Consider the following 72,089-nt stretch of genomic DNA (forward strand, 5'->3'; position numbering starts at 1 on the left):
TATGCAGCTATTATATAATGCTTGTCGGTGTGTGAACGATCTTCGGATATTGCACGTATCGCCAAGGATAGTGATTATCAAGTGGTTATAAGTGTGTAAATGTTATGATGTAACTTGGTTATTATGTACATGATGTAATGATATGAAGTGTGGCAAGTAGAGGTAGAGTGTGTTAGAAGTGACAAGAGTCTAGTAAGAGTGTTAGTGGCATGACGATAGTACGTGGTAGAGTAAGCCTATACGTGACTTCGTTATTAAAGTTGCAAAGTGGCAAAGTGGCATAACGTTATACATTATTAAAGTGGCAAAGTGGCATAACGTCATTCGTTATTAAAGTGGCTAAGTGGTAGGGGTAAATAAGAGGTTAAGTGGTAAGGTGAGTAGGTCAGATAGTGGGCTACGTGTTTTCGGATACGTATATGATGCATGTAGTAGTTGTATGATAAGTTGCTTGATTAACTAGAACTCACTCAGCGTAGCTGACTTTTAGTATGCACGCAGGTGATTTGACCAAAGGGTTAGCATGAAGATGGCACGTGGCATGGATTGAACGGCTGGCATCTGAAGATGGGAGAAACGATGTTTTAAAAAAAATGATAAATTATGTTATGGTTTTAAAGAAAAGATTTAATGTTTTGAAATAAACGGTTAAAGTTTTATATTCCGCTAAAGTTTTAATTAACTCTGATTTGTAAGAACTGTGTTTATGAGTAAATCTGACGCCAAAGTATGGCTACCGAAAACAGGGCCTTACAAAAGATTCATGAGTATGGGTATTTATACCCATGCACATGGGCTTCCAAGCCCATATCCAACCCAAGTCCGTCTCTATATTTTTAATCCAAGTCCATGATTCATATTAAATAAGTAATACATAATCAATAATAATTATTTTATTATTAGAGTAAAAGGGATGCTACATAAACACTAGTAAATGTTGGAAACCAAACCAAGTAATGCTTACCTTTAATTAGCTTATAGACTTTTGTGAGAAATCAGAGTTAAAAACTATACATTAATGATTTTAATGACATATGGATATCAAACTAGTTCATGTAATAGAAATGTCGTGGGGGAAGTCATTGAAGAAACAACCCTTTAGGGTTTATAGAAATGACATACTAGAGAGTTGTTCGTTTTAAAAAAGAATTGTACCATTCAAGATAAACATCCAATTTGAGACCATAGGTTACAATATTAGAAATTGTCTAAACATCCAAGTTGAGCCCTAAGTCCCTAACTCACAATCACATTTTGTACATGGATTTGGTTGGTGCTTTGATGACACAATTCACTTCACATGCTCGCATTGCCGAGAGCCACCCTTGCACCTAGCGCAAGGCCGTCTTAATCATTTTGAGGGTCTAAAGCGCATAACAAAATCGGAGTCCATTTCATAAGAAAATTGTTTTCGATCATGTGTCTCTCCTAAAATTTATGTATATGCATGATTATAAACCACAAACTCTAACGTCAAAGTTTCTCAAAATCAAAATTACCGTACTTTTTAGAATTTAAAAACCTTAGGGAAGCGAAGATACAAAACCATTCTTTTATTTCACTTTCCTTTAACCCACATCTGCCTGGAGAGTGGAGACATATTTTAAAACAAAGGCTAATCAAAGTATTAGGAATATCATTAACAATTATTTTCATGATTAGCTGGTGGTTGGTTTGTGTAACGGTTAGTTATGGATAAGGCCACCAAAAGCATATATGTATGATTGGTAGTTAAAACCACCATAAAAGTAGAATAAGTATATTATTATTATTATTATTATTATTATTATTATTATTATTATTAAAAGATAATTATTATTTTCTCCAAGTCTTTGTGTTTCTGTTTCAAATAAGATAAAGATGTTCTTAAAACCGAATTGGACATGACCACCGGGTCAAGAACCGAATCTCTCGTCGTTTGGTTTGAATGGGTTGAATTGGACATATATTGAGTAAAAGCCTTTTCTTTTTTCTTTTTTTTTTCTCACGATTCTTTTTGACACAAAGGTCTACTGCCCATGTTTCACTAATAGCTGGGAATGAAAGTGATTAAATGTTTATTAGTTAAATAGTTAATATGAATTTTCTTTCTTATAGCTAATTTTGATTCTTCACCAACACCTTTACCATCACATCACAAAAGGTGGAGCATTGTCAATCTATATAACTTATTATATTACTAAATCAAAGAAAGGTGTATTAGAGCATTCTTAGCATCTCTACTAAAAATTGTGAGGGATACCTTTAATTTTTTTTAAAGGATTGTGAGTGATTTAAGAGTGAATGAGAATTTAAAAAAATGAATAAATTTGAAGGAACACTATTTATCCTCTATTTATTTTTTAATATACATGGAAGTGGTTGTGAGTGGAAAAAAGAGAAAATATAATGATAAAGATATAAAAAAATATTATTTAATTGTATATGAGAGAAATGTAGTGTTTTTAGTATAATTATAGATATAGATTTAGATATAGAGAGACTAAACATAAAATTATTAAAAAATTGTAAGAGAAAAGTATGTATAATCAATAAGAGAGTAATTAATAAGAGAAAGACAGGAAAAATGTTGAAGTTGCACCGGAAAGGGACACGTTATAAAAAAAAACTTTTTATTATATAAACAAGCTTAGATTCAGTGTATTATAGGTGGAAAATGTCAATACATAAGATTTTTAAATATTTATGTACATCTTATAGGTAGAAACATATATTTCATATTAAAGTTTTTAATAAAAATAAAAATTATATTAAATCTATAATTTATACTATATATAAACGAAAGCTTTAAAAGTTCTTTGGTTGCTCCTTACATTCTCTCAAGCCACCAGATTGCATTATTTGTAAATAGTGGCTTTCATGCATCTGACCCGAATTCACGGGTATGGGTCTCACCAAACCCAAATATTTCTTAAACGAGTTATAACATCTCATTAAATTAAAATTAATCTCACCAAATTTTTTATATGAAAATCCTATAAATTATGGATATAGTAAAAATTAATATCAGATTACTTTAAAAATTAAAGATATGTATTATTATAATAAAAACAATTTTATAGTAAAAAAATAAACGTATCATGGGTCTCATCAAACTCAAATAGTTTTTAAACCGGGTTATAAAATCTTATTTATTTGTGAAACCCTTTCATCATCAAATACTAATTATATTATCTTATGTACAATAAATAAAATTAAAATCCAAAAAATATATAAATATTATAAACGAATAATGTAAAACCCCCTATGTTACTGTATCAAATATCAGTATCTTAAATCTTATCTTAAATATATATAAACGAAAGTTCCAGAAGTTCTCTCAAGCCACCAGATTGTTTTATTCTTAAATGAAGGTTTCTCATGCATTTGACCCGAATTCATGTGTATGTGTCTCACCAAACCCAAATAGCCCTTAAATGGGTTATAACATCTCATTATATTAAAATTTAATATTATCAAATATTTGATATGAAAATCCTATAAAATAGGAATATACCAAAAATTAATATTTATTTTTTTAATATATATATTATTTATAATTAAGAACCAATTTTATAGTAAAAAAAAATATAAGCGGGTCATGGGTCTCACTAAACCCATATAGCTTTTAAACCGGTATAGTGTCTCATTTATTTATGAAACCTTTTTATCATTAAATCCTAACTATATTAGTAACTTCCTTACAATAAATAAAATTAAAATTTAATAAAAATATATAAATATTGTAAACGAATAATGTAAAACAACATACGAGAATGTAAATAAATTACAATACATGTTGAATGCAAAAAAAGGGGAAAAGAAAAGAAAAGCTATGAAAATAAGAATCTTAATATTAAATATATACACACACACACTAGACGGATGCCCGCGCGATGCAGCGAGAAATACAAACCTTGATAATCATGTAATAGATTTATGGGCGTTCATTGTTCTGTTTGAAACCGTGAAACCGTTTATTGGTATAGGTAGATTAATAATTTTTATTTTAAACTCAAGTTAGTATCGAAGTACAAACGAAACCGGAACCTAGCCATTGCTAATGTTTGGTTTTGTTGAGTTAAATTTTCAACGGTCCGGTTTTAATTTTCGGCGACAAACGCGTTACTAACAGCTTGGCTCACGGTTTAATTTAAAACCATCAAAACCGAACCACAAATACATATACGTCAAATGTTATTTTTAATTGGAAAAAAAATGACAATATCATACTCAAATTAAACAGAATTAAATGCTCATTTTTTATGATGCAATTTTTTAAAAAAATATTAACGTACGAAAAAAGTTATGATTGTTTAAAAATCGCGGGGGGAATTTGGGTTAAAGTGAAAATATAAAGAATGTATTCATAAAAGATGAAGGATCAAAGTTGTAACTATTTTTTAATTTTACAAAAGTTAATTAAAGTTAAGGGGCAAATGTTGTAAATATTTTGAAAAAATATCGAATGCACGTGAGTTTTTATGTTAGAAAGACTACTTTGTCCTTTAAACTTGTAACATATGCTTGAAAATTTGTAAAGCCCTTAAAATCACTGTCTTAATTTGCCTTCCACTCCTATATTATATATAGTATAAATAAACGAAACCTTTAAAAGACTTCTGGTTAAATCTTACATTTTTTCAAGCCACCAGATTGTTTTATTTGTAAATGAAGACTTCTCATGCATTTGACCCAAATTCACGGGTATAGGTCTCACAAAATCCAAATAAACTTAAACGGGTTATAACATCTCAGTATATTAAAAAATTAATCTCACCAGATATTTGATATGAAAATCCTATAAAATATGAATATAATAAAGATTAATATCCATTTTTTTTATATATAGAAACATTTTTTTAGTAAAAAAATAATAAGCGGGTCATGGGTCTCACCAAACCCATAGCTTTTAAACGGGTATATCTCATTTATTTGTAAAACCCTTTAATCATCAAACCCTAAGTAAATTATTAATTTTTTTTTACAATAAATAAAATTAAAATCCAAAAATATATAAAGATTAGACACGAAAAAGAAACACAATCCCCATTAATACGGGGGATAAAACCAAGTATATATATAAACGAAATCTCCATAAATTCTTTCAAGCATCATATTATTTTATTTGTAAATGGAAGCTTCTCATGCATTTGACCCGAATTCACGGGTATGGGTCTCACCAAATCCATATAGCCTTAAACGAGTTATAACATCTCATTAAATTAAAAATTAATTTCACCAAAATATTTGATATGAAAATTCCTATAAAATATGTGTAACATCCCGAAATTTCTAAATTAATATTAATTATACTATTTATTTTTGGTGAGAAAGTTTACTCGGGTTAGCGGAGAAATAATAAATAGAGTAGGAGTTAGCATGGGTCGGGCTAGTGTTGGGTAATGAATATGAGTTATGGACTTGGGTTAATAAGGAAGGTAGATAGACCATAGGCTCAAGCCCATGATCCATAATATTTAAGCTTTAAATCACCCTTTAATCCTTTCATTTCACATATTCCATACACCACACAAAACACACACTTAGCTCTCTCTCATCATACTTTCTCTCTAGCTGAAATAGAAGAAATCGGGTATAAACCGAACCTAAGATGAGCTTAGGGATCACCCTAGCTCAGATCTGGATCGAACGGGACGAAAAACGGTGAAAACGGTGACCAAACGAGTGAGATCTCGCTTTTCCGGCAACGGCGGCGCCGGAAAGGCGGCGCCAGAGGTTGTGTCACATCATATGTGACGTCTGACGTCTGAAAAAACCATAACCCTAATTCGTTACGGAATTCTAACGAATTAGCGGTGATTCGTTAACGGAATGGTAGCCAGTTCGTTATGGCAATTCGTTAAGGTGGGAGGACGAACTAGAAGCAGCTCGCTAAGTGATTCGTTAAGGAGAAATGACGAATGAGGATAACGAATCAGACCATGTTAGCTGATTCGTTACTCGTCCATTCGTCATGGCAAGATAACGAATTAGCTCACTAAGTTCGCTAAGTCAAGATAACGAACTAGGCGGTGTTTTGATAACGAATTAGACAGTGTTGTGATAATGAATTAGGCTTAATTCGTTATAGCAAACAAGTGGGAGAATTAAATAATAATTTAAAATCGTAGTGGAAAATGTGATAAGACAGTTAATAGAAATAAAATTTTTCCAAGCTAACTTGGCAGCTCGACCCCAGCCAGGGGCTCTGCCCCTTGGACCCTGTTAGGGGTTGCCGCCCCTAGACCCCGCTGCCAGGGGCGCTGCCCCCGGACCCCCGTTCATTGTGGGTTGTAGTTGAACTAGAAAATACGATATGGATAGAAATAGTTAATTGATATGTGTAATTGTTATACAGGTAGCCGTGCACAGCTCAAGAAGGGAATCACTATTAACAGTGAACGTAACCGAGTTCAGGTGAGTTTCTAGCCCCGTTTCCTTGTTATGTTTTCGGGGCTGTGTGCATACTCGATGTGAAGTGTGAATACACTTACCTTAAGTGGTAAGTGTATGCTATAGATTTTATACGAGGTAGCTATTATATAATGATTGTCGATGCGTGAATGATCTTCGGATATTGCACGTATCGCCAAGGATAGTGATTGCCAAGTGGTTGTTAGTGTGTACGAATGCTATGATGTGACTTGCTTATTATGTAATGATATGAAGTGTGTTGTAGACAAGTAGAGGTAGAGTGTGTTAGAAGTGGCAAGAGTCTAGTAAGAGTGTTAGTGGCATAACGATAGTACGTGGTAGGGTAAGCCTATACGTGACTTCGTTATCAAAGTGGCAAAGTGGCATAACGTTATACGTTATTAAAGTGGCATAACATCATTCATTATTAAGTGGCTAAGTGGTATGGGTAAATAAGAGGTTAAGTGGTAAGGTGAGCAGGTCAGATATTGGGCTACGTGTCTTCGGATACATATATGATATATGTAGTGGTTGTATGATAAGTTGCTTGATTAACTAGAACTCACTCAGCGTAGCTAGGGGTGCAAACGAGCCGAGCTTCTCGCGAGCTACTCGGGATCGGCTCGTTAAAAAGCTCGAACGAGCCGAGCTTAATCGAGCCCGAGCCCGAGCTCAAGCCTAAAAGTAAGCTCGTTTAATAAACGAGCCCAAGCCCGAGCTTCACCTATCGAGCTCGAGCCGGCTCGCGAGCCTAAACGAGCCTGCCATTTATATATTTTTTTAAATTATATATTTAATAATTATTAATTAATATATATATATATTGTTAATATATATTTTTATAAAAAATAAATAAAATAACTAAATAATATATATATATATATTATTTTATACAGAAAATTATAATAGATAATAATATATAAAAATAATTATATTATTTAAAAAATAACAAATAAATGGTAAACGAGCCGAGCCCGAGCCGAGCTCGAGCTTGAAAATCTACTCACGAGCCGAGCTCCAGCTTTGGAAATAGAGCTCGAAACGAGCCGAGCTCGAGCTCTGTGTAAGTTAAACGAGCCGAGCTCGAGCCTGGTCGAGCTCGGGTTCACCTAGTTTCAATCCGACGTTAGTGATGTTCTTGGCTGCCACCCAGTTTCAAGTCGTGTTGCCAGGATTGAGTGGCCACAGCCACTTGCAACCACCATCGTCAAAATTTACTCCAACATCCACCAAGCCTCTAATCTTTTAAGCACGGGCTATACACATGAAACTTTATTCCATTGATGTTTTTAGTTATGTTTGTCACAACGACTTATTGCGTGATGGTCTGCGGCTATTTCAGAGCTAGTGATGGTGGCTGTTTTTCATGTGACTTGACCAAATCCTCAACGTTTCTGGCGATGCTAATGGTTTTCAGAATTACGACGAAGATTGTGATCTACATCGTCTTCAATGTAAATTGCGATCGATGTTGATTTGTGTCCAACAGGTGTGTGTGTGTGAGAGAGAGAGAGAGAGAGAAAGAGAAAGAAGATCTAAAGATTGGAGGGTAGTAGTTGCCGATATTAGGTCATGGTGACAACGGTTTACCGAATTGAAATCACAGTTAGTAATTTTTTTACTTTGTTATTCATTCCATCCACCCTCATTGCTTTTTTTTTCATTTCATCCCTCTTTCACACCATATCACCTCCAACACCCTCCCACCACTACTACCTATTACCTTCACACCACCACCGCCCACCACTACCTGCCACCACCTTCGCCGTCGGCCACCACCACCGCTCGCCACCACCACCACCCGCCTCCGCCACCACCAACCATCGCTCCCAGCCATCACCGCTGCCCCGCCGCTTACTATTGCCACCACCACCCACTATCACCACCACCAATCGCTCACGCCCATCACCACCGCCGCCCACCACCCACCACCACCATTACTGCTCGTCGCCCACCGCCACTCACTCATTTTTTTTTATTACAACTTTTTTAGCTTACCAAAAAATAAAAAATTAATAATTCATGTCATTCCCACATGGTAACCAAACATGTCAATGGAATGATAATGATCAATTTCATTACCTCGTCCATTACATTCCATCGCCTATTCCATTACCCCATACCAAACAGACCCTTAGGGTTATGTAGTTGTGTAGTTACTTAATTTTAATACGGGGTGACTCGTTGCTTGTATATGTTAGACCCAATACATACTCAAATATTAATTAGTTCTCATGAACCCGAAAATTAGGCCATGGTGATGGTGGAAGAAATTACGCTAGTGAGTTCTTCTAGCCAAGTTACAATCCTAGCGCCGTGACTTGAAAATAGGGCACCAACGGGTTTTTAAAAAAATATCTATGCAACCTAACTACGTGTAGGGCCATGGAGCTTTCTTGTTGACATATTGGAGCAAGACTGATTTTAATGAACATATCGGTGTCAATGACTAGTTAAATAGACGGTTTAATTAGATTTTATGAAAAAGAAAACAAAAGATAAAAATAGATATACAGGCGACACGTGGTGTAAGAGTGTTTTTTTTTAATTTATTCTAGCTATAGAGTATGCCGATAGATTATATAGATATAGATATATTAAACATTTTACAATTTAACAAAGAGAAAAATCTTTCAGGCCTAGATATATGCTGGTGTTGTTTGGATTCAAGTGAATCTATGGATCGTGTTTCTACTCTTGTCATGTCGCTTCAACGGTTTAACAAAACGTTAGATTTAGATTGGAATAAATAGAAAAGATTAGCCGTATATTATTGTAGCTTCTGTTTAATTGCCCGCCTGAAGAGGTAGGTCCCAGTAGAGCCCATTTGGTCCCGCAAGACTCACCTTAAACAGGGACGTCTGCGCAAAAACCAACTGGATCCGCAGGACCAACCATGCTCAGAGACGTGACGTCCTTACGCGCAGTACGCAAGCTGTTCCCGCAGGAAATGCCTCCCATGGTGAAGGACTCCGCCTGTTCCCGCAGCCTCGGATACAAGCCATGAGGGAAGGCCACCCGCGCAGCATGGCTACACGCACAAGGCACTTAGCTCTCGATCATTCAGTGTCACCTGAAGGAATGAGCCAAGCCAGGAGCAATCCCGCACAGAGGCGGGAGGGGGAATACTCCCGCCCAAATAAGCCAGTCCGTATACTGAAGGATCTTTTACTGTACCTGACGAGGTATGGGCGAAAGATCTGATCAGAGATACGACAGCTCACTGATACAGTATGGCGAGCAGCATGCTCCTGTACTGTATCACTATTAGCCGCTGCCTACTCACCAACTACTGCCATACCACGTGCGTAGCCGTCAGTTGGTGGAACAGGAATAGTATACAGCAGGCCTGGTCACTATCAGCCGCTACCTACCCACCAACTACCAGCAGGGCACGTGCGTAGGCTACTGTTGGTGGAACAGGAACACTGTTGCAGCCGGCCATACCTCTTTGGAAACCTACCTTCGGCTATAAATACCCCAAATGGTATGATCATCGACACATTACATTATCATATTATCATCATAATATACCTGATATCTGCTCTAGCAATCTCTTAATATACTTTTATATTTAAAGAGCAATCTAGTCTGATTCTCACGCCGGAGGGTGGTCACAAGGAGGAACCCCCCCCCCTTCTCAGTGACGAGCTCACGGTGTCTGTTTTGCAGGTTATCAGAAGAACCATCTTCCAAGGGTCTAACCCCTCGTGGGAAACAGCTATCTAACCCCCAGGTTACTAGTAATCTGCCCGGGGTACTGTTAGTGTTTCTTCATTGGCGCCATCCGTGCATAAAGCTAGAACTTTATTTTTCTCCAGTTTTTTCAAACTTCTACAAAGATGGTTAGAGAAATTCCGGTAACCACAACCCCAGCTACTGGGATGAACACCGGCAACACAGTTTTTACGAACACTACCCCGGCTACCGAAGCCGGGGCAAGTGAAGTAAATTTTACGAACACTACCCCACTTACCAAAGCTGGGGCAAGTGCAGTAAATGACCGCCTACTGGGATCCACCGATACCCAGTTTGAGAAACGAAGACTCCCCCGCCAGACTCTCGATGAAGTTAAGGCATGGGCGGAGGCACGACAAAAGGAATTCCAGGCTGAGTTGGACGAACGCTAGCGTTCCGTGCAACAGGCCGACGAATTCGAGTACTGGGAGGATGACTCGGAGGAATCCGACTCCGACGCGAACCCTCGCCATAGGGCAAAAGGGAAGCGTAAGGAAACGGAATCCCAACCGAAAAGGCATTTTGGACAAGCCTTCAAACCAAAAAGCACAGGTGGAAGTCCACGAGACTTCTCTAAAACGTTCAGACCAAACGTTGCAAATGCAGGAACGTCCAAATTTGCAAGGGACATTGCTGAAGCAATCGCCCCAAAGAGTGCCAAACAAATGCCCAACATAGGCACATATGACGGTATATCTGATCCAGACGATCATTTGAACAGGTTCATAGCGGGGGCAACCGTCAGCAATTGGACGGAACCCACGTGGTGCTACATGTTCCAAATGACGCTTGTTGGGGCTGCTAGAGCTTGGTTTGATCGTCTACCGGTCAACCACATCTACGACTGGGCAGACTTCCAACAGAAGTTTAGCCAACACTTCAGCCAGCAACGGAAGTATACCGAGGAGCAATGGACAATCCTCAAATGCATACGAGAGGAAGATGAATCTCTGCCAAACTTCATCACTCGCTTCAACTCAAAGAAGCTAAGTTTGGGCAATATCAGCGAAGATCTTGTTCGCGCTGCCTTCATCCAGGGCGCACATGACCCAGAGCTCATCCGCACCCTAACGGGTAAAGATGGCATGCCATCCACATGGGATGGCATCATGACAGCAGCAAAACGCTATGCGGAAACGGAGAAGCAACTGGGTAGAGATCTCCCACAGAGCACAAACCTCTACACTCAGAAGACGAGAGAGGACAACGTCCTCACCGCCAGACTAAATAAAAAGCGAAAGCTAGGCATTTGGCAGTCAAGGGTAAACTTTGACACCTCATCCGGCTTGCAACATCGAGTGGGCGGAAGGGATAATGTACAGCCGCACCGAAACTCCAGATGGACGCCACTCACCAAAAGCGTCACTGAGATATTCGCCACTGAAGAGCTCCCGTGGCCAAAACCTCCGATAATCCGACATCGTCACGATGCTGATCGGAGCAAATACTGTGACTTTCACAAGACAAAGGGCCACAACACTGAAGAATGCATAGATGTAAAAGACATGGTCGAAGCATTTGTCAGAGATGGGACGCTCGCGCACCTCGTGGCGCAATAAAGGCTGAGCAGGCGGATGCGTGTAGAACCCCAGCTGGGGAAAACGAATAAAAATTCCAGCTTCAACATTGAGACTACATGCTGCGTAAAGAACGAGATCCCGAACCAGGTGCGTATCGGCTCGATGGCGCTCCCATCCCAACATGGAAGGGAGCTCATTTACACAGTTTGCATGTAAATCAATTCCAATTTGTAAAGAAAAGGCCAAGAGCCACTTCTAATGGAAATGATTCTCTTTTAAGAACATCGAAGCTGATGATTTTACATTTAATACTTTTCTGAACACTAATATGCCGGTTTTCACCGCATAATTACGTGAAGTCATTGCATGGGAAGGCGGTCCTACCCGCACGAACCCAAAAAACGTGACAAACCTTCACGCAACCGCGCGTCGAACGGTTAAACTATGCAACACTGGTGACGGCATTCACATTACGTGAAGTCGTTACGTGGGAAGGCGGTCCTACCCGCACGAACCCAATAACGTGACAAACCTTCACGCAACCGCGCGTCGAACGGTTCAAAACAAAATTCTTAAAAAGGAAAACCTACACGCAGGTCAGATAAGGGTAAAGTTTTGCCATCCTACTAAGTGCAAGTGACGGTTCTACCCGCACAATCACGAAAGAGGAAGCAAGACTTCCTGTTATCAACCACGTTCAAAGGTTAACTTATCCTCAAAAGGTGAGAAACCCACACGCAGGTCAGATAAGGGTAAAGTTTTGCCATCCTACTAAGTGCAAGTGACGGTTCTACCCGCAAAATCACGAAAGAGGAAGCAAAACTTCACACCTATTATCAACCACGTTCAAAGGTTAACTTATCCTCAAAAGGAGAGAAAAACCTACACGCAGGTCAGATAAGGGTAAAGTTTTGCCATCCTACTAAGTGCAAGTGACGGTTCTACCCGCACAATCACGAAAGAGGAAGCAAAACTTCCTATTATCAACCACGTTCAAAGGTTAACTTATCTTAATGCCTTAGAAATTTCGAAAAGGAAAACCTACACGCAGGTCAGATAAAAGTTAAAGTTTAGCCATCCTACCAAGTGCAAGTGACGGTTCTACCCGCACAATCACGAAGGAGGAAGCGAAACTTTAACACATTATCAACCACGTTCAAAGGTTCTTATTCTAAACACTTGGAAAATTGCTAATTTAAACTAAGTATGCAAGTCATAAGTTTATAAAGCAAGGAACCCAAAGAAGGAAATAACAATCTTATACGCAAAAAGATTAATATTTCAAAAATATATTACAAGAATGGCCGGGTAACTACCCGCCTAAAAGAAAAAAAAAAAAAAGCTATACAAGTCTATCTTAGCAATGGGAAGGGATCTTCAGGATCAAGCTTCAGGGCCGCTTCCACTTGGACCCGCTCCGTCAGAAGAACGGGGTGGTTCGAGGAACGCTTTGAGGACAGCTAACCCATCATCAGCAGCAGCTACTTCGTCCACCTTCTCCACCACTGGATGCGGGAAGGCGGCGTATTGATTCAATGCTTGGTCATAAATGGCTTCGGTATCCACATTGAACAAAGGGAAGTTGGAAGGCGGGACGCCTTTCTCAACAAACCCTAGACCAAGCAGGAAGCCGGCCTTTTCCCCATCCTCATGAGAAGCGTTGAGGGCTGCGGTCATAGCATCATCGTAAGAGGTCTCTGAAAAGACCCGACGCACAACCTACAAAGAAAAAACACAAGTATTAGAACCTTTTCTTACAAAAGAAAAGCGTGAAGATAAAACTAAACATACCTGAGGCAACGCTTCTCGAAGAAGCCATTGGAGGGCAGCTTGAGCTTCTTTATGGGCGCGTTCGGCTTCACTCTTGTTAAGGTTGGCAAGTAAAACTTCCTTTGCGGCAGCCTCTTCGACGCCCTTAAGCCTCCGCTCGGTGTGGTCAAGCACCCCCCTCTGGTCCAGGATTTCCTGGAGTTTCTTGGCATCTTCCATTGCCAAGGCATCATGAGCGCGTTGGAGAGCCTCTAATTTGCCTTTCAGCTCCTCATTCTCCACACGCAAAGGCTCAGCAACGGCTTCAGCCTTGGCAGCCCTCTCGGTTGCGTTTCGCGCAGTCTCCCTGGCCAGCCGAAGCTGTTCATTCACAGCTTGGGAAGCCTTGGAGCGGGCCTCGAGTCGCGCCTGAACTTCAACCTCGAGGGCCTTGAAGGCCTTCTCCTTGTCGGCGGCAGCTGCCGCCAGCTGTTGGTTCTCCTCCCGAAGAGCACGCGCCTCAGATATGTCCTTGGCGCGAGCTGCTTTCAACTTGTCGTTTTCACGACAAAGCAGCTCGACGCGCGGCTGCATCCGGGCCTGGAGAACCCGAAGCTCATTAGTTAGCCTACCCTCCTGGTAGCTAACCATGGCTTCCCCCAACGCACCCGGAGGAGCAGCGTGGCGAGCCCAGTCCACGCACTCCACAGGTGTGCGAAGGGTTGTTCCTCGGCGTATGTTCCATCGAGGAACATACACTTCATTGGAATCCGACACTGCAAAAGAAACAAAAGCAGTAAGGAAAAGATGATAAAAAACATAAGGGAAAAAGAAAGGAACCCTACGCACCTGTAGGGTCAATGACAGGCCGATAGCCGCCAAACCCATCACCTGAACCTAAAGGAAATCCATCCAACAGGTCAGGCAGACGGGAAGGTGGCAAAAATCGACGGGAAGCCCTGCGCGTACCTGATGGTCCGGCCATCGGTGCCGATGGCGCGGGCATGGCGGCAGCCGCCGTGGTCGCCGTTGTGGTCGCCGCCTTGTAAGCAGCAGCAGTAACCGCCGGCTCTGTGAAGGATGCTGTAAAAATCGCACTCACAGCCGGCAGTGACGTCATCTCTGCCGGAACAGTTGGCTCAAAGGAATGAGCAACTGGACCAGCGGATGCAGGCGCAGGCGCCTGGGTCGACGCCTCAGGAAGGCTGACCGAGCCTACCGTCATTGGCGGGGGGATACTCCCCTGCGCTTCACCCCGGAATGCGTCAACACCCACGCCTGCACAAAGAAGAAAGTGTTAGATAAATTTATAGTGATAAATCTGCAGACATTATGATTGTACTTACGGGTTTTCTTGACCCTGAACGTACGGACGGGCGGGGAGGAACCCGATGGAGCCGGCCTCTTGGTACCGGTCACCGTCGTCTTCGTTGGTTCTCCGGAGGTAACGGTCGTAGCCTCCGGAGTAGTGGTCTCCTCACCACCGGGCTTCCCCGCCACCTCTTCACTATCTGACTCTGAGTCAGAGAGAACCACTGGATCAGCTGTGGAGGCCTTCTCCTTCCCCTTCACGCCGGCAGCAGCCTTCTTCTTCCGCACAAGGGGATGACCATCTGCGGATTCCTCAGAAGAAGACAGGATGTAAGGATTTCCAGCAACGGGTACAGCATTGAGGGGTTCAGGATAGAATATCTCCTTACCTGGCCGCCGGTGGCTCAGGATCTCTTGGCCCGGCGGACAGACCTCCACAAACCTATCCGCCGTTTGCTCCAGGATGGGCAACTCATTGTCGTCCAGAGCACGAGTGCCCACCCGCACGGGACTGTCAGCTTCCCGCGGGAACAGGAGCGACTCCAAATTATTCCCCTCTGAAAGAAAAAGAAACAGTTAGAAAATTAACTAATATCAGCAAGAAAGACAAGACATACCATAAGGAATAGAGTTCAAACCATATTCAAGAAGGATGGGAAACCGGGACGCATCCTTCCATACCCGGCTCATCCCCAGCAGCACCATCCCGGACTCCGCAAACCGGTAAACCGGAGATTGGACCCGGGATATCTTCGCGAACCATTCCGCCTCCTGGTAGCTGGAAGCGTGAAGGCTCGGAAGCGCTTGACCCTTCTTGAACTTCATAGCAATGGGGATGGCGCGGGCAGAGATGTAGAAGAACTCCCGCTTCCACGATCGGAGACTGCGCTCGGTCACGCAGATCTTCAAACCCTTAATACGGGTTGTCAGGGTGTACCACCCCTGGACGCACCTCCAAGTATAAAAGGTCATTAGGCGGTCCACGTAGGGCTCAATACCCAGAATCCGACACACCCACTCGAAGTGCCGGACCTTGGCAATCGCCATCGGATGCACCTCGGTCAGGTGCACCCCGTGCCTCTCCAGGACACGGTACACAAACTTTGTCAATGGGAACCTAAGGTTCCCATAAACAAAGAATGCAGCATATACCCCGATCTTGCCACTGGGGGCATCGTACACAGTCTGGTGGGATTCAGGAAACTCAGGCTCGAGAGACTCGAGCATGAACTTCCTGACGATGTACTGGTACTGATCGACAGGTAGAGCACACTGGCACTCGCCAGCAGTACTCCTATCGTCGGCTACAGCTTCAGCATCATGAGAAGACATTTTTGCAGAAAGAAGAGTGATTTCGGGAAAATGCTTGCCTGAAAAAGGGGAGTATTTGCCGGAAATCACTAAGAAGAAGAAGAAGAGAGGTGAAAGTGTGGATTACAAAGAGGCCTCTCCCCCTTTATATACTAATCGCAATTAATGCGGTGAATTTAATGCGGAGGAGAGAGAAATCGAAGGTGCAATGAAACTATGACACGTGGCAAAAAGCAGGCTGGCAACAGCTGTTGACAGGACGTGTGCCAGTAATTTCGCGGCCACGCGCCCGAAAAATCGTGCCCACGCGCCAGGAAAAGCGTCTGGAATGACCATGTTCTGTCACGTCACCATAACTTCCTGCACGTCCTGACACAGTCAGAAGAAACCGTCGCACGACGTTTCAGAGGTTTGGACTGTTCTTATCTTTTCACCAACTCTTCGAATTTCAAAATTCAAAAAATTTGAAAATATTAAAAGGTAAGCGGGAAAATACCCCTTACCCCTTGGCAAACAAGTAACCGTAAGACGGATGCGGGTACAGTGTAAAGGCAAAACCCTTCACATACCTAGCACCCGCAGGGAATTGAAGCCAAATAAACCTTGGCAAACAAGTAACCGTAAGACGGATGCGGGTACAGTGTAAAGGCAAAACCCTTCACATACCTAGCACCCGCAGGGAATTGAAGCCAAATAAACCTTGGCAAACAAGTAACCGTAAGACGGATGCGGGTACAGTGTAAAGGCAAAACAATTCACATACCTAGCACCCGCAGGGAATTAAAGCCAAATAAACCTTGGCAAACAAGTAACCGTAAGACGGCCGCGGGTACAGTGTTAAGGCAAAACCCTTCACATACCTAGCACCCGCAGGGAATTGAAGCCAAGTATTCCTCGGCAACCAAGTAACTACAAGACGAGTGCGGGTACAGTGTAAAGGCAAAACCCTCCACATACCTAGCACCCGCAGGGAATTGACGCCAGGAATACCTTGGAAGTAAAGTAACCGTAAGACGAGCGCAGGTACAGTGTCAAGGCAAAACCCTTCACATACCTAGCGCTCCGCTGGGAATTGAAACCAAGAAGGATCTTCTGGGCAATGCTAGCGGAAACGGAAATAACATCCCCGCATAGCGGGAACGTCGAGAACTACGTTGTTTGAAGCTCCAGGATGGAATTGGTGGTCTTAACATAATTGATCACTATGTTCAAAACTACCAAAACCTCATGGAAAATCCATACAACGGGGACTCAATGCTCCTGACTGGCGAGGAGGTTACAGACCTACCCGCATCATACCCAAAGACCAAGCAGGAAACTCGGGCATTTCTGCAAGTGACAAGGACTTCCGCGGAAAGAATCCCCATGGAAAACCTTACAAAACCCTTTTCAAAACCCTTTGCTCAAAGTCCAAAAGTTCACCTCACTTTATTAAACACGCGTGAGAAGAACATTGGACTGGGGGGACTTGAAGAGGTAGGTCCCAGTAGAGCCCATTTGGTCCCGCAAGACTCACCTTAAACAGGGACGTCTGCGCAAAAACCAACTGGATCCGCAGGACCAACCATGCTCAGAGACGTGACGTCCTTACGCGCAGTACGCAAGCTGTTCTCGCAGGAAATGCCTCCCATGGTGAAGGACTCCGCCTGTTCCCGCAGCCTCGGATACAAGCCATGAGGGAAGGCCACCCGCGCAGCATGGCTACACGCACAAGGCACTTAGCTCTCGATCATTCAGTGTCACCTGAAGGAATGAGCCAAGCCGGGAGCAATCCCGCACAGAGGCGGGAGGGGGAATACTCCCGCCCAAATAAGCCAGTCCGTATACTGAAGGATCTTTTACTGTACCTGACGAGGTATGGGCGAAAGATCTGATCAGAGATACGACAGCTCACTGATACAGTATGGCGAGCAGCATGCTCCTGTACTGTATCACTATTAGCCGCTGCCTACTCACCAACTACTGCCATACCACGTGCGTAGCCGTCAGTTGGTGGAACAGGAATAGTATACAGCAGGCCTGGTCACTATCAGCCGCTACCTACCCACCAACTACCAGCAGGGCACGTGCGTAGGCTACTGTTGGTGGAACAGGAACACTGTTACAGCCGGCCATACCTCTTTGGAAACCTACCTTCGGCTATAAATACCCCAAATGGTATGATCATCGACACATTACATTATCATATTATCATCATAATATACCTGATATCTGCTCTAGCAATCTCTTAATATACTTTTATATTTAAAGAGCAATCTAGTCTGATTCTCACGCCGGAGGGTGGTCACAAGGAGGAACCCCCCCCTTCTCAGTGACGAGCTCACGGTGTCTGTTTTGCAGGTTATCAGAAGAACCATCTTCCAAGGGTCTAACCCCTCGTGGGAAACAGCTATCTAACCCCCAGGTTACTAGTAATCTGCCCGGGGTTCTGTTAGTGTTTCTTCACCGCCCATGCTATTACTAACATGGTTAGTGGAGGTGTTTGGCTTGAGATTTAATGGGAATTTACTTTTAAATAAAAAATAAAAGAAAAAGAAAATTTCTTTTTTTGTGAGCGAGTGATGCAATGATAATGACGGTTAACAAACCCCCTTAAACTATTTAAATGTTCTATCCATAAACAAATCGAATTCAAAAACATTTTTTCTCTTACACAATTCAAAAACATTTGTTTCGAGACAGAATATTTATTTCAAAACAAACCTGTTTTGTCTTATAACGTTAATATTAATAATTACCTTCCTTGCCACCACTCTCCCTCTGCTTCTTCATCTTTTCAAATTCATCCCAACTTTCTCTCTCTACGGTCATATCTCCTCCATCTGGGTTATCCTCATCAAACGTATTTATTATTTATTCATTCACCTGTTCCATAAATGCACCCATAAAGTTCAAATCTTTTTCAAAAAAATTTGAAAAAACGGCCATTTTTCTTAGTTTATTGCTTTAGCACCATATCAGCTAAGTCTTCAGATCTGGAGCTGAATGTTTCATTTTTGTGAATACGAGATGTGTTTTAGGGTTTTTGATATGGCGATGAATCGGAGTTTTCGGGCGGCCGAAAAAGGAATGCCGGGGCAGGGTGTTGCGAAACAACGGCAGCCGCAAATGATGGGGAGTTTTAGGAAGCCTGTAATGAAAGAGAAAGAAGAGGAGCCAGGGTTGTTTTTGGAAATGAGGAAACGAGAAAAGGAGCGGGATCTTCTCCTTCAAAACGCTGAATTCGATTCGTCAATCGGTTATTTTCTAATTTGAAATGCTGCATTTACATTATGATATATGATTTTTATGACAGTTGGTATAGGAGATCAGTTGTAGTTAGTATATTGTTAGTATTGTATTCATGATATGTAAGTCCTTGTGTAATTTAGGGGCGTGCATTGGTCGGTTTTTGTGCTAAAACCTTTTGAATTTTTTTAAACCATTCGTTTTTTTCAGTTTTGCCATTTGAGCTTGAAAATTTTTGGGTGTATTTCTTTTCTTGCCCCAAAATAATGAATTTGGGACTAAATCATTTTGTTAATTAATTAAGTTAATAATAATACTTTAATAACAATTTGGATTTTTTTTACAATGAAGTGGCAGGTAAACGGGCAACAAGCGGCGCAACAACCCCCTTTTGGATAGAATAAAATATATGAGTTACATATTTATTAGTCTATTATAAATTACTTAAAATAAAAAAATGAAGTTTTATAAATTTGGTCCATGTTGGGGTTTCCGGTTTTTATTATATGCAAAATCAAAACCGAACCATAAGTTTGGTTGTTACATAAACATAAAACCAAATCATGGGTTTTTGTCGATTTGGTTTTATGTTTTGGTTTGGTTTGGTTTTTTCGGTTAGATACACATCCCTACTGTAATTTAGGAAGCTAAAAGTGGTCAATTCACTTGTTGGTGATTCTTTTGTGTTCTGTTTGTCTAAATTGTTATATTCAATTCTGCAGGATCGAATGCGATTGGTACACCTCCTAGAAAGACCAGCACTGATAGATTTCTCAACTCTGAAAATGATAAGAATGATTATGATTGGTACATTTTTTTTTATATTGTTACTGGTTATAATGTTCTTTTGGTTACTGTTTAGTGAATATTATTATGTTTCAGGCTTTTGACGCCGCCTGGTACGCCTCTTTTCCCTACACTGGAAACACATAAAACCGTTACAGCTCGAGGAGGAACACCTAAAGCCTGCCCTACTGCACTAAAATCTCGGGTAACAATTCTTTGTTTTCATATTTATACAGCAATATCATAAATTATTAAAATTGTGAAATAATAATATCATTTTCTTGCTTTGTTAATATGTTATAGTTATCAAATTCCCAAGTAGAGACCACTGGAAGGAATAATATGATTTCCAGACAACCATTAAATACTTCAACAACCGGAATCCGTAGGCCTTCCTCATCTGGAGGCCCAGCTTCAAGGCCCGCTACTCCAACCAGAAGGCCCTCTACCCCAACCGGAAGACCCACATTGAGCCAGCCGACCAGACCCATATCAACTTCAACCAAAACAGTTTCTAGTACAACATCTAGATCCACTTCAACGACAACATCTAGGCCTTCAAGATCCTCAACACCTACTTCCCGGCCCACTATGGGCCCAACCAAGCCCACACTACCCGCTAGATCTTCCACACCGACACCACGGTCCGCTCCAAGATCTTCAACTCCCACAAGCCGACCTTCTTTACCCGTAACAAAACCCGCATCACGGGCCCCAACACCGACCCGTCGACTACCCACATCGACAACCGTAACAAGACCATCCACACCCACAGCTAAACCATCCGCACCACCAGTACGTGCTAGTTCTCCAAGCAGACCGAGACCATGGAACCCTCAAGAAATGCCAGGTTACACTCTCGATGCACCGCCGAACTTGCGAACTTCACTTGCCGATAGGCCCCCTTCGGTTACACGTGGACGGCCCGGTGCACCCGGTTCACGGTCTTCATCGGTTGAGCCGGTGGCTAACGGAAGAATAAGAAGGCAGTCATGCTCACCATCACGAGGAAGGTTACCTATTGGCTTGGTTCATAATAGTGGAAGCTCGGTCCCGGTTCCTGCACTGAACCGTGCGTATGCTAAAGCTAATGATAATACGAGCCCGGGTTCGTATGGAACAAAGATGGTTGAAAGGGTGGTTAATATGAGGAAACTGGTCCCACCGAAACAAGATCACAAGCATTCGCCTCATAGTAACTTGTCTGCTAAGTCGTCTCCCGATAGCTCAGGTTTTGGCAGATCACTTTCAAAGAAATCATTGGATATGGCTATTAGACATATGGTATGTACTTTTTCTTTCTTCACATTTTACATAAAATGAGTCAAATTATTATTGAGATAATATTATTATGAACGTTGGTTATAATTATAAATTGTTTGTTTTGGAATAGGATATAAGGAGGACAGTACCTGGTAACCTGAGGCCATTGATGACTAACATTCCAGCATCGTCGATGTATAGTGTGAGAACGGGTCCCACGAGGAGTCGAACGATGAGTGTTTCGGATTCACCACTTGCAAAGAGCAGCAATGCCAGCTCGGAAATGAGTGTGAATAATAACAGTTTGTTTTTGGATGTAAGCATGGATGATGATGTCAGCAGCGAGCGGGTTGTCTTTAACATCCGTGGAAGGTGAGATAATATAAACTGACGTAACCGATTTTTATTTAATTTGTATGTTAATCAGTTTGTTAACGTATGAATGTTGGAACTTGTATTTTCTAATTTAATTATTAGTTTGAAGCAAAAACTGTTTTGGATAATCAGCTCAGGTTTGTGAAAAGTTGTTCAGTCTTTACTTGGCTCGTGTTTCTTAGTTTGTCGAAAATCGAAATTGTTTAGAGCTTACACGGCTCTTATGAGCTTGCTTTGTCGATAATATTTGCAATATTAAGTATTGTCGTATGGTTCAGTTTCGACTATATAAAGATATAGTATTTGTCACAAGTAAGTTGTATCCTTCATGGTGTATTTTTATTTCAGTATACTTTAATCGAAGTGGGATTGGTGATGAAAACTTCTACCTTTACATTCATAGACCAAAAGGTGTATTATATTGACACAACCTCCGCATATTCTCTTCCAGGCATAAAATGAAGCAATATTTGAACGAATTCATCTAAAGAGGCGTGGGCAATTTTCATAAAGCCTAGAGGGGAACAACAGGTACAATGTGTAAAACACAAAACACTCCGTCGTGAATTTGATAAATAACGTATGATTGAAACTTGGAAGTGAAACCAGTAAATAATATTTCAATCGGATAACAACGATCGCCAATCAGTTAAGGATGAATGAACAAAAGATTGAATAACAAAGAATAATATTAAGGACTATGACTCGGAAATTTGACAACAATCTTCACTGAAGAACTAACGGAGTGTGATCCTATGTTGCACGGAAACGCGACCAAGGTGCCGTACCCCGTCCCGGAAACGCCGGCGGGAACGGCAGGAAATGTTTCTTGACCGTTTCCTTGAAGTTGGGGACAATCGTTGACCGTTTCGAAAATTCAAGCGGTGTTTCGATACGTTTCCAGATGGGACGATTTTTACACGTTTCGGGCGGCGTATTCCGGCGCCGGAGCTGTAGTATTTGCCGGAAACAAGGAAGAAGATGAAGAGTATCTTGTTGTGAATAGTGGTTGACGGCTGTAACTTAGAATTAGAATTAGGGTATTTATTAGGTTAAAATAACTTTAGATATTTTAATATTTTACTCCTTTAACTTTAAATTGTTTGTATCTAGTCCTTAAAACTTATAAGTTTTAACATAAAAAGTTTAAAATTAGTTTGTGTATTTCTATATTTAACCCTCTCTATTATTACTATGATCGATTATGATTGATTTTGAAAGACTTATAATTGATTATCATTGGAAGATGTATGAATTTTGAAGTTTACATCAACGTATGAATATATTTTGGGCTTTGTGGTACATTATCTATAATATATATTTATTTTTTATATGCATTTATTGCCGTACCCTTGTCGTACCCGTTTCTTGATTTTTTGAGTTTTGCCGTTTCCCGTTCCCGTACCCGTGCCCGTTTCCCGTTCCCGTACAACATAGGTGATCCCCGCACAAACAGGACTATGAAGAGTGTGATGTGGCCGACAACCAATATAGGCATGTCCATTCCTATCACTAAAGCATTTCTTGAAGGTTCATTGGATAGAATGTAGTTTTGAGTGTATGATGGAGCAACAACCACAATGATTATTCGGCTTGATAAGGGTTAATATCCAATTGCTGATCCAAAAGACCTATTGAAGTTTGGTGAACGTGATATTCATACTTTGGCCAAATTTCAAATTCAAGCTGATCCATTGTATGAGCCTGTTACTAAGACGTTCAATGGAATGGTTGCTTCTATGATTTGTACAAAGTTATGAGCTTGAGCATTGAAAGGAGCTGATGCACATCTCGTCAGGAAACTTTGATTGATGAAAGCAATAAACCAAAAGGGAGATTGTTAGGGTATATTTTGTATGGTTTACGGTGGGCTTGGGCTTGGTAGTGGGCTTGGCCGATTGGCTTGTATGGTCTACCCTATATATAGTTATGTTTAATCATTATTAGGACAAAATAGTTTATTTTTCATCATCATTGTAATTTGTTTTCTTTAAGGGCTTAATACCCGACGTAATATATATGTGTGCTTTGAAGCTTTGATTGTTTGTTTCATCTTATTTCTCGAATCACCAGGTGTTTAGTTTCCGCCTAATCACGTATTTCTTGGTATCAAACTGAAAGATCATTTCTCGAGAGTTACATCAAGTTTGTTTTTGTAACACCCCGTCAAGGCGGGATCGCGAGACGTACAATTGTCGGATACATGAACACATGATTTACATATAATACACAATGCATTCATATCGAGCCGGGGGTCTCACCGGAAGCAGTCTCTCTATTCCTATGAGGTAGAGGTAAGACTGTCTACATCTTACCCTCCTAAGACCCTACCATAGCTTTGCTATTGGTGGGATATACTGAGTACGATGATGATGATGACACAATGCATTCATAATCCAAATCATCTTGTCAAATTACATCATCCAAACTATCTCACAGGCTAACATGCGGAGATGGAGATGTACTAAATAATCAAAACGCGCATAGCATTCCATATAATCTCCATCGCATTCCACAATGTCAAATAAGCACACACCACTTAGGCATTACCCAAAAAATATGCTTGAAAACGTCATCTGAAAATATTGGTGAGTTTGTTGGTTTTGACACGGTAAACGATATTTCATTTTTTAAAGAAAAATAACTCATCATGATTTTATGTTATATGCATTAATTCTTCTCATTTCAGCATAAGCCCGTAACCTAGGTGTCAGCTAATTCGTCCATGCCCCTGCTAACGCCTTTCCGGGCCCATTAGCTGTAACGTCTTATCACGGAACGTTAGTACACACACAAAATGACAAACATCATTCACATTTACATAGTTGTTCGCTACCAACCGTGAATCAGGTGGACGTCCCTAATAATACTATCCCAATTAACACCAACTCATATCAACAAAGAGTTAAATGTTACACAACAATAAACAAGGGGACTTTAGTGATAATTCTAAATTATGCAATCATTCATTCATCATTCATCTCAACCATAAACATCAACATCGATCGAGCATTTCAAATTCACGTAAATCAATTTAAGCAAATTTCTCCCCCGAAAACATATAAAACACAAGAGGGGCCACAGGAACTCAGTTTGTCAGTCTTGGTTCTGTCTTGGTTCTTGGTTAACTTCTTGACAACTCTTAGGGTGCTTCAGAACTGATGAATAACCCAACGTTTCTTAACCGCAACCACAAGCAAAATGCATACAGTTACCAATTGCTGCACACGAGCAAAAGTACCATGGAAATCAATACCATCAATTGTAAGCCTTTTGCCACCAATCTCGCCTTATACCCTTCCCATTAGGTTTACACTTTATGTTATAAACCCATGTAGAGTACATGGCTCTTTTTCCTTTTGGTAGATATTTAAGGGTTCATGTGCCATTTAATTCAAGGGCATTTATTTCAACAAATTATCTTGAAATTAAATTCAAATTCTCACTTTTTAAGTGTTGCATGATTGTATATGTGACAAGGTACCTCTGTTATAACTGTGTGGCTAATATGTGGAATGAAGCCTTGAATAAACTTTATACACCAACTTATAAATAAATGGAAGTTTAAAAACGTGGTTCACCATTTGTAGGGACTTGAACTAACTATGCACCCAGCGAGATGATTGGGTTAGCGGGTGGGTCATAAAATTATGTTAAGTGAGTTGTTGATAAACATGTTTAGTTAACCGTGTTTTAGTGGGTCCACTGTTTTATTACATATATATTTATAATCTTAATTTTCCACCGCTGGTAAGTAATGATTACAGAAAATTCTTTACAAGAATGATAAAAGTGGAAGTTATTGTGAAGCACTTTGTGTTAGGATAATAAAAGAAAAATTAAAAATGGTTCTGCCCATGACGGGCATGCATATATGTGAATGTAATATACAGCCTTGGTTAACACTTATAAGAACAATAAACAAGATTGAAACCGACTATGAGGACAAAAAGTTTCAACTAAAACAAAACTTCTATCCCAGGAATACAGAATTTATTTACATCAATAACTTGTTAATGATATGATACAATTTAAGAATACTTAAAAGGTTACTAGCTAGCATTGTAACACGCTATATACTCTTGATAGATTACACAAATCATATTGTTATATGAAAATAAAACAAGAATTCAACTCTTTAATCGGGATCTCCTTAGCATATCCTTGGACGCTTGTGATCACTTTTATTCCCTCTTTGATTAGATCCCAAAGAACACGAACAAGGGAAGGATCGTCCAATTGTAGCATGAGGCATGCTTTTCAAATACTGTCTTTGTTTCTCGGTGATCCCACCAAGCCCGACCAACGTGAAAAAGTTGATTGAAAATCGGGTTTTGGGAAAAGCGATTCAAAGTCTGGCTGCATTCTGGGGTCAGTAAGGCGCTCGTACAAGAGGCAAATGCCAAGGTGCTCTGACAACTCCTGGAATAGAATCTTGATGAAGATTCTAGAAGACGAAGTTGTGTCCTCCTCAGTCAACCAAATATAAGCCAAAACATGCCACGGCAAAGCATCGGTCCCAAGCAATTGTGCAAAAAACTTGGCCACATTACGCAGCTTGTTTGTCTCAAGCCTATGGATCGTCGAATAGAGCTGAACAAAACATTTCTCCATGTGTTCTTGGTAGACTTTGTTGATCATACATAACCTCTTGGCCAAAAACGCATAGTAACGAAGATAAGTTCTTTCATGACTACAACACTCTAATAACATTATGCACACTTCCTTCTCTTGGCCTGGTTCCATTTTAATTTGAAGGAGCTTATGACCAGCTTCTTCAAAATCCACACTAGACATAATTGTTAAGTAAATGGTTCTTCGAAGGTTAACTAGATTTGTTTCCGTCTCATCTAGAATCCTTACTTCTTCTCTTCTCTTCCTATCCTTATCGCTTCTTTCGACTCTAACTCTTCCGCCTTGCATCTCCATTTACTTTCAGTGTTCCTGTCACTAGAACAGTTAGTGTCGGTTAGACTTTAAAACTAAAATATACTTTTCGATACGAAAATCAAACGAAAGATTAATAGAAGCTATCAACTGCTTTTACCATACAACCAAAAGAGTTTTATATATGCTTTGAAATTAATCTTTACACGTTTAAACCTTAATGCAACCGATTCAGATGGTATATAGCGGGCCAAGAACACAAATAAAACGAACGGCCTAACATAGTTTACAGGGAAAAAGTGCAAACTAAAACAGATCTACAGTGTAGAGAATAACATACCTTTTGTATAATATAATGTTTCTCGACTGCTTCATTGGCAATTACAAATTGTCGAACAATCCTTAAATAGAGTACGCTAAAACGTAAAGGGCAAGTAACGCGGGGAAGGCCTTTTCTACGGCTCACTTATCATGACGTATTGGGCCTTATTTATAGGCCCATAGAAAAGCCTTAATACAAGCATGATGTTGACTTCTATATAAACATTATATGGAAACTATTTATATCTTTTTATAATGATACTGAGTCGCTTGCAAAAAAAAAGGGTTCGAGCGTGAAATCGTACCTATAGGTTATATATAAAATCGAAAATTGACTGGGTTCGGTCGAACCTGATGAAGTGTACTGTGTAGCATGTCATAATAGTATATTAAAACTTAATTATTATAGATATAGATAAAAAGGTTATAAGAAAAAAAAAATACTTTGAATAAAAAAACATAAAAGAAAAAAACAAGAAAACAAGCACAGCTAGAGGTGCATAAACCATATTTTGAGCCAAATCGGATCTGTTTTAAAACCGTGTTGGAGCGAGTCAACAAAAGTCAAAGCCGATAATAAAAAAACTATTTTTGTAGAGAAACAACCGGACTAGTTAGAAACCACCACGGTTTGGTTTTAACTGGTTTTCACAAATATATTTTCAAACTGACAGACCGGATCGGGTTGCCACTGGTTTCACCCAAACTGGTTTCACTATCTGTTTGACGGTTTCGTATCATGTCGAATATGGCTTTCAGATCCCAAATAGGTTTGATTGTTTGAATGTCTAATCAGAAATTCACAATGATCTTTGTCATTTCCACATTGGCCTAGGCCCAATGGACTCATTTTGTATATAATACCATAGTGACCCATTTGTATAGCTTTGCTTTATGTATGAGTGTATGACCATGGGTCTAAACCCAACGGATAATGACAACCAAAATAACGATAATTACAACAACAATAGTCATCTAGGAAGAATAGGACGTAAACAAACTAAACCTCTATCCTAGCAAAATAAGATGTTTCCAGAAAGAAAGACCTCTAGCTCTAAAGTTGGATAATTATATAAGCATCGTACAATTCTCAATTTGACTTTTTTTTTTCTCTAAATTTCATACCAAAGATTCAATAGTTTCACTGCACGCTCTTTCAAAATTTCTTAAATCTAACTCGAAGTTAAAAACTCAGTGCAAACTAAGCCAATAGTTCATAACATTAGCCAATAGTGTATTCCGGTTATTTATAAAATTAGCAAATTGACCACGCAATTTTGTTAGTGTGTAACAAAATGATATAACTACTAAAAGAGTTCAATAAAACCATTTAACTATTAAAATCTCTTTATAGATAATGTATCCGACTATCCGGTTTGTCTATATCAAATCTACAAACTGACCCATACAATCTTTATATCATATGTACATCTGATTATATTATGCGTTTTAATTTTCCCAAGTTGATTATTGTGACGGAAAACATGATCATTAGAATTAAATTATGTAGACATTGCTATCGAAGAGAGGGACAACCCATAAACTTAAAATTGAATAAAACGAAAATAAACCAATAAAGCATATTTAGCTAGTTGTTTAACAACCATTGCGTACAAAGGATTGTAACTAATCGTTGAAGTTATCAACTAATGACATTTTATCTTATATTCCAAGAAACATGCCATAAAAGTTAACATTAGTTCCTAGGCTGTTTTTATACAATCTATGATATTTCATAAATATAGACTATAATAGTGTGTGTGTGTGTATATATATATATATATATATATATATATATATATATACACTAGACGGGTGCTCGCGCGATGCAGCGAGTGTTTGAACCTGTTAATCACGTAACATATATAAGTGTCTATGGTTCGGTTAAAACCTTGAAATCGTTTAAACCGGTCATTGGTTTGCCTTCTTTTTTCTTTTTCTGTTTTTACTTTCGGTTTGTTGGCCGGTTTCAAAATTTTCAAAACATAGTGAACGGTTGGTTCGCGGTTTATACTGGCAACTGGCCATATGAAACCGGACCAGACTGTAAATGTTGAATGCATTTTAATGTTTTTTATTATTAATCATTAGATATGTTTTGTAATATATATTAGATATAGTTAAAATTTAATTGAACATAATCTTTTTATTACAAATAACTTGGCTATACAACTTCAAATTAACTCAATTGCAATATGATTCATTTTGTAATCTTTGTTGTTATTATTTCATTTCCTATATCTTCCATTAATATTTACCATTTATATGGCTAAAATTATCAATTTTTATTTATGATCATATCAAGTATCATATTGTGTTGGTTATTAGTTAAAATTGATTATACATTTAAATTATTAATTATTCAAAACTAAATTTATTATTAAAGTTTAAAGTGTGAAACCAAACTGGAACCAGGCCGTTAGTAACGATTCGGTTTCAACTTTCAATGGTTGAGTTTGGTTTTGGACGACAAAAAATCAGTATTAACGGTTGGACTCACAAGTTTAACTTAAAAACCATCCAAACCGACACTGAATACCCCTACGTAACATATTAATTTATTTAAAATGAAAAAAAATTACAACAATATCATATCCAAATTAAAGAGAATAAAATGCTCGTTTTTATGGTGCAATTTGTTTATAAAAATATTAACGTATGAAAAGGCTATAGTCGTTTAAAAATCATGGGTGAGAAGTTAGTTTACAAGTTAAATTAAAAATATAATATGGTTAAAGATGAGGGACCAAACTTGTAAGTTGAATGGATTGTGTTTAAAAGACATGTTTACCCTTACTAACACATGTACCTCAAGCTTTAAGTGTTGTAGATTACTTAAAAATGGGTGTATTAATTTGCCCTTGTTTGATGTATTATATATATATATATATATATATATATATATATATAGTATTTAACTTTCTAGAATTCATTCTCACCTAAGAAGGTTCACACAAGAATGGTACGTTTTTACTTTCACTTTTGATCCATCATACAATCGATTTGGTTTAATGTTTATGTTACATGTGTTAAAGGAAAATAGGCTCGAAAACAAGTGGCGAGGCTCCATTGGAGCCATAGTTGACGCGCCTATATAAAAAGTGTGGCCCATGGTGTCTCAAACTGAACGACGACCCGAATGGATGCCTATGGTTGAAACATGCACACATCTAAAAGGAACTGAGGGTAAACCTGCTATGCCCAGTTAGTCTCGGGCTTCATGTTCCCTCAAGAGGATGGAGATCGTTCTTGGATCAAGGAACGGCTAGTTTCAATGGACCCATTATTGCATAGTTATGTGTATAGAATGGAGGCCAGCAATGTGGGCTTGGATGGGTCCGTAAATTTGCTCAAACTCATAGAATATGAGGTTGGTTCGACTCTAGTAGATTGGTCATTCGTAATAAGCCCAGTTGAGGGTGCCCCAGAAGAGAATTTGATAGATTATTTAGGATTTTTGTATAAATCATGTATTAACAAGATCACATGTGCTATAAAATCATAGGGAATATTTTGATTATCTATCGATGGATGTGTTTATTGTCCTTAATGTGTTTAAGCATCATTTAATTAAAAGACTAGGACTTGCAAACTCAAGAATACTTTTTTTAAAACTATATATGAAATTTAATCTCAACCGATCCTCAAAAAAACTTGGCACACTCCACCTCTAAACACAACCTATATATTTGTAAAAATAGGAGCATTTTTTGTTAGCATTATAAACTAAACTCGTTAACCAAGAAGTTTCAAGGGTGGCTCAACCATCTTGATGGCTCAAATCTAATAGAAAAGTGAAAATTATTGTTTTCGTTCATGTGGTTATAAGGTGGAGTCACATTGAGTCCCCGAAAATATATTTGAACTGGTTGAATCCATGTGGTACCAAAAAGTGACCCAAACGAGTCCTTCCGTTATCTTTTTGTTAACAACACTATTAAAATGAGAGGTAATATAGTCCTTTCAACCTATAATACAAAATTAATATATATTTAAATTACAAAATAATTAAAAATAATAAACTTGGGTCCAAAATATCAACTCATCTTCTATCTCCATCAAAGTACCAATACCACCACCACCCACAAGCCACTACCAACTCATCTTTCATCTCCATCAATTAAAGATAAGATGGAAAAATTGATAAACACAAAGAAGTTAGGGTTCCATCACCTCCTCCTTTGTCATCTGAGCATGAAACCTCAACATATGTCACCTGAGAATCAAGGTTACTCGCTGGAACCTAGTTATGGGCGGAACCCTAGTTCAGTCATCGTCGTTGCTCCTTCTTTCTCTAAACACAGTCTTCTGAACCGGCGAGCAAGGCGGACCCCTAGCCGCCGCCGTTACTTATATTGCCACAACACTCCGTTCGTTGTCACAGAAGGTCACCATACTCCGTTCGATGTCGCGACAGTACATCGGTTGGATTTCTGATCCAGATCTGGAATCGACAACCGTCACCAAGGTCGGTTTTGTTCTGGTTGTGAGCACCAGTTGAAGAAGCGAGGATTACCGGTTCTAAACTTTCATGACCGGTTATGCCTTTGCTAGATGTGTCGCCGGAAAGCAAAGGGTCGTCGGAATTCAATTTAAATGGTGCATGTCATCTTCCTTTGTTAGATGTAAAATGGATCTATTTTTCCATTTTAAATATGTATTGTTTTAGTGTTATAGGTTGAAATGACTATATTACCCCTCATTTTAACAGTGATGTTAACAAAAAGATAACGGAAGGACTCATTTGGGTCACTTTTAGTACTACAGGGTTTCAACCAGTTCAAATGATTTTTCGGGGACTCAATGTGACTCCGCCTTACAACCACATGGATGAAATCAATAATTTTCTCAATAGAAAATTCGGGCCCCTTTCCAAATAGAGATTGTGTTCGTACTTTAGGACTTTTTGTCACGACGATTTACATTTAATTAAATGAAGAAGTTAAACATAAACCTAAATAGTTGCACTTCTCATTAGATACTCAATTGTATAACATAAGCTAGTACATAAGAATGTTAGACCTGTTCTAAAAACGAGCAATCAAAATGCATATGTGTTGAAACCTGACTTTAACGTGACTTAATTAAAAACATATTAAAAAACATCTTATGGACAATATCACATATGTTTGTCATTTGCAACACGAAATATTATTAACAATTATAATGCCATGTATCATTTTAGTTTTGACAAAAAAAAAAAAGCTGCATAAATAACAAAATATGTAGTTTTAATCTTCTAATCTTTATTTAAAGAAAATAATAAGGTTACTTGAAATATTAGAAAAAAAGAAATAGATATAGTCTTCGAGAAAAAATAAAATGTAGTACTAGAATAACGGATATATATTTCCAAATTTAATTTGGGCTTTTGATAGGAAGATTGGAACCGAACGGGTTAGGCTAAACGTACCCCCCTCCCCTCTCCTATATATACTTTCAATTCCTTTAATAATTTTATTTGTCATATTACTACCCTTTAATATTTTTTGTAAAACTTATCATAATAGTAATATTGATTAATTTTTTGTAAAACTTTTTTTTTCTCTCTATTTGTGTTTATTATTCTTTATCATAGTAATAATATTTATTATCATTTTAAAATATATTTAAAGATTTAAAGAAATATGATATAATCTCTTTATAAAAACGATAAAACGATTTGTATATTTTTATCTTATTATATGTCTCTCGCCCGACAAAAAAATCATTTGAATATATTTTGTTAGGTTCGGGCGTATAAGATTATTGTCACATTAGGAAAGATCCAACTTGTTGATCAAGTAGATGCCGTTTAATCTCTTTTGTTGATTACAAACAATGCGATTTTTTTTAAAATGTAAGCTATCTTTAAAAATTATTAGAAAAACATACTCTAAAGTATTAAAACACTTTTAAAAAACTGTATTAAAACACTCTAAAGAAAAACTCTTTAAAAAATATTTTTTTTTAAATGATAATCAAAGATAACAAAATGGTAAAGGAAAAACAAAAAAGTTTAAATTGTATTAATGCAAAACTTGAAGGAGGATGTATGTTTAGTAAAACTAAAGGGGAGGGGGTACGTTTAGCAACACCCAATCGAACCATGGTCACAATAATACAAGTTTTCTTCATTTCACAATTGATTAAAAAAAAATCTAATCTAGATAACAGATTTATAAAGACCAGCAGAATAGGAATCTTTGATAAACCCGCTAACATTGTTCATTTTTGCTGAGGATTACACTACAAGAAATTTGAGCTTTAGCCTGCCTATTCTTATTTAGTATGATAAAAGCAAAGTGACTACGGTGGAGGCAGATAGCCCGCCTATTCTTATTTAGTATGATAAAAGCAGAGCCCTTGGATCTCATCCTTATTAATGGTTCAGGTTAAGTCTGCCCATGTGCTGACGGATCCAAAGGGCATGTCGTCCCTGGCATAGTCGCCGCTAATAGCGGCGCCGCTAAAGCTCACTTTTCTTGTAGCGTTAAGAATGGAATTTTGAACTAAGACTAGTGACAACTGCTACCGAATTCTGTCATGATTCGTGGTAGTTTATTTATTTGTGACGCATTAACAAATTCAATTCTAAGTCACATCCCTCACTAAAATCCCAAAACTTAGTTATAGATTTGAGATGGATTACACATAATAGATTTGTAAAAGTTAAGGAATATATGTTAACTTTGTTTAGCAATAAACAAATGATGAAATATATTTGGATTTCTATAAACAATACTAAACAAACGAGTATCATCACCAATTCACCATAAGCCTACATCGTGTTTTGGATTCATAAATAATGTAACCACTCATTCATATTCATAAATAGTTAAATATAGAGTTTCGGATTCGGATATCCGACACTATGCCAAAATTTATATAATTACTATCCGAATCCAAAATTTTATTTGGATAATTCGGGTTTTTCATTCAAATTTGGATTTTTTACGCACCCTGGCCGAACAGGAACCTGCCAATAATCCATTGCCGACGTGTCTGTCAGTAATATGTCGATGAAATCTCAGGTATTGCGTTGGAATTAAAATTACCCAAACCTAATACCTTCACTAAAGATTCTCATCGGCACTGACTTTCACTGCTGGTTTCCAACCAGGGTGTTTGTACATAGGCGATACCCATTTATTTAGTAGTGTAAACACAAAAATCCTACTACTAATGGCCTAACATATATTTAACTAGATAGATGCATCAAAGTACATGCATACACGCATACATACACATGCAATTAGTAATACACTTATATATCAGACTCGTATATTTTCAGATACACATATACACAATATTCAAAGAAACGGACAACCATAACGTTCATTAAAACAATAGAGTTCTTATCATCTGATCAAACGTGGCTTTCGTTAATGCCTATCCACACGAGTTTCACATTTTAAAGCAAGTATTATGATCTAGAAGCTCCAAGATCTATGGTGCCAAATGAACCAGATGAGCAACATCCATCGCGCATGAACACTTTGCTGTTCATGAAAACCACTTGGTACCTCAAAACTAATACTTCGACTAATAACATCCAAACACCACCGCAAATCGCTAATAATATCTTGATTTCTTTAGATGAAAGCCATTTCCCATCTAGATTATTACCTCTATTTGCATGGACTAAGAATGTTGATCCAATTAAGGTGGGAAGTATGTTTCACTAGTGGTTTAAGTGTTTAACACAACATTAATGGTTTTGGTCAAATGAAAATACAAGAACAATTTGAAACATTTAGACAATGTCTAGCTAGTTTCCTTAGAATTTAAGAAATTATCTTGATCAAAAGTGTTTAAATCCTTGTTGTATACTATGTCTACACCTAACCTAGTAAAATGACAGCATTAATCCATTAACATCATCACTATGCTTTATATAACCTTGTATAACCCAACAAACAAATTAGAACAAGAGTCCAAACCCGAGCCAAGGAAAGAAATATGGGGAGTTGGGTTCGGGCAGCTGTCATGGTTCTAGCCATGATCTTGCTTCCAGTGATGGTTGAGTCCAAGGTTCGGAATTACAAGTTCACGGTACGTGTGTTTTAACGCGTTAAGGAGACTTGGTGCATCAAGGTGGATTGATCTAATTAAGATTTGGTTTTGTAGGCTGTGATGAAGAACTTTACTAGGTTATGTGCAAGTAAAGCTATGGTTACTATAGATGGGAAGTTTCCGGGGCCGACTTTGTACGCTAGGGAAGGCGATCAAGTCAATGTTCGACTAGTGAACAACGTGCCATACAACATAACCATCCATTGGTATGATTCCTAATTCAAACTATATATTGTCACTACTTGAGCAATAGTTATTTGCAAAGGTCTTTTTGTTCGCAATTGATCAGTTTCCTAGTAGTGGTGCGGATATACAACTTTTAGATCACAAGGGTTCTGATTACTACAGAATGTCTTAATTCTTTCACTGTACATGATAACCAGATTATCAAAGTACTGTTTTCATCATCAATCTCTATTTGTTTCCTTGAAGTGTTTTAAAAATAGATTCATAAAACTCTTTGGATATACTTGTGACTGAACTTTAAAATTGTTTTATTCATCTCACTTAATTTTTTTCAAATATATATAAGGTTGAAACATCTAATAATTAAAATTTGCATAATCTCAAAGAAATTACTTCTACTAACTACAAAAGAACACTTAGAAAATTTTGATTACAATTTGATAGGTTGAAAGATGGACTATCCTAGTACATTTATAAGTTGGGTTTAACGTCAGCCAATGAATCCAAATTAAGATTATTAAATCCAATATCCATTTTACTTTTATTTTTGCGGATTTTTTATGCTGCCAATTCCTCTTTGTTAGTTGCTATTACCATGAGCTTTTTTGAAACCAAATTTAAAAGGTCAAAACTCTAGTTAGAAACTTGTACATGATTTCATGGTTTGTTACTTCTACAATGTCTATATGTCTATTTGTTGCATTTTTCAGGCATGGAATCAGACAACTACGAACCGGGTGGTCAGACGGGCCGGCATACATAACACAATGCCCAATACAACCCGGTGCAAACTATACCTACAGCTTCAACGCTACCGGACAAAGGGGCACACTTCTTTGGCATGCCCACATCACCTGGCTAAGAGCTACCGTGCATGGAGCTATCGTCATTTTACCCAAAAAAGGCGTTCCATACCCGTTCCCTAAACCAGATCACGAGAAAATCATCGTTCTCAGTATGATTTGATACAACATTAGTACTCGCCATTTGCGAGACGATACTAATAATACTATTTGAACTTTTGTAGGTGAATGGTGGAGATCAGACGCGGATGCTGTGATGAACCAATGGATGCAAACTGGTCTCCCACCTAATGTATCCGATGCACACACCATCAACGGCTATCCGGGCCCCGTACCTAATTGCAGTACTTCAACAGGTACCATCATAAAAAAATTTGTGACAGATTAGTTAATAAAAATAAGCTACTAATATAAAAGTGTTCTAGGATACACTTTACATGTTGAACCTGGAAAAACATACTTGCTACGAATAATCAACGCTGCTCTGAATGAAGAATTGTTTTTCAAGATCGCGAAACATCAGTTCACGGTTGTTGAAGTCGACGCATGCTACGTTAAACCATTCAAAACCGACACGATATACATTGCTCCGGGCCAAACAACAAATGCCCTTTTTACTGCTGACCAAACACCCGGAAAGTATGTAATGGCAATTTCACCTTTCATGGACACCATTGTGGCGATTGATAACCAGACTGCAACGGCCACAGTACGATACAAAACAACCGAAACCTTCACACCGACAACCCTCACCACCCTTCCGGCGGCAAATGCTACTCCAGCAACAAATTCTTTCATTGAGTCTCTAAGAAGCTTGAATTCTGCAAAGTACCCTGCTCTCGTCCCGTTGAAAATCGACAACTCGTTGTTGTTTGTCGCTGGTGTTGGGGCGAACAATTGTTCTACATGCGTTAATGGAAGCAGAGTTGTGGCGGGCATTAATAATGTTACATTTGTAATGCCCGACACAGCTCTGCTTCAAGCACATTATTATAATTTAAGTGGTGTTTACACCACTGATTTCCCTGGAAATCCGGTGACACCATATAACTACACTGGTAGTAATCCGCTAACGAACTTGCAAGTTACTAACGGGACTAAAGTTTACCCGTTAGAGTTTAATTCCACTGTTCAAGTTGTGATGCAAGGAAATTCGGTTATAGCACCGGAGAGTCATCCCATACATCTTCACGGGTTTAATTTTTTTGTTGTGGGAAAAGGTTTGGGGAATTTTGATCCGGTTAACGACCCGAAGAAGTTTAATCTGGTTGATCCTGTTGAGAGGAACACTCTTAATATTCCTACTGCTGGATGGACTGCTATTAGATTCCGAGCTGATAATCCAGGTAAATACCACAATCCATATATAACCGAAAGATCTAATGTTTTAGGGTCAACTCGACCCGAACATACCAAATAGTTACCGATTTCACAACTCTAAAATGATACTTATTAATAATGTATTCTAAGTGATACTTCCACTAGAGGGACATATACATTTACAAAGTTAAGGTTTCTAAATGAATATTTGTTGCTCATTAAACAGGTGTGTGGTTTTTGCATTGTCATTTGGAAGTACATACGACATGGGGGCTTAAGATGGTGTTTTTGGTGGAGAATGGTAAAGGGCCAAACGAGTCGATTATACCACCACCGAAGGATCTTCCAACGTGCTAGGAGACAGGATTTTGTGACAATGGAGCAATTGCCTACAAAACACAACCTTCATTGAATTGTGGATACACGAACCAACCGTAAATCTACTTTGCGTTTCAAATAGAAATAAAGATCGAATCGGTAATTTGGGTGTCTAATTATTGATTCTGTGAGCACATAGTAATTTGTCAGCATTTATTTTGGTTGTGAGATTTGTATTGATTTTGAAGAAGTCATGTAATTTAATGAACTTAGAATAAATTTGTTTGAAACTAAAATAAATAAAATACGCGCCAGGTAGGGGTCGAACCTACGACTTTCTGCTTAGGAAACAGACGCTCTATCCACTGAGCTACAGGCGCTTTTGTGTTAGTTTTATTCTTCACAATTTAAAAACCAAATTTATAATGCATTTATTTTTGTTATGGTTAGCATGGCTTATTATTATCTAGACATCTATTTAAAAAAGGGGTGTTCTTCGGGTTCGTTTTTCGATTTCAGATTTTCTGGTCGTGTTCTTCGGGTTTCAAAGTTTTAAATCTTGACCCGAAACCAACCCGAATTTCTCACGGGTTTTTTCGGGTTCGGGATTTTCTAGGTTGGTTAATTGGGTTTCGAGTATCCTAAAAAACAAAACAAAAAAAATTTTAAAAACTACAATGCTAAAATTCATCATCATCATCATCATCATCGTACTCAGTATATCCCACCAATAGCAAAGCAATGGTAGGGTCTGAGGAGGGTAAGATGTAGGCAGCCTTACCTCTACCCCATAGGGATAGAGAGGCTGAGGAGGGTAAGATGTAGGCAGCGTTACAATGCTAAAATTGAAACAACATATTATTCTTTGTTCGCAAGCAAATAATTAAATAATAAACCAACATAACTTGATAAAAAAATCCAAAAGAAGAGTAAGGGGCTGTTTGGTAGCCTCTGAATGACCATTAATAGGCTACCTCTTAATGGTTTATGACTTCTTAATGGTTAAGAGGTAGACATAAGTCTGAATGGTTAAGAGGTAACCATAAGAGGTAGCCTCTTAACTATTCAGACTTAAGGTTACCTCTTAACCATTAAGAGGTTATAAACTATTAAGAGGTATCCTCTTAATGATCATTCAGAGGCTACCAAACAGCCCCTAAAACTAACTCGAACCATGATTTAGTTGTTCAATTACGGATGCTATTAGTAATTAACGGAAACATAAATTAACAATAAACAATCGATTAGGGGCAGATTTTGATAATGTTAGTGTCTAAGACTAATTCTATTATACCTAAAAATATATTTAATTTCAAAACTAAAAAGTTTATTCGAATAGAACCGAAACTTATAAATTAAACCCGAGAACCAACCTAAATTACTTCGGTTTGGGTTCGGGCTAGTCTTTTCTTGGGTCAGGTTTTTCAGGTCGGATTAGTTCAGGTTCAGATACGTGTTTTCTCGATTTGGGTTTCGTGTAAAAGTGACAGCACTAATTTAAAATGATATAAAAGAATTTCAACTACCTTGCATAAAACCTTAACGTATTACAATAACAAACAGAATTCACAATTTTTCAAAGAAAAAACACACAAGTTTATTATAGTTATTATTATATACATTATCTACAACAGAAGATTTTATCAACAACCCAAAACATTGAAACCAACCCTTTACGACATCTTATTCCATTCACGAGTCCTTTTCAACACCTCTTCTCATGTCAACAAACCCGAGCACACCTCCTAATAACACCTCACGCCATATATTACAAACAAAACACATCGAAACGTTATTTATCTAAAACACTTATATAACCTTAAGCTGATATCTAAGCGGTATGACAGACTCAGGGAAATCCGTTCTTGATTCCGTAAGAGAATAATAAGCTAGAACATGCGCGGGATGGTCCACCTCTTTATCTTCACCAACACTGACCTTTCTTGAAGGAATTATTTCAATTTTCCAAAATGGTCTAGCCATGGTCAAAAAGTCAAACCCGGTTGAAGACCCTCTATACCCTTGAACCCAAAGGTACCTAAGTGACCTTAACTGCAAAGCAGCAGTAGCAAGTGCATGTTCACTAAAGCAACAGCCTCTTACTTCAAGCTTTTGTAAACTAGGACACCCTTTAGAAAACCCCAGAAGACCCTTATCTGATTCACCAACATACCCTAACAACATCCACCTTATGTTTTGACTGTATTGGCCAATATAAGTCAAACCCATGTCAGTCAACCCTCCTGGTCTAAGATAAAGGGCAAATCTTCTAAGTTTATCACAGCATTTCAGTAGTGTTCGGACCCCGTTGTCCAGGGGTAAATCGGTAATTACCTCTTCTCGGTCTAGTAACACCATACGAAAATCTTGGAGGTTTTTTAAGTGGAATCCCATGCATTCCAAAGCTGCGTTTGTGATATCGGATACGTATACCGCAATGTATTCTAGCTCTAAACAACCTTGTGCTATCGCGGTTAACCCTCGTTGAGATACAACGCCTTCTTCAAATTCCATTTCTAATTCATCCGCCCCTCTCTCGATCCTTAAACGTTTTAACTTCTTGCACGAATTGGAGAGAATCTCCATGCCTCGGTCTCCAATCACGTTTATTGCTTGTCAGGTAGTACAAGGATCAAATACTAGATTTTCAAAATGGTACAAACTCAATAGTTTAATAGACACCATGCAAACACCCCTGATGTGTCATACGGGTCATATGGCAAGTGAAAATTGGTCATATGGTTCGTATGATATGCTTGGCTGACAAGAAAATGACTGATATGACCACCGACAAAATCATATACCCGTATGAGCATTTTTCAGCATATCATACAACTCATATGCTATGTCAAGCACATTGGTGCATACTTTTGAGTAGGGTTGTAAATGAGCAGAGTCGAGTTGGGCTCGGCTCGAGCTTGAACTTAAACGAGACGAATCGCTTAAGTTGTTTATTTTATCAAGCTAAATAATCGAGCTCGGCTTGTTAAAAAACTTCGTTAATTTTAAAAAAAAAATTTACATACTTGATATACATATATAAGGCAAAAAAAAAAATAATTAACAAACAAGTAATACAAAAGTAATAAACTAGAGAGTTTAAAACATTATATGTATTATTTCATATCGTTTTTAGAGTTGAGGATTTTCTTTGAAAGCAACATTTCTATTTTCTGAGATAGAGGTAAAGTTTGCCTACATTTCACCCTCCTCAAATCTTACTAATAACGTTGCCATTGGTGGGATCTCTGTTGGGTATGATTGTTGTATTATATGAATTACTTTATTTAAATGGTGCATGTCATCTTCCTTTGTTAGATGTAAAATGGATCTATTTTTCCATTTTAAATATGTATTGTTTTAGTGTTATAGATTGAAATGACTATATTACCCCTCATTTTAACAGTGATGTTAACAAAAAGATAACGGAAGGACTCGTTTGGGTCACTTTTAGTACTACAGGGTTTCAACCAGTTCAAATGATTTTTCGGGGACTCAATGTGACTCCGCCTTACAACCACATGGATGAAATCAATAATTTTCTCAATAGAAAATTCGGGCCCCTTTCCAAATAGAGATTTTGTTCGTACTTTAGGACTTTTTGTCACGACGATTTACATTTAATTAAATGAAGAAGTTAAACATAAACCTAAATAGTTGCACTTCTCATTAGATACTCAATTGTATAACATAAGCTAGTACATAAGAATGTTAGACCTGTTCTAAAAACGAGCAATCAAAATGCATATGTGTTGAAACCTGACTTTAACGTGACTTAATTAAAAACATATTAAAAAACATCTTATGGACAATATCACATATGTTTGTCATTTGCAACACGAAATATTATTAACAATTATAATGCCATGTATCATTTTAGTTTTGACAAAAAAAAAAAAAAGCTGCATAAATAACAAAATATGTAGTTTTAATCTTCTAATCTTTATTTAAAGAAAATAATAAGGTTACTTGAAATATTAGAAAAAAAGAAGTTACAGATATAGTCTTCGAGAAAAAATAAAATGTAGTACTAGAATAACGGATATATATTTCCAAATTTAATTTGGGCTTTTGATAGGAAGATTGGAACCGAACGGGTTAGGCTAAACGTACCCCCCCTCCCCTCTCCTATATATACTTTCAATTCCTTTAATAATTTTATTTGTCATATTACTACCCTTTAATATTTTTTGTAAAACTTATCATAATAGTAATATTGATTAATTTTTTGTAAAACTTTTTTTTTCTCTCTATTTGTGTTTATTATTCTTTATCATAGTAATAATATTTATTATCATTTTAAAATATATTTAAAGATTTAAAGAAATATGATATAATCTCTTTATAAAAACGATAAAACGATTTGTATATTTTTATCTTATTATATGTCTCTCGCCCGACAAAAAAATCATTTGAATATATTTTGTTAGGTTCGGGCGTATAAGATTATTGTCACATTAGGAAAGATCCAACTTGTTGATCAAGTAGATGCCGTTTAATCTCTTTTGTTGATTACAAACAATGCGATTTTTTTTAAAATGTAAGCTATCTTTAAAAATTATTAGAAAAACATACTCTAAAGTATTAAAACACTTTTAAAAAACTGTATTAAAACACTCTAAAGAAAAACTCTTTAAAAATATTTTTTTTTAAATGATAATCAAAGATAACAAAATGGTAAAGGAAAAACAAAAAAGTTTAAATTGTATTAATGCAAAACTTGAAGGAGGATGTATGTTTAGTAAAACTAAAGGGGAGGGGGTACGTTTAGCAACACCCAATCGAACCATGGTCACAATAATACAAGTTTTCTTCATTTCACAATTGATTAAAAAAAAATCTAATCTAGATAACAGATTTATAAAGACCAGCAGAATAGGAATCTTTGATAAACCCGCTAACATTGTTCATTTTTGCTGAGGATTACACTACAAGAAATTTGAGCTTTAGCCTGCCTATTCTTATTTAGTATGATAAAAGCAAAGTGACTCCGGTGGAGGCAGATAGCCCGCCTATTCTTATTTAGTATGATAAAAGCAGAGCCCATGGATCTCATCCTTATTAATGGTTCAGGTTAAGTCTGCCCATGTGCTGACGGATCCAAAGGGCATGTCGTCCCTGGCATAGTCGCCGCTAATAGCGGCGCCGCTAAAGCTCACTTTTCTTGTAGCGTTAAGAATGGAATTTTGAACTAAGACTAGTGACAACTGCTACCGAATTCTGTCATGATTCGTGGTAGTTTATTTATTTGTGACGCATTAACAAATTCAATTCTAAGTCACATCCCTCACTAAAATCCCAAAACTTAGTTATAGATTTGAGATGGATTACACATAATAGATTTGTAAAAGTTAAGGAATATATGTTAACTTTGTTTAGCAATAAACAAATGATGAAATATATTTGGATTTCTATAAACACTACTAAACAAACGAGTATCATCACCAATTCACCATAAGCCTACATCGTGTTTTGGATTCATAAATAATGTAACCACTCATTCATGAATCTTTCGATTCATTTGGCTCTCATGCTCAATATAAATTCCCTTATTTTGATTGTTAATGTACTGAGCCTATCCTCTATTCTTTTGTCATATTCCAAAATGAAATCACTTTTTTCATAGCAAGTTCCTTCTAACTTATAATAAAAGGATTTTTTTTCACTAAATATGAGTTTGTCTTCCTTTCCTTATAACGAATCCCTAAACCCAATGTGAGTTTTTCATTTTGATTTGCTACCCCGCCGTGATTGAATGAGAATGGATAAGAGGCTCGTGGGATTGACGTGAGGGGGGAATCCGTTGAGTTCTTATGCTTTCATGTATACAACTCAATTCATCCTATTACTACAGGGATGAACCCAACCCGGAATATGAACCATAAAAGAAAACGAGCTAGATCAGTTGCCGATGAACAAGTAAGAATTGCCTCAACAAAAATAGATGGAATTGGGCCTAAAAAAGCCATTCTGGTTCGTTATCGATTAGGTATCAGTGTGATAGCTCATAACAAGGTTTTTCCAGTTATAAAGAGTTATTATTGACGAGCTACAGCAATTGCGCCGATTAACGCAACTAAAAGAATTATTGAAATAAATTCAAACGGAAGAAAAAAATCTGTTGATAAATTTCAGTGATGAGGTTTTTCGAGGGAAGTAGGGCTCTTATTGACTAAAAGTGGGTTCTTCGCTTTCCTTTAGAATGAAAGTTGCTATGAAGCCCCTACTACTTACTTTGTTTGATTCAAAAGGCGAACGGCCCCCCCAACAAGTCGTATAATATAAATAGTTAAATATAGAGTTTCGGATTCGGATATCCGACACTATGCCAAAATTTATATAATTACTATCCGAATCCGAAATTTTATTTGGATAATTCGGGTTTTTCATTCAAATTTGGATTTTTTACGCACCCTGGCCGAACAGGAACCTGCCAATAATCCATTGCCGACGTGTCTGTCAGTAATATGTCGATGAAATCTCAGGTATTGCGTTGGAATTAAAATTACCCAAACCTAATACCTTCACTAAAGATTCTCATCGGCACTGACTTTCACTGCTGGTTTCCAACCAGGGTGTTTGTACATAGGCGATACCCATTTATTTAGTAGTGTAAACACAAAAATCCTACTACTAATGGCCTAACATATATTTAACTAGATAGATGCATCAAAGTACATGCATACACGCATACATACACATGCAATTAGTAATACACTTATATATCAGACTCGTATATTTTCAGATACACATATACACAATATTCAAAGAAACGGACAACCATAACGTTCATTAAAACAATAGAGTTCTTATCATCTGATCAAACGTGGCTTTCGTTAATGCCTATCCACACGAGTTTCACATTTTAAAGCAAGTATTATGATCTAGAAGCTCCAAGATCTATGGTGCCAAATGAACCAGATGAGCAACATCCATCGCGCATGAACACTTTGCTGTTCATGAAAACCACTTGGTACCTCAAAACTAATACTTCGACTAATAACATCCAAACACCACCGCAAATCGCTAATAATATCTTGATTTCTTTAGATGAAAGCCATTTCCCATCTAGATTATTACCTCTATTTGCATGGACTAAGAATGTTGATCCAATTAAGGTGGGAAGTATGTTTCACTAGTGGTTTAAGTGTTTAACACAACATTAATGGTTTTGGTCAAATGAAAATACAAGAACAATTTGAAACATTTAGACAATGTCTAGCTAGTTTCCTTAGAATTTAAGAAATTATCTTGATCAAAAGTGTTTAAATCCTTGTTGTATACTATGTCTACACCTAACCTAGTAAAATGACAGCATTAATCCATTAACATCATCACTATGCTTTATATAACCTTGTATAACCCAACAAACAAATTAGAACAAGAGTCCAAACCCGAGCCAAGGAAAGAAATATGGGGAGTTGGGTTCGGGCAGCTGTCATGGTTCTAGCCATGATCTTGCTTCCAGTGATGGTTGAGTCCAAGGTTCGGAATTACAAGTTCACGGTACGTGTGTTTTAACGCGTTAAGGAGACTTGGTGCATCAAGGTGGATTGATCTAATTAAGATTTGGTTTTGTAGGCTGTGATGAAGAACTTTACTAGGTTATGTGCAAGTAAAGCTATGGTTACTATAGATGGGAAGTTTCCGGGGCCGACTTTGTACGCTAGGGAAGGCGATCAAGTCAATGTTCGACTAGTGAACAACGTGCCATACAACATAACCATCCATTGGTATGATTCCTAATTCAAACTATATATTGTCACTACTTGAGCAATAGTTATTTGCAAAGGTCTTTTTGTTCGCAATTGATCAGTTTCCTAGTAGTGGTGCGGATATACAACTTTTAGATCACAAGGGTTCTGATTACTACAGAATGTCTTAATTCTTTCACTGTACATGATAACCAGATTATCAAAGTACTGTTTTCATCATCAATCTCTATTTGTTTCCTTGAAGTGTTTTAAAAATAGATTCATAAAACTCTTTGGATATACTTGTGACTGAACTTTAAAATTGTTTTATTCATCTCACTTAATTTTTTTCAAATATATATAAGGTTGAAACATCTAATAATTAAAATTTGCATAATCTCAAAGAAATTACTTCTACTAACTACAAAAGAACACTTAGAAAATTTTGATTACAATTTGATAGGTTGAAAGATGGACTATCCTAGTACATTTATAAGTTGGGTTTAACGTCAGCCAATGAATCCAAATTAAGATTATTAAATCCAATATCCATTTTACTTTTATTTTTGCGGATTTTTTATGCTGCCAATTCCTCTTTGTTAGTTGCTATTACCATGAGCTTTTTTGAAACCAAATTTAAAAGGTCAAAACTCTAGTTAGAAACTTGTACATGATTTCATGGTTTGTTACTTCTACAATGTCTATATGTCTATTTGTTGCATTTTTCAGGCATGGAATCAGACAACTACGAACCGGGTGGTCAGACGGGCCGGCATACATAACACAATGCCCAATACAACCCGGTGCAAACTATACCTACAGCTTCAACGCTACCGGACAAAGGGGCACACTTCTTTGGCATGCCCACATCACCTGGCTAAGAGCTACCGTGCATGGAGCTATCGTCATTTTACCCAAAAAAGGCGTTCCATACCCGTTCCCTAAACCAGATCACGAGAAAATCATCGTTCTCAGTATGATTTGATACAACATTAGTACTCGCCATTTGCGAGACGATACTAATAATACTATTTGAACTTTTGTAGGTGAATGGTGGAGATCAGACGCGGATGCTGTGATGAACCAATGGATGCAAACTGGTCTCCCACCTAATGTATCCGATGCACACACCATCAACGGCTATCCGGGCCCCGTACCTAATTGCAGTACTTCAACAGGTACCATCATAAAAAAATTTGTGACAGATTAGTTAATAAAAATAAGCTACTAATATAAAAGTGTTCTAGGATACACTTTACATGTTGAACCTGGAAAAACATACTTGCTACGAATAATCAACGCTGCTCTGAATGAAGAATTGTTTTTCAAGATCGCGAAACATCAGTTCACGGTTGTTGAAGTCGACGCATGCTACGTTAAACCATTCAAAACCGACACGATATACATTGCTCCGGGCCAAACAACAAATGCCCTTTTTACTGCTGACCAAACACCCGGAAAGTATGTAATGGCAATTTCACCTTTCATGGACACCATTGTGGCGATTGATAACCAGACTGCAACGGCCACAGTACGATACAAAACAACCGAAACCTTCACACCGACAACCCTCACCACCCTTCCGGCGGCAAATGCTACTCCAGCAACAAATTCTTTCATTGAGTCTCTAAGAAGCTTGAATTCTGCAAAGTACCCTGCTCTCGTCCCGTTGAAAATCGACAACTCGTTGTTGTTTGTCGCTGGTGTTGGGGCGAACAATTGTTCTACATGCGTTAATGGAAGCAGAGTTGTGGCGGGCATTAATAATGTTACATTTGTAATGCCCGACACAGCTCTGCTTCAAGCACATTATTATAATTTAAGTGGTGTTTACACCACTGATTTCCCTGGAAATCCGGTGACACCATATAACTACACTGGTAGTAATCCGCTAACGAACTTGCAAGTTACTAACGGGACTAAAGTTTACCCGTTAGAGTTTAATTCCACTGTTCAAGTTGTGATGCAAGGAAATTCGGTTATAGCACCGGAGAGTCATCCCATACATCTTCACGGGTTTAATTTTTTTGTTGTGGGAAAAGGTTTGGGGAATTTTGATCCGGTTAACGACCCGAAGAAGTTTAATCTGGTTGATCCTGTTGAGAGGAACACTCTTAATATTCCTACTGCTGGATGGACTGCTATTAGATTCCGAGCTGATAATCCAGGTAAATACCACAATCCATATATAACCGAAAGATCTAATGTTTTAGGGTCAACTCGACCCGAACATACCAAATAGTTACCGATTTCACAACTCTAAAATGATACTTATTAATAATGTATTCTAAGTGATACTTCCACTAGAGGGACATATACATTTACAAAGTTAAGGTTTCTAAATGAATATTTGTTGCTCATTAAACAGGTGTGTGGTTTTTGCATTGTCATTTGGAAGTACATACGACATGGGGGCTTAAGATGGTGTTTTTGGTGGAGAATGGTAAAGGGCCAAACGAGTCGATTATACCACCACCGAAGGATCTTCCAACGTGCTAGGAGACAGGATTTTGTGACAATGGAGCAATTGCCTACAAAACACAACCTTCATTGAATTGTGGATACACGAACCAACCGTAAATCTACTTTGCGTTTCAAATAGAAATAAAGATCGAATCGGTAATTTGGGTGTCTAATTATTGATTCTGTGAGCACATAGTAATTTGTCAGCATTTATTTTGGTTGTGAGATTTGTATTGATTTTGAAGAAGTCATGTAATTTAATGAACTTAGAATAAATTTGTTTGAAACTAAAATAAATAAAATACGCGCCAGGTAGGGGTCGAACCTACGACTTTCTGCTTAGGAAACAGACGCTCTATCCACTGAGCTACAGGCGCTTTCGTGTTAGTTTTATTCTTCACAATTTAAAAACCAAATTTATAATGCATTTATTTTTGTTATGGTTAGCATGGCTTATTATTATCTAGACATCTATTTAAAACAGGGGTGTTCTTCGGGTTCGTTTTTCGATTTCAGATTTTTCGGGTCGTGTTCTTCGGGTTTCAAAGTTTTAAATCTTGACCCGAAACCAACCCGAATTTCTCACGGGTTTTTTCGGGTTCGGGATTTTCTAGGTTGGTTAATTGGGTTTCGAGATCCTAGAAAACAAAACAAAAAAAAATTAAAAACTACAATGCTAAAATTGAAACAACATATTATTCTTTGTTCGCAAGCAAATAATTTAATAATAAACCAACATAACTTGATAAAAAAATCCAAAAGAAGAGTAAGGGGCTGTTTGGTAGCCTCTGAATGACCATTAATAGGCTACCTCTTAATGGTTTATGACCTCTTAATGGTTAAGAGGTAGACATAAGTCTGAATGGTTAAGAGGTAACCATTAAGAGGTAGCCTCTTAACCATTCAGACTTAAGGTTACATCTTAACCATTAAGAGGTTATAAACTATTAAGAGGTAACCTCTTAATGATTATTCAGAGGCTACCAAACAGCCCCTAAAACTAACTCGAACCATGATTTAGTTGTTCAATTACGGATGCTATTAGTAATTAACGGAAACATAAATTAACAATAAACAATCGATTAGGGGCAGATTTTGATAATGTTAGTGTCTAAGACTAATTCTATTATACCTGAAAATATATTTAATTTCAAAACTAAAAAGTTTATTCGAATAGAACCGAAACTTATAAATTAAACCCGAGAACCAACCTAAATTACTTCGGTTTGGGTTCGGGCTAGTCTTTTCTTGGGTCAGGTTTTTCGGGTCGGATTAGATCAGGTTCAGATACGTGTTTTCTCGATTTGGGTTTCGTGTAAAAGTGACAGCACTAATTTAAAATGATATAAAAGAATTTCAACTACCTTGCATAAACCTTAACGTATTACAATAACAAACAGAATTCATAATTTTTCAAAGAAAAAACACACAAGTTTATTATAGTTATTATTATATACATTATCTACAACAGAAGATTTTATCAACAACCCAAAACATTGAAACCAACCCTTTACGACATCTTATTCCATTCACGAGTCCTTTTCAACACCTCTTCTCATGTCAACAAACCCGGGCACACCTCCTAATAACACCTCACGCCATATATTACAAACAAAACACATCGAAACGTTATTTATCTAAAACACTTATATAACCTTAAGCTGATATCTAAGCGGTATGACAGACTCAGGGAAATCCGTTCTTGATTCCGTAAGAGAATAATAAGCTAGAACATGCGCGGGATGGTCCACCTCTTTATCTTCACCAACACTGACCTTTCTTGAAGGAATTATTTCAATTTTCCAAAATGGTCTAGCCATGGTCAAAAAGTCAAACCCGGTTGAAGACCCTCTATACCCTTGAACCCAAAGGTACCTAAGTGACCTTAACTGCAAAGCAGCAGTAGCAAGTGCATGTTCACTAAAGCAACAGCCTCTTACTTCAAGCTTTTGTAAACTAGGACACCCTTTAGAAAACCCCAGAAGACCCTTATCTGATTCACCAACATACCCTAACAACATCCACCTTATGTTTTGACTGTATTGGCCAATATAAGTCAAACCCATGTCAGTCAACCCTCCTGGTCTAAGATAAAGGGCAAATCTTCTAAGTTTATCACAGCATTTCAGTAGTGTTCGGACCCCGTTGTCCAGGGGTAAATCGGTAATTACCTCTTCTCGGTCTAGTAACACCATACGAAAATCTTGGAGGTTTTTTAAGTGGAATCCCATGCATTCCAAAGCTGCGTTTGTGATATCGGATACGTATACCGCAATGTATTCTAGCTCTAAACAACCTTGTGCTATCGCGGTTAACCCTCGTTGAGATACAACGCCTTCTTCAAATTCCATTTCTAATTCATCCGCCCCTCTCTCGATCCTTAAACGTTTTAACTTCTTGCACGAATTGGAGAGAATCTCCATGCCTCGGTCTCCAATCACGTTTCTTGCCTGTCAGGTAGTACAAGGATCAAATACTAGATTTTCAACATGGTACAAACTCAATAGTTTAATAGACACCATGCAAACACCCCTGATGTGTCATACGGGTCATATGGCAAGTGAAAATTGGTCATATGGTTCGTATGATATGCTTGGCTGACAAGAAAATGACTGATATGACCACCGACAACATCATATACCCATATGAGCATTTTTCAACATATCATACAACTCATATGCTATGTCAAGCACATTGGTGCATACTTTTGAGTAGGGTTGTAAATGAGCAGAGTCGAGTTGGGCTCGGCTCGAGCTTGAACTTAAACGAGACGAATCGCTTAAGTTGTTTATTTTATCAAGCTAAATAATCGAGCTCGGCTTGTTAAAAAACTTCGTTAATTTAAAAAAAAAAATTTACATACTTGATATACATATATAAGGCAAAAAAAAAAAATAATTAACAAACAAATAATACAAAAGTAATAAACTAGAGAGTTTAAAACATTATATGTATTATTTCATATCGTTTTTAGAGTTGAGGATTTTCTTTGAAAGCAACATTTCTATCTTCTGAGATAGAGGTAAAGTTTGCCTACATTTCACCCTCCTCAAATCTTACTAATAACGTTGCCATTGGTGGGATCTCTGTTGGGTATGATTGTTGTATTATATGAATTACTTTATTTTTTTAAGGCTCGCGAAGCAGTTTGAATATATTATATGTATTATATATACTTTTTAATATTTTTATAAGTTATTGTTCATGTTGTTGTTGTTGTTATTGTTGTTGTTATTATTATTATCATTATTATATATTAAAATTTGAGTTTAATTTGAACAAGCCAATCAAGCGAGCCAACGAGCTAGTAATTAAGCAAACAACAAGCAGAGCCAACCCTGGCCCGGGATCGGTTCATTAACAAACGAGCATTTTTCAAGCGAGTACAAGCTTTTTGAATGTCTTGCTTTTGAAAAAACATGAAAAAGATTGTACCTCAAGAACTTCAAGATTAGGACACTTTTGAAGCAACATACAGTGATCTTCCGTGTTAAGCAAGGCATACAAAAGATCCAGTTTCTTAAGGCGCGATGCAGCAGGAAACACGATCGGTACCTCATACGTACCCATGTAGTTTAGACCCAATCCACACAACTTTGGGGGGTATACCACATTACCATAGTGCTCTGCTGTATCTTGAAACCAACTCCCGCCAAATTCCTGTAACGATTTAGCGTCACGAAAGAAAGAAACTAGATCCAAGCTGTCACATTCACTAATTTTGACAGAAGTTAAGGATTTGCATCTTTTGGCAATGAGTTCAAGATCTTCAAAACGGGCTTTGGTGATATCGGTCATGTAGAAGTTTAATGTTTCAAGCACGGTGTTGTTTAAAGCTAGCTCGTGTAGCCACTCTCCGTCTTTTTCGGTTACTTGGCTTTCTTCGAAAAACAAGGTTTTTAAGTTCCTGAAATCACATAAAACCATAAGTTAACATCTAAGAATACTGTATATAGACATTTTTAGATAAAAAGTAAAAGTTTTAAATAAGATGAACCATTGATAGTAATTTTAATGATTTAAGTTTGTTTTTTGTTTGCATAATAATTTTTTTTATATATGTACATCATGACATATGGCATGGACCAGGTGCTCTAAATGAGAGTTGCAAGTTGCAACGTCAACTCCTTTTAAGTCAAACGTCCTTACAACGTACAAAAATTAACACACCGGTTGTACAAATTTTAAGGCAATTTATTTTAGGCATTATTATTTACAAACAAATGAAACATAGAAAGTTTTAATTGTTGTGGGGTAACTTAAGGCAATTTTTGTAAAAATAAAAATTTTAGCTTATTTGAAAGTTTTATGTGAAGACCACTAAGTATTCAACATTTTAAAAATAAGAAGGTTTCTTATTTTCATAAAAATAAGATTAAAAAGTTTCTTTTTCTTAGCAATTCTGCTATATTGTTTCAAAGAGTTATAATTTTAAAAAATTAACATTTAACATACAAATTTTATAATATATTTGAATCTATTACTCTGACCATCATAACCGGTCGCCGACACTAACCTAGCAATGCTGTAATTCTTTAAAATACTACATTAAATTGCTCAAAAACTATGTGATCACAAAACTTCGTAAAATTTGGTAATTTTTACACACACAAAAACAAAATCATATCTTTCAGACCGTTGACCCTCAGCCAGTCAAAATCAATGTGAAACATTAAACGAAAATACCTGCACAAACGGCAAATATGCAAGAGTCCATCAGTTGAAAACCCTGAGCACTTGTCAAGCTTAATAACCTGAAGATTATTCCCACGGCTTTGCGCGAGCACCCGCAGATCTTCATCGGTGACGATCATCCGTCGAAAATGGACCGCCTTTAAACACCTAAACGAACTCGCAATCTCTTCCACCCACGGCTTCACAAAGCCTCCCCAGTCTTCAGGGATCAAGTTATACATCGCGGCGCGTGGCTTTCCTTTCAGTTTCAACGACTCGAGATACGGAAACCTTCGATGCAGCTGCTCGGGCGTCGACGAGTAGCATAAAGCTATTGTCACGTGCTTCCGTGTTATCGAATCCAATTCGTACCATCTCTTGCACACTAACGACACGGATTGCCGATCACGTGAGTCGTGCATGTACGGGATCATGCACTCGAACACCACGTCGGATAAGCTGTAGGTTTTTATGTACTTCCGATCTTCCATTATTAAACTCAAACTCTGAGATACGAGTAATGAATAGAATCTCAATTAATTAAATTACTTCATGACCTTCGAGTAATAATATAAGTGATTGATTTAACAAAAAAAATCTAACAGAAATGAGATATGTTGTAGGAAATTGGAGGAATACAAATATACAATTGGGGGGAGATGAGGAATGAGAGAAAGTAATAGACATTATTTATTTATTTATTCTAAATCAACAGCACATAGTGTATAACAGGTGCTACCAAATTATTCAAAAATTTATTTTATTTTATATTCATTTATGAGATACGGCGAGTACATTATCTTTGTAGTTAAGCGATGCATTATATACAAATACCAAGTTAGTTGTTTAGAACGACGTGATGTCTGTCACATAAATAAATTAATAATTTTTAATGATATATTGTCTGCATTGATTATTTTACCATATGCACGGATCTACTATATAGGGTTTCTTCAGATTTTTGAATGTTTACCTTCTAGTTTATTAAACTTGTTTAGAAAAAAAAAAACAATCCGAATATGTTATATTTGAAAAACAAAGTAAAAAACAAAAAGAATGAATTCAGTGGTCATGATTATCTCAAAATTATGTTGTAACACTTAATTTTATCGGTTGTAAAGGCATGATAAATGGTTTATAAAACATTCTTAAGTATTTCAATTATTGTTTATAAACAAAATGTTTGGATGTTAATTTAAAAGACATCACTGAGTAGCGAAAAGACCAACCTCAATAGAGAAAAAAAGTTAGTGATCAGCCATTGTGTATGATGTAAAATTATATTATATGCATTTGATGATTACATTCTTTGCATTACTAATTATACGTTTTTTTGTTGTAAGTAGTGTATACGCTTATAATTAATGTTGTAAGTAGTGTATACGCTTATAATTAACACAATGTTACAGACTATTTCTTATCGTGTTATTGTTTTGATTAGGTCTCTTCGAGTTGTTCTCTTTAGATATATTGTTACTTGAATCATGTTTTTTTCTAATTGATCTCTTGATCCGCAACAATGCTCTTTTATTTTTATTTGTTTGATTTTGTATGTCTTCCTATCTAGTTCGGTTCAGTCTCTTTCGTTAGAATTTGATTTGGAATTATTATTTGTAGATGGGTCTGGACTCTGGACCAGTTAGAGAAAAAATCCATAAGATAATTTTTATAAATGCGAACGATTTACTAAAACCTAAATTGTTCTAGAATTTGATGACGTTCTAGTATGACCCCACCATGTAATACACTGATATTTTTTAGTGCGCCACCTATAAATTATGTGGTTCACATAAATTTTTCTTCTTTCTTTTTCTTTAAACTTTTCTATTATTACTATTCATATATTAAAAGTATGAAAAAAAATATATTTTTCAGTTTGTTTAAAAACAAAACGATTCATATTTTAAAAACACATGAGTCATTTTTGTTTTCATTTATATATACTTTAATAAATAATTTTTTTATGTTGGTTAAAGAACGAAAAACTTATTGAATATATTCTGTTTTCTCACTTTCAAAATTATAAGAAATTTTGTCAACGTGTACTTTTTGGTTTGAGAAAGTATAAAGTAAATCTAATATGAATACTAGAGGTGGCAATGTGAGTGGGTTGGGTTGGATTTGGGTGATGGGTCAGAATGGGTATGGGTCAGGATGGATTTTTAAAATAGAGGGTTAGGATGGATATGGGTTAAGATGGGTAAAGCTAACCCATCTTGACCCAAGTTAAAGTTGACATACAAAGGGTTTTAAAAACTTCTCAAAAAAATATTCAAAAAAACTATTAAAAAATTAATAACTCAAAATATAAATAAAAAACGCAAAATGTAAAATAACTAAAAATTTCCCCCCGTCATCCTCGTTCATTTAAAAAAAACTCCGTTTTGTACTGGTGCATGTTCGAGTTCTTCGGAGTTTTTTTTCCGGTTCGGTTTTGTTTTTTTTTTCATTTCGGTCGGTTGCGGCATTTGCTCGGTTTCAATGATTTCGGTTTCGATTTCTCAGTTTTTCGCTTTCAGTGTTGTTTTGTTTTCGTCAGTTTTTTCGGTTTCATTTCGTTTTTTTTTGTTTCGATTCATTTTGTTTTATTTTAGTCGGTTACGTTTCAGTTTTTTTGTTTCGTTTTGTTAAGCTTTTTGATTGCATGTCGATTTTCTTTGTTTCGTTTTGGTTAGTTTTTCGGTGTCATATCGGTTTTTTGTATCGTTTTGGTCGTTTTTCTATTTCGGTTTCGTTTCGTTTCAGTTTTTTTGTTTCGTTTTAGTCGGTTCGGTGTTTTTGATTCGTTTTGATCCGGTTTTTAAATTGCATTTAGTTTTTTTATGTTTCCTTTTGGTCAGTTTTCCGGTTTCAATTCAGTTTTTTGTTTCGTTTTGGTTGTTTTTCTATTTCAGTTCAGTTTCGTTTCGGTTTGGTCGGTTCGGTGTTTTTGTTTTGTTTTGGTCAACTTTTCGGTTTCATATCGGTTTTTTTGTTTCGTTTTTCTATCGATTCAGTTTTGTTTCGGTTCAGTCGATTCGGTGTTTTTGTTTAGTTTTGGTTAGCTTTTCGGTTGCATTTCGCTTTTTTTGTTTCGTTTTGGTCAGTTTTTCGGTTTCATTTCGGTTTTTTGTGTTTCGTTTTGGTCGTTTTTCTATTTCGGTTCAGTTTCGTTTTTGTTTATTTGTTTCGTTTTAGTCGGCTCGAGATTTTTGTTTCGTTTTGATCGTTTTTTGGGTTTCAGATGAGTTTTGTTTCGCACGTGATAGTTTGGGTATTTTGAATTAGATAAAATTTGGATAACTTGGATATTTTGTTTTGACCTATTTTAACCTATAAATGAAACTCACTTGTAAATTTCCAACCCATCCTGACTCACTTGAAGAATTCTTATGATCCATCATAAACCATCTTACTTTTAAAGTTTATCCATCTTAACCCAAAACAATTCATTTGGATTGGGTTTGCCACCCTTAATGAATACGAATGCCACTAATAAAAATATAAAAAGTCAGGGTAAATACATCCTTCTTTGTTTGTTAAAACATACCTCATCTCTAATATTTCATTTCCTTAACGTTTTCAATTGAAAAATTAATCCCCTTATAATTATTATCATTAATATAATACATAATTATTATTACAATTATATTTTCAATGTATTATTATATATTGATGTAAGTTAGCAATAATAATAATAATAAGAAATATTAGATTTTAATAATCTCAACTTTGTCCTATTAGCCGGTGCTAAGCCCAACTTCAAAAATAATTTATGGCAATTCCAACTTTCAACTTATTTTTCAATAATAATCTCAAACTAACTAAACACTAACCCCGTTAGTGTTTTGCTGACTTGGACTACCTATTTGGCACAAATGTTGTGACTGCTTATGTGTCCCACACATACATACACTAAAACCATAGTCTCTTCCACCACCACCCACATTCTCCTCCACCACCACCCATCATCTCCGATTTCTACCACCCTAATCACATCCGCCGCCGCAATTACATGTATCCCTTGACACCACCATTGTTCTGTATTCCCCACCATCACTCTGCGGCGGCAACCATTAACACCACCATTGCCTGAAACGCGACCACCACAAATCAACAGCAACCTCACCACATCCATCGAACTACCGCCGCTAATAAATTTTCATACAATAATTTTGACCGTCCGCTCCAATTTTAGATTCCACTATTTCTAATTAGAGCTGATTGAAACAAAATTGAACCAAATTTGATAGTGGGTGGTTTGATTATCACAAAAGTATAGTCATCTGCATCTTTGTCTTCCCTTAAATTCATTAGGGCAATTTTGATTTTACTCCGGCGACGGGAAAGAAGAGAGTTGCAGCCAATGGAAGAAAAATAGGGGAGAGTGGTTTTTATGGGTGGAGGTGTGTACGGTTAAGGTGACGACATTGTGTGCTCAGGTCCACGATGGCCGGCAGTTGGTGTAATGGTAGCTGGAAAAGGTCGAGGAGAAGAAAAGATGGAGGGGGGGGGGGGGGTCAGGGAATAAAAGGAGGTGGTGATGGAGGCATGTGGGTGGTGGTGGTAGCAGATTGTGATTTTGGTATGTATATATTATAATACATGTATATAATGTATTTATGTATGTATGTGACACATAAGCAGTCCATGTTAGCATTTGTGCCAAATAAGCGGTCCAAGTCAGCAAAAAACTAACGGGGTTAGTGTTTAGTTAGTTTGGGATTGTTATTGGAAAATAAGTTGAAAGTTGGGATTGTCAGAAATTATTTTTGAAGTTGGGCTTAACACCGGTCAATAGAGTAAAGTTGGGATTATTAAAATCCAATATTCCTAATAATAATAAAAGATAAAAAGTAAAAACTAAAAGCTTAGTAGTTTTTTATTTGATATATTAAAGAAAAACTATTAAGTTGAAAAAAATATTTGGAGGGCTTGTATGTAAGTAATAACTAAACGGGTGCTCGCGCGATGCAGCGGGGAATACGGACATTGGTAATTATATTATAGATTTATGGGTGTTCGTCATTTCGTTTGTAACTGTGAAACCATTTATTGGTATATGTAGATTCATAGTTCTTATTTTAAACTTATTTTAATATCGAAGTACAAACGAAACGGAACCTAACCATTGTTAATGGATTTTGTTAGTTTTCCAATTTTTTTTTGAAGTGGTTAACAATGTGTACAACAATAATTGGAGTCATTTTAATTTATTGGTTATGTAACGTGATTTGTATAAATGGGAGGACTGGTTTTATAATTTCAGAATTGATAAACTACAATAGAACGTGGGTGGGTAATTTTTAAGTTTATTTATAGTTGCATAGTGGTGTTGTACCTTGATGCTTCATTGACTTGTAAGTTTTAAAAAACACATCGGTTTTGAAATTTTTTAATATCAATACGTAGACAAAAATGAGCTCGTTGCAACAGTATGTTTTTTTCTTTTTTAAGCTTAATATATTAAAAATATTAGAAAGTTAAAACATTAAATAGAATTGTCAAGTTGATGGTTAAAGATGAGGGGACAATGTTGTATAAATTTTTAAATTTTTTCATAAGGTAGTCAAAAATAAAGGGTAAAAATTATAAATATATTTAAATTGAATAACACGCGATGCATAAATGAATTGGAAGGACTTGTTTTGTAATTTCATATATGTTTATCTATTTATAGGTTTATTTATAGTTGCATAATGGTGTTGTATTTTCATGCTTCATTGACTTGTAAGTTTTAAAAAACACATCGGTTTTGAAATTTTTTTATATCAATACGTAGACAAAAATGAGCTCGTTGCAACGGTATGTCTTTTTCTTTTTTAAGCATATTATATTAAAAATATTAGAAAGTTAATACATTAAATAGAATTGTCTAGTTGAGGGTTAAAGATGAGGGGATAGTTTTGTATAAATTTTTAAAATTTTCATATGGTAGTTAAAGTTAAAGGGTAAAAATTATTAATATATTAAGAAATATTGAATAACACGTGATATTTAGTGTGTTAATGACCCTTTTACCCTTGATATAGGTTGTACAACATGCATTAAAACTTGTAATTTACTTAAAAAATCCGTCTTAATTTACTCTTGTTTGCTACATTATATATATTGTTAAATGAAAGTAGTAATTTAAATAAAAAGTTATGGTTGAAGCAGAATCAGTAAAAATAGTTAGAAAGGAGGTACGCTTAGCAACACCATTTTAACATAATTATATAACAATATGCATGTATCGCATCTGATAGTGCTGAGCAAAATTGAGTTTGAACGAGTAACCCGGATACGTATTAATCTTGCTATGTATTTGAAAATTTGAAACCATTTCAGGAATTCCATAAGTAGAGCGAATATTATTATTTCCTTTGTTTGTTGCCGAACTGTTAATGTCATTTCCATTTCTAACAATAAAGGAATATCGACTAAGCCCATCGAAACAATCACCCATGTCCTCTCCACAAAATGCCCACCCATTCGAGTCGACGGTTTCATCGATCTCTGAAATTAACAACCATGCCTGAAGTCTTCATTGTTAGGTATTAAAAAGGATTAAATTGAAGAGCCACAACTTTGATATTCATACACGGGACCATTATGTGTTATATAATATTATAATTTAGAAAGGGGTGCGGCGCAGCTTGTTGTCCGCCTACCTGTTATGTTGATGTAATATCTATGTTTCTTAAAAAATAATGAATATATAAAAAAAAATCTCTAATTCTAATGAAAATATTTGTCTAGGGACATTCATTATTTATTGTGTGGAGTGCTAGGCCATGTACTTGGCATAGAGGTGCATAAAACAGTTTTTTTTCTAATACACGGGTTCGGGTATGGACCGGTTCGGGTATGATTGAGTATTGGAATATCCATGGGCGGCTCTTGGGTTGTGCAAATTGGACGACCGGCCGATGCATGTTTTTTTCGGGGGCACACTTTTTTTTTTAAATTCCCAGGTTATATATATGAAGAATACCCAAGTGTTTATAAGCCAACTATTTTTATATTACTTAAACACCTTTTGGACCCCCTTATTTTGGATTACTTAAAGACTTATAAGCCCGCTAAAATTTGAAAAAGGTCAAGTACTTTTAATTATTCAATATAAGTTGAATAAATAAAAGAAACAAATAGGCGGGATAAAAGCAAAGTCGACTTCGAACGCCAGCAATTATGGTAGCATCCACAAAAATAAGTTTTTCATAATTATAGTTATTGAAATCTTATTTTGGACCCAAAATGCCTTAAGAAGTACTTAGCGGGTTGGCAATGATTGCTATCGAGAACAGAACATTAGAAAACATAATCTGCGAAGAGTTGATCAACAAATTTGTTACAAAAAATGTTATGAGAGTTTCACAAATCCTTAATTAGCTCTTAGCCTACTAAGTATGTCATAAACTCATTATGAATATCATGATTTTCTAATTGTTATGTTTATTGCTATAACTTTAATCGGCGTATAAAAATGTGTTTACATTATTAGTACATTAAGGTTTAAGGGGCATATTTTTTTCGACTCGGCCGGATCACTTGAATTCTCAGAGCCGGCCCTGGGAATATCGGGTATTGAAAGAAATTGGGTAGGGTTAGGGTAGGGTATTGAGGAGAAAAACTCAACCATATGTACCCGGGTAGGGTATGATCGGGTTCGGGTATTGGAACCGGGTATGTGTCCGGGTACGACCGGGTTTTAATACCTGGTTTTGAATTTTTAATTTTTTTATACATTTTTAATATGTTTTAAATTTAAATTTGCGTATTAAAGTATGAAAATAATTAAACTATATTACAAAAACCATAAATCCACTTAATACAAATTATTTACTTAGTAGTATGCATTTTATAAAAAACATAAACATAAAAGTTGTGAAGTAAACATAAAATATACTATAAAAACTCATATATTATTTCGGGTATTAGAAAATTGGTATCGGGTATCGGGTATAACCGAGTACCGGGTATAGGGTATGACCGGGTCCGGGTATAAATCGTGTACGGTTCTGGGTACAAGTATTGACCTCAAAATGCATACCCTACGGGTAGGGTCGGTTCCGGTATCGGGTATAGAATACCCGGGTACGGTTCCGAGTTTTTTTAAAGTCCGATTTCGGGTACGGGTTTTTTGTGCACCTCTAACTTGGCATACATGAATTATGAATATGTTTGTTTATTTGTGTATGTATACACATATCTATGTGTCGACGGGACAAAAACTATTTGCTAGCGTGCATCACTAGGTAAAAGTACTCAAACACCACAAATAAAATAATAGTGAATACAATTTAAAATGCAAAAAATTATATCTAGTGTATTAGAATAACATTTTACAACAAACAACAAAATCGCAAAGATTTCGATAGGTGATTGATTGAGTTGTTTTACTTTGAAAAATGATCTTTAAAAAAATCAAGATTAGTTGAGCTATCATACTTATTTCCTTTGAAACGTATTTGATTGGGTTGTTGAGTTTGACTCGATAAACATGGTATTATTTTGTATTTTTATACAATAATAATAGTTAACTTGTAAATTACTTAATTATTTGTATATGTATTTAATAGTGTTGGTGATTCGAGCGAATAATTATTTGCAAAGTGATATACACAAATCGTCCCTTGACTATTCCAGAATTATATTTCAGCCTATTCTAGAATTATATTTCTGACTCCTTAAGAAACTTTTATTATATAGTTTAAGGTTGTCTAAAAGGCTTGTGTCTGTAAAACAGTTTAGAGACACCAGCCTCAATCATCACTGACGCATGTAAACGGGAAATTCATCCCAATTGCAATCAAATAGAATATGTTTAAGCTGATTCTTTTTAGTTTGTTTAAGAATTGTTTATTTATTTATTTCACTTTATATTATTCTATAAATATGAGTTTATTGCTATATGACTTTCATAATTATGCTTTTAAAATGATTTATCTTAAGTGTAAAAACATGAAAAGAGGAACATAGATAAGGATAAAAGAAAGTCTCAAACTATGCCTATAGACACCTTTATCCAAATGAAGCGTCAAGTTTCTTCTTAGAATCAAAATATCAATAATATCGATGTTGATAATGTGGATGTTGAAGAATTTGAAGACAAAGATATTAAATAGCGCTGTAGATTTCTATTTTGAATTTGAGAAATCAATTATTTCAAGTCTTAACTATCACCCCTATGTCATTGAATCATAAAACCAATGACAACATATATTGATGTTAATGATCTTTAAATGGAGTTAAAGTTGTTTGACATGCTATATCATCCAGTGAAACTATCAAAACTACAAATATTTTAATGTATTTGAAAACATTGTTTTCCTATTGTGTAATTGTAATATCCTGAAAGTATTGTCAAATCATGAAAGTATAAGGACCAAAACTATGCGATGGACAAAGGATAATTCCATCGTAATACGCAACGGAGTCTCATAAAAACCGAGATTTGGGCAGTGTTGCGCTACGCGATGACCCTACCCATTGGACTATCGTGATACGCAATGTCCACGTTAAGCAACCAAGGACACATGTCAACCATGTGTTGCCATGTGCAGCGCCCGGTTAAGCCGAGTCATCGTGCTACGCGATGACCACCTAACAAGCCACCGCTTTACCTATAAAAGGGGGAGTTGGGCATTTGCAACAGGCATCCCAAACACACCTCACAAAACACCTACCTAACCTCGAGAATCATGCCATGTTCCGAAGCCCCGAAGTTCCGACGATATAGTCCCTAGCGCAAGATATAGAGTGGAAGTGATGCTTGATCAACTTTAGGCGTCCAACTCTAAGTACCCGTAGGGGTTTTTCTTAGTTATTTTACTATTATGGCTTAGACCCTAGTCGGGGGTTATAGCCTAGACCTTGATCAAATATAAGTATAAGCACAATTTTTCATATACAAAGGTTATAGCCAAAATAATGTTTCTCTATTATTAAGAAATATAAAGTTTTCATAGAAGGGGTATAGTCAAACTGACGTTTCTTCTTTAAGAAGGAACCTAACATAAGTGTTTCTTCGTGAAGAAGAAACATAGCACATAATTGATAAATAAACAAAGAGACTAAAGATCTAAATGTTTTTATACAAACAAATGGTTTGTCAATGTTAAAGCTATACAAAACAGAGAAAACGCCTGAAGCTAGATTGTTGATCTAGATATATATACAAGGTTATTCTTTTACTATAGGTCTGATGCGTGGTAGATGTAGTATGAAAAATGTGTTTTTTTCAAAGGTTTGTTCACACAATGTTGAGTTTTAAATTTATAAAAATAATTATTATCTTAACTAAACCACACACAAATATGCAAGTGTACGTAGCGTATATGCATTATTAAAGTATATATAAGAACCAAGTATCGATGCACTGACACACGTATAGATATTTAATACTAAATTGTTGTATTTATTTTAACCGAAAGTGAAGATCATTTTGGTTTTGGTTTTGCTAAATTAGTTTAAAGAAACGTAATTAAAACTAAAAGACAATCTTTTTGGGTTTTTATAATTTTAGATAGAAAGAAGATCAAATATAAAAGTGTATCATCTTGGTTAAAACTCCTCTTAACTTGGTTTAATATTTGATTAGTAAACATGTGATATGAGTTTGCTATCGTGATTAAATGTGAGAATAACATCACTTTATCGTATTCAGTAGTTTTCCCTGCTCGCTAAAACCCTTCTTCTAGTCTTTATCTTGAATATTTTTTTATTGTCTTTCCCTTTCATCTTGATATCAACTCTGACATTAACAAAGCATCGGGCGGGGAAGCTTTCAATAGTATGATGAAAGAGACTATCGGAGAAGGTCCCACTCTGCTTGCGTCCGCTAGCTGACGACGTGTGTAACGCATGCTCCTGTTCCGCGGTTGGTGTTATATATAGAAGTTCTTGGTTGAGAGTATCGGGTCTTCGATTAGGGCTGATCTCCTCAACGCATCCGCTGTTCAATCATCTGCTGCTGATGGTCTTGTTGTCGCAGACGGTCTTCTGTTGGCAATTGAATCAACTCTTACTGCTCGAGTAGACGGTCTTCTTGGTGAGTGAATCATCTTCATCCTATAATAAATAAGGACATTTACACCACCTATTACAGGTCAGGTCCTAAAGCTATAGTGTAATTCCCTGTGACTATTGACAGGAGATTCTTCTATGCGTTCACCGATAATCACATCCAACTACATCCAGGAATCGCATCTGCCAGATGTGGTTTCGGGACCAGGCGTGTAACCTCGATAGCATGTGCCCTAGCCACCCAAGCCTATTAGTCTCTTAGATAAAGAAGGAAGCCCTTCGGGAGCTATTCTTTCCCTGATATTGGCAGGACTTACTAGCCCCTAGCTGTTTCAATGGTAGGAGCAGGGGATTGAAGAGGGACATCCGTGCTAAGAAGAAGGGACTGCAGCCTAAGGTGTAGCATCAGTTCCAGACAACCGCTCAAGTTCAAGTAAAGGCTTCTGTCCTAGGAAGAAAGGCTCGAAAGCCTAAAGCTATGATTTATACCTGCTCTGTCCCTGAAGTGGATGTGGAAAAGCAGGCGCTAATGCAAGGAAAGGAGGTGTTGTTCGTCCACTTCTGCTCCAGCTGAAAAATTACCTTGTAGTCAGAGGAAACTCAAACGTAAGCTAGAACCGGAGAAGAGAAGATACTTTAGGTTTAGTCCTATTTCCTGGAAGTAGAGGGGAGTTCACTCACAGCCGGGCTGCTTCATTCTCCTAAGCCTCAGAATAGACACCTTGCTGAAGCCCTAGGAGGGGAAGGAGTTAGTCTTCTAGTTTATCCCAGACTTCTTGGAAATGGAAAGCCAGGGGAATGCTACCAACTCCCTTTACTCCCACGTTGGAAAGCATATGAACTTGACTGAACTGAATGACCAGCCCCGGGCCGGGGTAAAAGAAGAAGGGATAAGATAAGACAGTAGCACCCACCACTCTGTCAGTAGAAGGTTATCCAGTCGATCTTCGTAAGTAAGTAAGTAACACTTTCATCGATGATTCCTCTAATCCTCTAAAGGCTTAGAAGGGAGCTGAACCGTTTATCTCTATGAAATTATGGACTATAAAGTGGCCTCACTTCGCTCGCCTCCCTCCGGTCGCCTCAGCTTCTGAATCCAATCTTGAACGTTCAGCTAGGCATTCAAATCATGTTATTCCATGAATTAAAGAAAGAGATAACTCGTGATCCCTTTTACTAAAACATTATTTTATGTAAGCAAGTGGTTTTTTATAAAGATAAGTTAACTCACTTTAAATATGAGACAATCTCTGAAATTACTAAGTGAATGGTCCCTGATACTTTAGTAAAAATAACCTTTGTATTATACATAAAATACCAATTAAGATTAGTTGAATATTAAGTGATTAACCTTGAATTACCAAGTATTAAACCACACAACTCTTGAGCAATTATAGAACTCATGTAATAACCACTCAAGAGTTGCTTGAAATAGGTTATATTGCACACTCATTTAATGAACAATTAACCGATTCTAAGGGATGAACACCAAAAATCTGTTTTCACAACATTGTTGCTAATTCTCATTTTTCAAATGATCAATCACTACAAATATTCTATTTGTTCTATGATAATATTATGATTCGCGTTTTTCCCAACCAATCCCTTACAAGAATGACGATTTCTCGACTTATCCTAAAGCTCGGAATCTTGGCCGCTCTTTAAAAGATTCTTAAATTGTTCCCCAAAACCTCACAAGAGTGGCAGTTCCCTGACTTATCGACAAGCTCAGTATTTGGGGGTTCATTTTAAGGATTCTTAATTTATCAACCATGTCCTCACAAGAATAGCGATTTCTCTACTTATCATAAAGTTCGGGGTCTTTGTGTCTATTTTAAAGTTCGCCAAGGCTTCGCAATACTAGAAATATCTCCGCTTATCGTCAAGCTTAGCACTTGGGTATTTTTTAAGAGTATTTTAAAATTTCTCATAAAGTGATAATTGCAACATAACCATTAAATATTAAAAACCAGTCACATGTTTTACTATCATTATTACACTTCAATGAAGATTCAATATAAGATGATATTTTAAAATTCCTCATCAAGTAATAATTGCAACATAACCATTAAATATTAAAAACCAATCACATGTTTTACTATCATTATTACACTTCAATGAAGATTCAATATAAGATGATACTATAGAAGTTTAGCCACTAATAAGCATAGTGATAATTATCAAAATAGTAGATACAAACATGATCAAACTGAAACAATCTAACCAATATGAATGACTAATCTTTGATGTTAATGACATCTCCCAAAAGCTTAATCTCCTTAATATTTAAGGGTTTGGATGGATGAGATTAATTCTCTTATTAATGGTGGTGAAAAGAGGTGGTTGGAGAGGAGTAAATGAAGTGGAATGTGTATTTAATGCCTCTCCAATGTGTGTTGAATGAAGCAGATGAACATTCAATTTATAAGCTGATCAGACCATCAAGGCATGACCGTGTTGAGTTGGCTACGACGGCGTTTTCATTTTTATCTGGCATCATTTATTGTCCACTGTCTGATCGTACAACTATGGGTTAATACGGTTGTGTTAAGCAATGCACGGCCGTGTTAAGTTCCACAACAGTCAAAATTCCATCACTTTTGTCCCTTTCTCTTATACTTGAAGGCTTGACCATGTCTTGGGAAGAAATGGCCGTGTTTTGCTTCAAAACAGTTAGTTTTGTCTTTTCTTCTTGCTCTTGATGACATGGGGTGTGTTTTGGTTAATATGGCCATGTTCTAATTTCCTGATTTTTGTTTTTACTACGTATGCTCTAGGCATGGCCATGTCTTGATTCACCATGGGGTGTTGAGTTTTGTTTTCTCCGTTATTCTTTGTGTTTCAGCTTGTTTTATTTTTTAGGACTATATTTACCTATAGATAGAAATTATACACATTAGTAGTTATTTATTCTAATATAGTTGCCGAAATTACGCTTATTTAGAGATATTTCAGTACTGAAAAGATGTATAATTTCTTATACATCAAATTGCCTCACACTTGAACCTTGCTTGTCCTCAAGCAAGCTATGAACAAACTTTTCAAAACAACACATAAACCGAAGCTAAACATCCCGCGAAATTTCAGAAATTCTCGGTAATCCATAAGAGCAAAATGTGTTAGTATATGATTCTTAAAACTATGGTTTGCTTTTATGAGTTTCATCTTATGCAAAACGTCAGATGCTCGCACTGTTCACACACACTCGACTTTGTATCTGGACATACACTTAATTTTGGATGTATAAACACTCTTAGCCAAGGTACAACTCACAGAAAGTATGCTTGTCAAGAGATCAATTCTCCACCCACCTTGTGAAGCGTTGCATGCGTCAAAAGATTTTATATTTCCAAAGGTTTTTGTATGTGGGTGATAGGTTTTGTCGGGTATTTTGACAAATATATTTGAAAGGGTACAAATAATCGGGCTTCTTCAATATTTTCTTCTTTTTCTTGCCCCTGCTCCATTCTTCGTCCCAAAGTCTGGTGAATCAGTAGTTTTTTTATTGCTAATGACTCTTTTAAGGTCAGATCGTCAAGACCAGTTTTATCTAAGATGTGAATCAGCTCCTCCTCAATCCTATGTTGAACATAACTCTCAACCCTCATTGATCGTTCGACTTTGAGCCTAATAGCCCCCACCCTCATTAGTTTGATATAGTCGTATTGGGATTGGGTTTGACTTACTCTACATTTTTCTTCGTGGGACCAACTTCCGCAGCCTAAACATTATTCATATCTTTTTGCTCATCTTTTCAATATGCTTTTAGAAATTCCACAAAATGGTGGCCTTTGTTCCTCTTAGCGCCACTTTTTCCTCATTGCTAAAGAGAAAGATTCTCTCCATAAGTTCTGGAGGTAAACTAGGTTTTTCGAATTGTAGGTAGCGAAGTAAATTGAAATCGAAAGAATGCATTCCAGTTGTTTAGGGTCTGTCAGTAAAAGACCAATGCTGAATTCTACCGGTTTAAGGGTAATTTGGTAGGATAAGTTTTTGGGTTGGTTTAGTGTCTCGGTAATAGGCATATGGTTTATGTGGTTGTTTGTGTTTTTAGGAGATATATTGCATTTCTAATGCAGCATTTCGTCTGATCTCAAATAGAATACTCAAGACATGCTCTAATCCACAAGAAATACCCGACTCACTCAAAAGTATCTAATATATGAGTATTTTTTCTGAATATCTGCAAGAAGGCTTAATTCTCACAAACGGGCGGATTGGGTGAAAACATCATATTTTGCATAATTTAATCTCAATATTACAACCCATATTTTTAGTTTTATCACATTTTGAAGCAGATTAATCTTGCTCAAATGCTTCTCATTATTTTTTAGTTTCTGATTTGTCAAAAGTAATTAAAAAGTTTAAGGTTTTTTGTTGCAAAAACATAAATTTGAAAATTTGTCCAAAAAATTCACCTTTAGACTTGGTTTGGCCAAGTATAAATCCCCTCCTCACACTTAAATCTCATATTGTCCTCAATGTGAAAGTATTTAAAATAAATGGAAACAAGGCGAAAAGGGAATTTAACTTCCCTACAAACCGAGATGAAATGTTTGTCATCTGTTATCTCCGTAGGTGTTTGGAAGTTTTGGCAATAAAATAAATCATACTTGCATAAAATCTACAACACGACCACAAACATAATACTCAAAATATATAAAGGCACAAGATAAGTATGGGTATATAATTACCCATACTGCCCTACAAACGAGCACCATACATAGTAATAAGAATAATATTGTCTAAAAGTATCCACACGAGATAAACAAAAAATAAAAGTGTGAAAACCGTAACCAACATCATCAAACCAATATAATACAACTCCAAGCATTCGAAGATCCTCCGGGTAGACACTTATTTGGATGAAAATGGGACTCTCATGGGCTGTCCGGATCCACAATGAAGGTCGAGCAATCCACAAACCGCACCTCGTATGGATCATGGGAGACCACCTTAACCTTTCCCATACTTGAGCAGTACTGGAGGTCTAATGATAGAGGTAGGGATGAGATCGGTACCGTACCTGTACCCGTACCAAAAATATGGAAAATTTGGGTACCCGTACCTTGTTTTATGGTGTGGGTACGGGTACCGATACAGGTGCTTTCGGGTAAGGTACTCGCTTTGGTACAACATTGTTCTTTTTTCAAAAAAATCTCCACCAAAATTGGTATCGGTACCGTACAATACCGACAAACAATTGTTTATAATACCACAACCAAAACCATAATGAAACAACCGAAACATAATACTAATACTAACAATGAAATAAACTATAATATAAAATCCATTCATAATCAAGTAATAAATTCCAAAACATACAAAGTCTCCCAAATTTTTTTCGAAATGTTTGAAACAAAATTAACTTATGCAAATAAAGTTAACATTCGTTTAATCTTTAATCTTCGCTAGTCATTTTTCCATTTCCCCTTTCTTTTATCTTTGTTTATTGTTCCTCAATTTCTATAGAAAAACAAGAGAGAAATTTAATAAATGTTATTTAATGGTATACACAATTACACATATATGAAATAAAAATATATGAATACACAATATATTAATATACACATATAGATCGAGAAGGAACTGGTTCAGCTGTTATATATTAGGTTTTGAAAATCTTGCTAAAAATTTGAAGTCATGAGTGTTGGAAACCTAATAAAAACCCTTACATATTCTAAATGGGTACCAATACCCATAATACCCGTACTTGTACATGTACCCGAAAGTACGAGTACCTAAATCAGTAAACTTGGGTACCCAAACTTGTACCCAATAGACATGTACGGGTACCGGTACGCGTACTGAACGGGTACAAATATTTGGTTAAAAGTTCTCATCCATAGGTAAAGGTGTTGGCCTGGTGTCCCTCATGTGTCTACATGATATCTTTCGTAAAACTTAACAATCCATCCACCACCAAATAAAGGCACCCCCATCCCGGCCCGTGCGTTTTTAGCAAGTAAAGAACATAGAAGGTAGGTGATGTTATAGTGCCTTCCTGTCTTACACAATATAGTGCCCATAGATCTCAAAGGTTCACAAGTTCTTCATTGGTGCCAGGTTATGTGAGTGTGTTTCCTAATAGGCAGTGGATGTATCTCATCAGAGGATCCTCTAGTTCGAGGCTTTTAGAAACATTTGGATTGTAGTTATCTCATTGGTGAATCGTTAGTTCCTCCCAATCACGTTTCCTCATCTACCCAACATACGTACTCGGTTGTCCTATTTCATCCGGGAAGGTATGGTGGGATCCTAACGACACACTGCTAGATAGAATCTGATCATAAATTGAAAAGCCAGGAATCACTCACAACGAATCTCGAGGACGAGATTCATTCCAAGGTGGAGAGGATGTAACATCTCAAAAATTTTGATCCAAATTTGACAACTTAAGAAAGTTGAAGAATCACAAATATGATTAAAAAATAAGTAATGGAGAATTTAGATAAAAGAAATAAAATCACTTCAAGTATGAGAAAAATAAAAATATAAATAAGGAAGTTCAATCACATATTAAGAAAATGGGGAAAAAAAATCCATCCCACATGGAAAGATGGAAGAAAGGGGAAGCATTCCACATAGGTATAAATAGAAAGATAAAACTCATCGCACATGGAAAGTAGGAAAGAAATGGAAGCTCTTTATAAGGAATAGATTTTCCATAGTAATATTCTGTTATGCCAACCATGTACCTAGTGGTCCTAGCGAAGGGTGCAGAGAACCCGACGCGCAAGGGCTCGGGCTTAGGCTCAGGACGAGGACGATGACGGTGGCGACGACGACGGACAATTAAACATTTTATAAACAAATCAATCTTTCGTACTTGTATCAGTTGTTCAGTGTCACACATTTGTTACAAGTATTCAATCATTCGTATATAAATAAGAATTTCATTCATACTAAAATCTATTCTATTTACAGAATGTCAAACTCAAACAATCAAGAGAATAATGACGAAGCTTCAATTCATAGAACTAAAGAAGCAACAAGGATATGACAAAACCTACACATGAGATTCCTGAGCAGTATCTTGTCAAAATTCAGTAAATGATTCATAATGCAATGGCTCCTCTCATCGAAGCAATAAAAGGGGAAGCACGTAAAAGTATGTCTCAACATTCAAATAATATTGTTAGAACACATCCATACCATAGCCCTTCTCATCATGAAGAAAGTGTTCATAGCTTCAACGCTGAGAGCAAATTCAGTCGTAAATTCAAGAAACAATTAGTAATCCAAGAGTGTAGTTCCAAGAACTTCAAAGCCTATGGACCAAAATAATTCTATGGTGATAAAGGTGCCATATCACCTTTACGATGGCTTGAAGAAATCGAGTCCATTGTTATCATAAGTCAATGTATTGAGATACAAAAGATTCAGTATTCTTCTAAATACTTCAAAGGCGAAGTTTTGGAATGGTGGAATACCCTAATCATGTCAAAGGGTAGAGAAACTATATACCAACTGAAGTGGGAGGCATTCAAAGAACTTGTGCTACAAAAGTTCTGTCCCATACATGAAACCGATCTTATTCAAACTAAGTTTTTGAACCACAAGGTGGAAGGCACTAATCTCAAGGAATATAATACTAAGTTTCATGAGTATTGTAGATTGGTACCACACTTGGTAATACCCGAATCCAATAAAGTAACCCGCTACATTTGGGGTTTACCTAGGGAAATTAGAGACATGGTGAGATCTCATTTGCCTCAAACCGTTGATTCAACCATGGAATTAGCCAGTTATCTTATGAATGGTCTTATCAGAAACCAAGAAGAGGATAAGCATGGTAAAGGAAAGAAAGAAGAAATTGAGGAAAAGAAAACGAAGAAAAACAAAGAAAAGGAGGATAGGTCTTTTAAATTCACAAGACCAATATGCCAAAGCTGTAGTAGAATACATCATGCAAAAGTGTTTAAGACCAATAAAAAATATTCCACTAGTAACATCCACCTTTTGCAAGAATCTCAGTCATTCGAAAGACAATTACGAGAGGAATACAATAGTATGTTTTAGCTGTGGAGAAAACGAACACTTCAGTTCGGAATGTATGAATAAGAAAAGCAACGCAAGTGGAAGCGGTGCTAAGAAGGAAAAGCTAAAACAAATATATTGAACACACAAGGAGCATCTGACAATAAAGAATAGAAGAAGACAAGAGTATGCCAAATGAATGTTCAAGATCCAAAGGCATTAGAAATAACTAATAGTTTAGTTAACTCTTGTAAACCGCTTGTAATCTCGTTTTAAACGAGAAATTTTGTAATCGTAAAAGGGTATTTAAATCCCTAGTGTAAATAAAGAAAGATATTAACATACAGATCATGTCTTTACATAAGAATGCGATAACCATGAAAAGAGATAGTTAAATTTAGACTATATTATTCATAACTCTTCATCATCTATAGAAATATGAACTAAAGATGAAATGAATGAATTAAACTAAGACATAAGAACATGTCTACTTAAAGAAAAATCAATTATCTGAACTTTGAAAGTTTAAAGAAATGATTGATGGACATAAACGAAAGAAATTTGTCAAGATTTTGAAGTAAAAGGATATCATAACTCAAGTATGAATATGTTGAAAGGTATCAAGATGAGTAAATCAAAAGGATTCGATAGACTGAATCCAAGAAGCAATCTAGTTAACATCAGTAAATGTTTATAATACAAGTGTAAGGTAAATAGTTAAA

General features: G+C 36.8%; 4 protein-coding genes, 2 non-coding genes and 2 pseudogenes across 7 annotated transcripts; 3 read left to right on the forward strand and 5 right to left on the reverse strand.

Moving 5' to 3' along the window:
• The first annotated feature begins 18,727 nt into the window (after window positions 1-18,727).
• LOC143611078 (uncharacterized) lies at window positions 18,728-21,913 on the forward strand. 2 transcript variants are annotated; one of them, XM_077085381.1, is made up of 4 exons: window positions 18,728-19,263; window positions 19,976-20,060; window positions 20,136-21,323; window positions 21,433-21,913. In XM_077085381.1, exons 3-4 carry the CDS (start codon window positions 20,382-20,384, stop codon window positions 21,676-21,678), a joined length of 1,188 nt encoding a protein of 395 aa, XP_076941496.1. In that variant the 5' UTR covers window positions 18,728-19,263; window positions 19,976-20,060; window positions 20,136-20,381; the 3' UTR covers window positions 21,679-21,913. The 2 variants fall into 2 exon arrangements, with proteins under 2 accessions (XP_076941496.1, XP_076941497.1); XM_077085382.1 differs by lacking the exon at window positions 18,728-19,263 and having other exon boundaries at window positions 19,907-20,060.
• Window positions 21,914-25,937: 4,024 nt separating this feature from the next.
• LOC143611082 (pre-mRNA-splicing factor cwc22 pseudogene) lies at window positions 25,938-26,606 on the reverse strand (annotated as a pseudogene).
• An 8,173-nt stretch (window positions 26,607-34,779) lies between these two features.
• On the forward strand, window positions 34,780-37,612 carry LOC143611076 (laccase-4-like). Its single transcript, XM_077085379.1, has 6 exons — window positions 34,780-34,919; window positions 34,995-35,146; window positions 35,837-36,081; window positions 36,154-36,285; window positions 36,355-37,275; window positions 37,476-37,612. Exons 1-6 carry the CDS (start codon window positions 34,827-34,829, stop codon window positions 37,604-37,606), a joined length of 1,674 nt encoding a protein of 557 aa, XP_076941494.1. The 5' UTR covers window positions 34,780-34,826; the 3' UTR covers window positions 37,607-37,612.
• A 262-nt stretch (window positions 37,613-37,874) lies between these two features.
• Window positions 37,875-37,947, reverse strand: TRNAR-CCU (transfer RNA arginine (anticodon CCU)). Its single transcript has one exon. It is a non-coding gene; the product is annotated as a tRNA-Arg (tRNA).
• Window positions 37,948-39,144: 1,197 nt separating this feature from the next.
• Window positions 39,145-40,166, reverse strand: LOC143611086 (coronatine-insensitive protein 1 pseudogene; annotated as a pseudogene).
• A 4,767-nt stretch (window positions 40,167-44,933) lies between these two features.
• LOC143611085 (laccase-4-like) lies at window positions 44,934-47,766 on the forward strand. Its single transcript, XM_077085386.1, has 6 exons — window positions 44,934-45,073; window positions 45,149-45,300; window positions 45,991-46,235; window positions 46,308-46,439; window positions 46,509-47,429; window positions 47,630-47,766. Exons 1-6 carry the CDS (start codon window positions 44,981-44,983, stop codon window positions 47,758-47,760), a joined length of 1,674 nt encoding a protein of 557 aa, XP_076941501.1. The 5' UTR covers window positions 44,934-44,980; the 3' UTR covers window positions 47,761-47,766.
• Window positions 47,767-48,028: 262 nt separating this feature from the next.
• TRNAR-CCU (transfer RNA arginine (anticodon CCU)) lies at window positions 48,029-48,101 on the reverse strand. The gene has a single exon. It is a non-coding gene; the product is annotated as a tRNA-Arg (tRNA).
• Window positions 48,102-49,305: 1,204 nt separating this feature from the next.
• On the reverse strand, window positions 49,306-52,889 carry LOC143611084 (coronatine-insensitive protein 1-like). The gene is made up of 3 exons (XM_077085385.1): window positions 52,411-52,889; window positions 51,160-51,631; window positions 49,306-50,174 (listed from the first exon to the last, which is right to left on the reverse strand). The coding sequence occupies exons 1-3, from the start codon at window positions 52,887-52,889 to the stop codon at window positions 49,371-49,373; spliced, it is 1,755 nt and encodes a 584-aa protein (XP_076941500.1). The 3' UTR covers window positions 49,306-49,370.
• Between the last annotated feature and the right edge of the window lie 19,200 nt (window positions 52,890-72,089).

The sequence above is a fragment of the Bidens hawaiensis genome, unplaced genomic scaffold (genome assembly GCF_021521415.1).
Source record: "Bidens hawaiensis isolate Kalapana, Puna unplaced genomic scaffold, B.hawaiensis_p1.1 tig00029295_1, whole genome shotgun sequence".
NCBI lineage: Eukaryota > Viridiplantae > Streptophyta > Magnoliopsida > Asterales > Asteraceae > Bidens > Bidens hawaiensis.

Bases quoted from the DNA above. Each gene is read 5' to 3' on its own strand.
- LOC143611078 (XM_077085381.1), top strand. From the start codon at position 20,382: ATGATTTCCAGACAACCATTAAATACTTCAACAACCGGAATCCGTAGG. The intron at 21,324-21,432 runs GTATGTACTTTT...GTTTTGGAATAG, and splicing joins ATATGGCTATTAGACATATG to GATATAAGGAGGACAGTACC.
- LOC143611076 (XM_077085379.1), top strand. From the start codon at position 34,827: ATGGGGAGTTGGGTTCGGGCAGCTGTCATGGTTCTAGCCATGATCTTG. The intron at 35,147-35,836 runs GTATGATTCCTA...TGCATTTTTCAG, and splicing joins TACAACATAACCATCCATTG to GCATGGAATCAGACAACTAC. The intron at 36,082-36,153 runs GTATGATTTGAT...GAACTTTTGTAG, and splicing joins CGAGAAAATCATCGTTCTCA to GTGAATGGTGGAGATCAGAC.
- LOC143611085 (XM_077085386.1), top strand. From the start codon at position 44,981: ATGGGGAGTTGGGTTCGGGCAGCTGTCATGGTTCTAGCCATGATCTTG. The intron at 46,236-46,307 runs GTATGATTTGAT...GAACTTTTGTAG, and splicing joins CGAGAAAATCATCGTTCTCA to GTGAATGGTGGAGATCAGAC. The intron at 47,430-47,629 runs GTAAATACCACA...CTCATTAAACAG, and splicing joins ATTCCGAGCTGATAATCCAG to GTGTGTGGTTTTTGCATTGT.
- LOC143611084 (XM_077085385.1), bottom strand. From the start codon at position 52,889: ATGGAAGATCGGAAGTACATAAAAACCTACAGCTTATCCGACGTGGTG. The intron at 51,632-52,410 runs GTATTTTCGTTT...ATGTGATTTCAG, and splicing joins CATATTTGCCGTTTGTGCAG to GAACTTAAAAACCTTGTTTT. The intron at 50,175-51,159 runs GTACAATCTTTT...ACTACCTGACAG, and splicing joins CTAATCTTGAAGTTCTTGAG to GCAAGAAACGTGATTGGAGA.